General features: G+C 40.9%; 1 protein-coding gene across 1 annotated transcript; it reads left to right on the forward strand.

Annotated features, from left to right (window-relative positions):
- The first annotated feature begins 3,217 nt into the window (after positions 1-3,217).
- On the forward strand, positions 3,218-27,611 carry LOC134290728 (uncharacterized). Its single transcript, XM_062857913.1, has 3 exons — positions 3,218-7,508; positions 27,347-27,496; positions 27,556-27,611. The coding sequence occupies exons 1-3, from the start codon at positions 3,218-3,220 to the stop codon at positions 27,609-27,611; spliced, it is 4,497 nt and encodes a 1,498-aa protein (XP_062713897.1).
- The last annotated feature ends 44,478 nt before the right edge of the window (positions 27,612-72,089 follow it).

The raw sequence follows: 72,089 nt of genomic DNA on the forward strand, positions 1-72,089 counted from the left end.
TTTCATTGGAGCGCGACCGCTACCTCTTACACACAACACGAGCGGCAGAACGAAGATCAATAAACAAAAAAGTGGATCAAATCAACGTCGTCTGATACGATGATATTTGTCTAATTCCAGCTTTTCTCAAGATTTCAGCCAATTTTGATTAAGATTGGCATAATAATAGTTTATTTGTGTGTGATAAATCACGGTGTGTCTGGTATAAGAAATTTATTACAAAAAAATAGGCATCGCTAATTTTTACGTTACGTGAAAGTTGACGCTACTAGCTTTCATTCAAGCCCAACATCGAAATATTCCATCGGGGGAACTTTTCATACAAAAATTGGGTATGTTTGTTAAGTAGAAATAGGGATTAATTTGGAACCGTTCATTTTGTATGGGGAAAAACAGTATTCTGAAAAAGTTGTTCGAGATCCCTCGGTGGATTTTTTTGAGGGACCGTGCAAATGAAAGGTGGAAGTCTCTATTTTTGAATAGCGAAAAATTTGGCGATGCCCAATTTTTTGTTATAAACCTTTCCCATACACACGCCGTGAAATCGATTACGACACATACATTTATCCAAACAGCTCTTTTTATGAGAAAGACAGGAATAACAAAACCGAACCATTTCCCGAAGACGCAATCGTGGTCAAACGTAATCATTCGTCATTTTTGTACCGTACAGTAGTTTGATCGCTTGTGTTGCGAATGTTGGAGACAAAGGCAGCGGAATATCGACAAAAGGGTGTCAAAGACTGTGATCGCTAACAAGACTGATGTCAGTAAAAGATTACCTCAAACATTTTCCCATGGATTTTTTTTTTCGAAATTTTTAGAGAATTTTCAGCGATTCTTTTGGAATTTCTTCCAAAGGTCCTCCAGGAATTCTTTAGAAAATTTCGTCATGGGTTACCGAAGAAATGCCTTTGAATTCCTCCTGCGGATCTTGGAAAAATATTTCCAGGGATTCATTTGGAGATTTTTTCCGGGAATTCTTAGAGATATTCCTCTACTGGTAGGGTACGTGTACCAGTTACCGCACTACGTAATGAAAACTATTTCCGATGAATGTCGTCGATATGTCAAATAATTTATTAGTTTTCATACTTTACAGGAAGAATATAGAAACCGAGCCAAAACTACTTTTAGTATGTATTACGGCGTGTCCCAATGATAGGAACCCTGTACCAGTTATGGACAAATTTTTTAACTTCGGTTCCACTTCGCACTATTTACATGTACTTCTTATGGGATTAGCCATAACTGGTACACTATGGCGAAATAGGGTACAAGGAAGCAGAAATTTTAAGGAAAATGATTTATTTCTATCATAATTTGAGCAATCGTGAAGCTTGAATGAGTGCAATCGTCTATTGCGTACGTGATCTTTTGATTACATTTTTTTTTGTTGATATGCATCGTTAAAGCTTGAAATTCAACTATGGCGAATTTGCGGTACTATAGCCATAACTGGTACACTGAGTCTAATTACAGAAGTATTTAATTAAATAACATGAACCATGTCGAAGTTATTCTTCAAAGGTTACCTGAAGTAATTTCTTAAGAAATGTTTAAAAAATTCACTCAATAGATTTAATTTTACTAAAACTATTTTAGAAATAATCGTTTGAGGGGCTCCTGGACAAGTTCCTGGGGAATACCTGGAGGAACTCCTGAGATTCGCCTCAAAAGTTCAGTCAATTGGACGCAGTGGCTTAATTTCTCCAACATAGAAGTAGGAAAAAAACACTCGTGAGATGGCTTTGGAGGAATTTCTAGTAGAATTTTATGAGAAATTTTTGGAAAAAAAATTGAGGAAAAATCATGGAAAAGTTCCTGCGAAAAACATTGAAGACTTTTCTGAATAAAATCATAAAGAAGTTTTTGAAGAAATCCTTGGAAAAAGACAAAGGTACTAGAAGAACTCTTGAATAAATTAAATAATCAATTTTTGAAGGCTAATTTTGAAAAAAAACCCTGAACCCTTATTCTTAAAAGTATTTCTTGCGCAATGTCTGAATGGTATTTGTCACGAACGTCCCTCGTTTTTGAGCACACCTTCCACTCAACGTTCCAGGACAGATTGACGTTTTGGTTGACTGATCAAACTTGCTGACGTGAGCGAGTGACAAAGGAATGCAGAGACAAAAGGAGAATCGAAAATGTGCTATCTTCGACTACGATGCAAGTGATGATATCCAAAACTGTTTATTTGAAGTGAAATACCTAATGAATTCATTATTTACTATGCTTAATTCTAAATTTGTTATTCTATTTACTTACTAAGGTAAAATTTGATAACCTATGTGCTATACAATGTGAGACTAAATCGAATTGTTTTGCAGTTCTATACACCTAGATCGAATTCAAAATAGCTATACGTATCGAATCAATATCTGGATTCGCAATGATTTGATACGGTAATTTGTAATAGTATTTATACCCAATGTATTTAACTAATTTGCGTGAATTTGATAATCTAGATATTCCATAAAAGCGATTATTCTAAGACACTTTCCGGGTTAGAAACTAGAGAAATTACAAAACGTAAGTTGACTACTGTTTCACTGAATTCAAGAGGTTTAAATTATTGTATATTACAGGAAACTTTAATCGTTGGAATCAATAAACCAGTTTAAAAGTTCGGATCGGCGTATTTCTCGTTGCGCAAGCAACATTTTAAAGTTTCGTTTTTACCCGGACGGAGTGTATTCGAACGATGCTTCGACAGACCAATATTCTGGAAGACAGCATAGAGCAAAGCTGTTTGCTATGTTGCTTACCGGACAACAGTCAAATGGTCAGCTGTGACGAATGTAGTCGCTGGTATCATTTTGCATGCGTAGGCTTGACTGAAGCAATCACGGACCATGATTGGAGCTGCCAGAGGTGCCTTAACGCCAGAACCTCTGCTCCTGTTCCGCCGTCTTCGCAAATACAATGCAATGTTACTACTACCGGACAGTCATCTCCCACACGATCAATCTTGACGTTGCCAACAACCTCTCTACAAAGTACACTGGCGGCCGGATTGGGTGCTCCTCTTTCGCTAGTATCGAGTGGACCGAGCGCACAAGGCACCGTTCACAACAATCCCTTTCCCGCAGTGCAAGCAAACGCGGTCGATGATGTATCAGTGGCAGTCAATTCCGCTGCTGTAGCCTCAGCAATGAATCCTTCGAGAGGACAATTTTCTACCTTTTCTTCGGTAGCTGGGACTGCGCCGATAATGACAACTGCACCATTGCCGCAATCGTCTAGCGCTAACTTTGCTGCACAGCTGCCGATCGAGCTGCGGCTTCGCTTTTTAGAAGAAGAACAAGCATTAGAAAGAAGACATCTAATACAAAGGTACCAGCTACTGATGGAAGATGCTAGGACCGTCCCACCTCCCGTTGGACCACAGCAAACAAATACAGCTTCCGCATCGTTTATTCAGCAGCCTTCTTTGTCGGTTCGTCAGCCACAAATGCCGACCGTTGGATTCGCTACTTCAACTATTTCAAACCCACCATACCATTCAACGCCGGTGCACAGTGTGCATGAAACCAACAGGCATATGCGTACCAACTTACCGTTTCAACAGTTACCCGTATATCAACCTAGCATGGATCCACTATCAGCCATAGGACTGAGGAACGAGTTTGCAGTGCTGAACAGAAGTCACATAGCCGCCCGCCAAGCTGTGCCGAAGGACCTACCAGAGTTCAACGGCGACCCGGAACAATGGCCGTTGTTTAGTGCTACCTTTGACAGCACGACTCGTATCTGCGGGTTTACTCCTGAGGAGAACATGATACGCTTACAAAAATGCCTCAAAGGTAAGGCACTAGAAGCTGTAAGGTGTCAACTTCTACATCCGGGGAATCTTGAAAATGTCCTGGCAACGCTAAAAATGCTGTATGGCCGGCCAGAAATCATTGTACACGCACTGATCCAAAAGATTCAGTCTTTGCCGGCACCAAAATCTGATCGACTCAACACCCTCATTGACTTTTCAATTGCTGTGAGAAACATGGTAGCCACAGTGCAGAATTTCGGGTTAGAAGAGCACCTTTGCAACATTTCGTTGCTACAGAGTCTTGTGGACCGACTACCACCTATGATCCGGCTTAATTGGGCAACTCATCGCCAGGGTTTGCATCGAGTTACTCTTACTCAATTCAGTGATTGGTTATACAACCTTGCCGAAGCAGCCAGTTCGGTGACGATTCCTCCGGTTCTTAACTGGCCTGATAAACAGCGCAACGTACGCAAGGACGACGGTTTCTTGAATGCCCATGCTGAAACTTCTGCGAAGCCATGCGAGGATACAGCTTCTACGACATGGCGAAGATGCTTAGTGTGCCAAGGAGAATGTGAAACAGTAGATGAATGCCAGAAGTTCTTGCAACTAGACCATGCATCTCGTTGGAATGCTCTACGTGAGATCAAACTTTGTCGGTGCTGCCTTGGAAAGCATTTCGGACCCTGTAAGTCTACAAAGGTTTGTGGAAAAAATGGTTGTTCGTTTAGGCACCACCAGTTGCTGCATAATACTGCCAAGGACAAACGTGTTGAAGTCGCACAGGACCAAAACGCCGAAAACAACTCGGCCGTCCGAGGTTCAACCGAACATGCGTGTAACACTCACAGAGGAAACCACAAGTCGGTATATTTCCAATACATTCCAGTCGTCCTCCATAATCAAGGAAAGAAAATTAGCACATACGCATTCCTAGATTGTGGATCATCATTGACATTGATCGAAGATGGTCTTGCTTCCGAATTGCACCTAAAAGGAGAGAAATATCCATTGTGCCTGCGTTGGACTGCCGATACGTGCCGGTATGAGGACTCAGCGACGATTGTCACATTGGATATTTCCGGATCACGCGAAACAACTGTTAAGCATCGACTCGATGAAGTGTATACTGTCAAGGACCTGAAACTGCCGGTACAATCGCTATCGTTTGAAGAGTTGTCCGCCAAGTATGCGTATCTTCAAGGATTACCCGTTGATTCTTACGCGAATGTACAGCCACGCATTCTAATTGGCATGAACAATGTCCGCCTTGTACATCCCCTGGCAGGCCGTGAAGGTAAAAAACATGAGCCTGTAGCAGCAAGGACCAGATTAGGGTGGATGATCTTTGGAACATGGCCCGTACAAAATGCCTTAGCAACTGCAGCCTTCCCACACAGCTTCCACGTCTGTCACCACTCGGCCTCCAGCGATATAGAACTCAATTCAGTAGTTAAGGACTACTTTGCCTTAGACAACATGGGGATTGTGAGGCCGCAAAAGGCGATGTTGTCGACAGAAGATGAGAGGGCGTTTAAATTGATGCAGACGTCCACAAAACTTGATGCCGGTAGATACCACACATCATTACTGTGGAAATACGACGACATTCGGCTTCCAAACAACAAGTCGATGGCGTTAAGACGTCACAACTGCCTGATGAAGCGATTGCAACGTGAACCACTGCTGGCTGCAGCGATTAAATCAAAGATGGACGACTATTTGCAAAAGGGCTATATTCGTGAACTTTCGACCGAAGAAATTCAGGAACCCAGGAATAGAGTTTGGTATTTGCCGATATTTCCTGTATTTAACCCGAATAAGCCGAATAAGGTCCGAATAGTTTGGGATGCGGCAGCAACTGTAGGCGATATCTCACTCAATTCCGTCCTTCTAAAAGGTCCAGATCTTCTGAACGATTTACCTTCGGTGCTGTATCGATTTCGGGAAAGGCCAGTCGCTGTCTCTGGTGACATCGCTGAAATGTTTCTTCGCATAAAAATGAACGAGTCAGATCAACACTGCCAACGCATTTTTTGGTGTCACGACGACGGAACTACTGCCGAATACGCGGTTACGGTGATGACCTTTGGCGCCAAGTGTTCGCCAAGTTGCGCCCAGTATGTTATCAACCAAAATGCAAGCAGATTCGAATCGCAGTTTCCGGAAGCCGTAGAAGTTATTCAAAAGGGCCACTACGTGGACGATATGTTGGCAAGTGTCGACAGCGAAGAAGAAGCCATCAAGCTGGCAAAAGATGTCCGTTTCATACATGAGCAAGGCGGCTTCACTATGCGAAACTGGATATCAAATTCTTCAGCCGTCGTCCAAGAACTTGGTGAAACAGGATCAGCTGAGAAAAGCTTAGGCGCTGACAAAGACGTGGTTCTAGAAAAAGTTCTGGGTATATGGTGGGATACTAGGACAGACACGTTCCGCTTCAAACTTTGCATTGAACGACACCAGGAATTACTTTCTGGCGAAAAACATCCCACAAAAAGAGACATTCTACGTGTCATGATGTCGGTCTACGATCCTCTCGGATTATTGTCGCACTACATGGTATATTTGAAGCTGCTGTTCCAGGAGATTTGGAGGGAAGGAACACAATGGGATGAACTAGTTGGGGAAAACCAACTGCAAAAGTGGAAGTACTGGTTGCGACTGCTGTCTGACGCCGAATCTGCGCGCATTCCGCGTTGCTATGATTTGTCGCCTTCGTTGGGAGCTGATAGAATGGTAGAGCTGCATACCTTTGTAGATGCCAGCGAACTTGGTTATGCGGCAGTTTGTTACTTCCGGTTCGTTGAAGGAGATCGAATATCCTGTTCCTTAGTGGCTTCGAAAGCTAAAGTGGCGCCTCTAAAATTCGTGTCAATTCCCCGCCTAGAACTCCAAGCGGCTGTTCTGGGGACTCGGTTAGCTAAATGTATTGAGCAAGGACACTCGATTCATATCGCACGACGCTTTTTTTGGACGGACGCCCGTGATGTGATTTTCTGGCTTAGATCAGACCACCGGAAGTATTCCCAGTTCGTCGCCTTTCGTGTCGGGGAAATATTGGAAACCTCCGATATCACAGAATGGAATTGGATTCAAGGAAAGGACAATGTTGCTGATGAAGGCACGAAGTGGGATGGACTACCGAGTTTCGATGCCGAATGTAGGTGGTTTTCTGGACCGCCTTTCTTGACAAAGCCAATGGACGAATGGCAAGCATCCCCATTAAATGGAAGTACCATGGAAGAGCTTCGTCCGAGGGTATTGCATCACAGCGTCGAAGTAGCAGACAAGATCTTAGATCCTGAAAACTACTCAAGTTGGATCCGTTTACTGCGACACACTGCGTGGGTGCTTCGATTCCCTGCCAACATTGTACGGAAAATGAAAGGTGGACAACTTCTTCGAGGGCCGTTGACTAGCGAGGAAATGATGACGGCAGAATGTCTTTTGCACAGAAGAGCTCAAGTGGATGGTTACATACACGAAATGGAAACGTTGATCGGTAAGAAGATCCTGAAGAAGACCAGCCCACTGTACAAAACCAATCCCTACATTGATGACCATGGTGTGATGCGAATACGGAGTCGCATCGATGTTTGCGACTTTGCCGACAAGGACACGCAATTTCCAATCGTCTTACCGCGAGGCCACCCTCTTACTAGGTTGGTACTGCAACACGTGCACGAGAAATTCCACCACACCGGCAATGAAACCTTTGTGAACGAGTCTCGACGTAAGTATTATATCCCAAGAGTGCGTTCAGAATGCGAGAAAGTTCGCCGGTTATGCCAGCACTGTAAAATTCGTCTAGCGAATCCCGACCCTCCCATGATGGCGAATCTACCAAAAGAACGACTGGCAGCATATATCCGTCCATTCTCTTATGTAGGTGTTGATTATTTCGGTCCACACCATGTTATTGTTGGTAGACGTCCTGAGAAACGGTGGGGGGTATTGATAACTTGCTTGACAACACGGGCAATACACATTGAGGTGGCGCACTCCCTGTCTACGACTTCGTGCATCATGGCTCTCCAGAACTGCTTTGCCAGAAGAGGGACTCCACTTCAGATAGTTAGTGATCGTGGAACTAACCTAGTAGGAGCATCAAAAGAACTCAAAGAGGCGCTCAGGAATCTCGATAGTAATAAAATAGTAACAGAGTTCACCACGGCATCAACTACATGGAACTTCAATCCACCCTCTTCTCCACATATGGGAGGGGCGTGGGAGAGGTTGATACAAACTGTAAAGCGCATCTTAACTCAAGTTAAGCCGTCAACACGTTTGCCCACCGATGAATGCCTGAGAAACTATTTCATTGAGGTAGAGAACGTTGTCAACAGCAGACCGTTAACACACGTTCCGTTAGATGATGAATCATCCCCGGCGCTAACTCCAAACCACTTTCTAGTGGGTTCTTCAAATGGTTTGAAACCTTTAGTTCCATTCGACGATAGTGGTATATCTTTGTGCCAATCGTGGAAGACGTCTCAAATTCTGGCGAACTACTTTTGGAAACGCTGGGTTGTAGAATATATGCCAACCATAACGCGCAGATCCAAATGGTTTTACCCTGTGAAACCAATAGCAATTGGTGATATAGTTATCATAGTTGACCCCAGCTTCCCCAGGAATTGTTGGCCCAAAGGAAGGGTCATTGCTGTCAAACAATCCAAAGATGGTCAAGTGAGATCGGCAACGGTGCAGACCACATCGGGGATATACGACAAACCAGCCGTGAAGCTAGCAGTATTGGACATCGGGACAAATGGGAGTAAGCCGGACCAGCGTCCAGTTACTGGGAGGGAGTGTCACGAACGTCCCTCGTTTTTGAGCACACCTTCCACTCAACGTTCCAGGACAGATTGACGTTTTGGTTGACTGATCAAACTTGCTGACGTGAGCGAGTGACAAAGGAATGCAGAGACAAAAGGAGAATCGAAAATGTGCTATCTTCGACTACGATGCAAGTGATGATATCCAAAACTGTTTATTTGAAGTGAAATACCTAATGAATTCATTATTTACTATGCTTAATTCTAAATTTGTTATTCTATTTACTTACTAAGGTAAAATTTGATAACCTATGTGCTATACAATGTGAGACTAAATCGAATTGTTTTGCAGTTCTATACACCTAGATCGAATTCAAAATAGCTATACGTATCGAATCAATATCTGGATTCGCAATGATTTGATACGGTAATTTGTAATAGTATTTATACCCAATGTATTTAACTAATTTGCGTGAATTTGATAATCTAGATATTCCATAAAAGCGATTATTCTAAGACACTTTCCGGGTTAGAAACTAGAGAAATTACAAAACGTAAGTTGACTACTGTTTCACTGAATTCAAGAGGTTTAAATTATTGTATATTACAGGAAACTTTAATCGTTGGAATCAATAAACCAGTTTAAAAGTTCGGATCGGCGTATTTCTCGTTGCGCAAGCAACAGTATTAGTTCATAAAATTCCCCGATTCCTGAAGAAACACATGAAAGAATTCTTGGAAGAATTCCTGAAAAGAATCCTAACAGAGCTTGAACAAAAATTTCTGTTCTTAAATGAGTTTAAGAATATAATTTCCTAAGAAGAAATGTGTAACGTTGTGAATTTCTATCTAGAGGAATCCTTAATACATTTCCTGGTAAACGTTTTCAAGGATTCTCTTTAAAATGTCATGCATAATTCTTATGAGGAGAGTTTTTATCGAAACCTCTGTTCCATGTACGTTTATACCTTTCACACAAAATAGATAAAAAAAATACTTTAACAATTTATTCTGAATTGACGTTTTTAACCCTAAAAGGGATACCTGGGGTCCATTGGACCCCAGGCGCCTTTCAGAGCTCGTCTTTGATGGAACACACTCAGCGAGGTGACGAAACTGAGGCCATGAAGGTATCCCTTTTAGGGTTAATTACTAAAAATAGAACTTCACTAAAAATTAATAAAAATATATTGGTCACGCCGATCACGCCGCCGCCGCCGCCGCCGAATAGGGCGTACGGCGTGGCGCCGGCGTAGCCGCCGCCGCTGCATCAAATTGCTATGAACGCCGCCGCCGGTGAAAACTGCTTCGGCGCACACGTCTAGTTCCGGCCTTATAAGATTTATGTAAAATTTGACAAAAAAGTGCAAGCTAGTGAAATTTCTCATAATATAACCCATTTAAATTTCAACCGTGTTACAGAGCGCGAGGGCTTAACCAGTTGCATCAAAATTGTGCGTAGTAATTTCAACCAAAAAAGGGGATTGATGCTATAAAATTTAAATTTTCCCATCCTACTGTATAATTACGTCTCAGGAATCTAAAATGGTGTGATTTGACAAGATCGCTTTAATTTTTATTAAGATTTTGTTTTTTTACGCATATTTATCGCTTGCATTGATTTTGTTCACCTTCGTAATTTCAGCGATGCATCCAATCCTGATTCTACAACACTGCTGGTAATCTTAGGTGTGGTCAGAGACTATTTTCTTGCTGCCCGTTTATCTGGTTATCCAACATTTTTGATGATTTGATGTTTCATGTGCATGGGTTTGTATGGCACTTTTTTAACTGGCCACTTCCGGCGGGACACCTGGAACCGGTTCCGAAACACAACCGGTTCAGATATGTTATTTGTGGATTGATTGGTAATTATCGGTGACAAATATCGGAAACAGCTTGTTAAGCGTAACGCGTTTCGACCTACTATTCTTCGGTCATCGTCAGACGCATTCAGTTGGATTCACCTCTTCAACTTCGTCAGTTTATTATACATAAGCGGTTCAGATATGGTCTGAAACTATTTTCTTGCTTACCGTTCATCTGGTTATCGATCAAGCAGCTATTTGGTGCGTCACGTGCATAGGTTTGGTTCAGTTTTTTAATTGGTCACTTCCGACGGGATACCTGGAACCGGTTTCGGAACACAACCGGTTCAAATACGGTATGAAACTATTTTCCTGCTAACCATTCATCTGGTTATAGAAAAAGCCGCTCTTTGATGTGTCGCATGCATGGGTTTGGTTCACTGTTTTAATTGGCCACTTCCGGCGGGACACCTGGAACCGGTTTCGGAACACAACCGGTTTAGATACAGTATGAAACTATTTTCCTGCTTACCATTCATCTGGTTATCGTAAAAGCAGCTCTTTGATGCGTCGCATGCATGGGTTTGATTCAATTTTTTTATTGGCCACATCCGGCAGGACACCCGGAACCGTTTCCGGAACACTACCGGTTAAAATATGGTCTGAAACTACTTTCCTGCTCATCATTCAACTGGTTATCGAAAAAGCCGCTCTTTGATGTGTCACATGGATGGGTTTGGTTCACTGTTTTAATTGGCCACTTCCGGCGGGACACCTGGAACCGGTTTCGGAACACAACCGGTTCAGATACAGTATGAAACTATTTTCCTGCTTACCGTTCATCTGGTTATCGAAAAAGCAGCTCTTTGATGCGTCGCATGCATGGGTTTGGTTCAATTTTTTTATTGGCCACTTCCGGCAGGACACCCGGAACCGGTTCCGGAACACTACCGGTTCAAATATGATCTTAAACTACTTTCCTGCTCACCATTCAACTGGTTATCGAAAAATCCGCTCTTTGATGTGTCGCATGCATGGGTTATGTTCATTTTTACATTTGGCCACTTCCGGCAGGACACCCGGAACCGGTTCCGGAACACTACCAGTTCAGATATAGTCTGAAATTATTTTACTACTTCCCGTTCATCAGATAATCGAAAATGCCGTGGTTTGATGGGTCGCATGTGTGGGTTTGTTGTGTTTTCATATCTGGCCTCTTCCTGGGGTACCGATCCGGAACACCTAAATGGCCATAACTCTGGAACGGCTGGACCGATCCGAACCATTTTCAATAGGAAACAATGGGACCAAATTCCGCTTCGAATGAACCGTCGGTCGTTGAAATCGGTTGATGTTTACTATCTAAAAATGAGGTGACCTTTTTTGTACACATACACACACACATACATACACGCACACACACACACACATACATACACACAGACATCATCTCAACTCGTCGAGCTGAGTCGATTGGTATATAACACTTGACCCCTCCGGGGGCTCTATCAAATTTTCGTTTTTGGAGTGATCATATAGCCTTTCGGTACACCTTGGTATACGAGAAAGGCAAAAAAGGAAATAATGTCTTCTGTAATGCCGTTGCGCAACAATTGATTTAATTAACAACCTTCACTTTAACCCTTTATGTCAACCGAAAAAGGATGACAAAATTTATCTTAAAAGAAACATTACACTCTTTCACGAAAACTTCCACCTCACTGCTGACTGCCCGCAATTTTCCAGATAAGACAACCGGATTCATCCACATCGCTTGGCTTCGTCGGTCAAAATCCTTCTGATCCCCTGCCAGGGACCGGGCGATGACGCTCCATTTAGCAAAATCACTGCTCCAAAGTGTCCTTTTATTTTCTACAACTTTTTCTCAACGGCACACGATAACCTTCGTCCGAGCGCTGAAACTTTCCATCACACGTCAGAAGATACCGTCCGTCATCCCCTCGGCCAACGTTCACGTTCAGCGTAGATGTTGCCAAGTAAGTGCGAAACAAAAAAAACTTCGCCCCAAAAATGTAACCGCTTTGCATCATTTCACTTGAATCCTACCATTACCAAGGCGAAAACACCGACCGAACTTGCTCCGATAAAGGAGTGAGAAAATGATGAAAATTCCTACATGAACCCACTTCAATCATGGTCGATCTTATCTCTACTCATGAAGAGAATCAGCAAGGATATCGGCAGAAGAAAAGGGCTGCGTGGCAGCAGCAGCAGCAGCGGTGGTAAATGAATATTCAAATATTTAAATTAAATTTACTTTGCTTATGCTCTGCGTACCTACTCTCTCGGTACTGAAACACTGCTGCTGCTGCTGGATTTGGTGCTAGTCCAAAAAATGTAGGAGTGAAGTGTTGACTGAAATCGACTCCTCGTGACCGGGTAGCCGGGAATCCCTAACGGTTGACGGTGATGATGACGACAACGACGACGACGACGATGATGTTGCAAACTCTGCCAGAGTAGATTAGTAAACTACTTTTGCATAATTGTTAATTTACTTTTCGATATGCTCGTATGTCGCCCATTCGGGAAGCACATGACCGTGGGAACCAGTGTGTGCTGGCTGGCCTTGTGAGCTGAGTTTATTGGGGGAAATGCAGTAACAGGCAGGATGATAGTGGGTTGCACTGGGCCGTCGCATCTGGGACAAATTTTGACACTCGAGTTCATAGATTTAGCGATCCAACCATCATGGCTTAGCTATGACGTCAACGAAATTTAAATTTATAGTTCCCATTCAAATGTGCAGTGTTACATAGCACGTATCGGTTGAATGTTAGTGTTTGACATATTTATATATAAGTAACTTTGGCTAAAACCAACCCACTATTTTCACCTTGTATTTAAACAAGTTTAATTGGTAATTTTCTGAAGATACTTGCCATAAAAGTTAGGGAAAAGCATTTGGTGGCTCACATATTCGGAGCAGACCCTTCGCAGAGTGCGGAGCTGGAGACACACAGCCATGGACCGAGTAGAGTGGAGACGACTCCTACGTACAGCAGAGGACCGGTCTGACCGTTAAGGTAAGGTAAGTAAGTTAGAGCCACAACCATGTCTGCGGACCGGACACTCATGCATCCTGAGAACCCCTGGTGGTAAATAGGGCCATCGTAAAAGATCTCCTTCCTGGGCGGCTGCTTGACCTAATACCAGGTCAGATTCCTATCGACTTTCTTGATTTCTTTAAGGCTTCCTCTTTCCTGAGTCCCTGGGTCTTTCTATGCTGTAATGTCCTGCTGGTTTCTAATCGCGCTTGCTGGCAGACTTCGCCCTTGGTGTATGGTCGACCTAAGTTTGCAAGTCTTGAGTGCTTGAGTTTCACGCTATTCCCGTCGGTCCGCATTCTTAGCTGATTTAACCGTTGAAAACCGTTTTTAAAATATAACTCCGTACTGGAAGATACATTTCAAAGTACGCTTTACCGCTCGCAGTAACAAGTTTGCCGTTTTTCGTAAGGATTGAACGAAATAGTAATAATTAATTGCTATCAACTCGAACACAAGCCATTGTGATTTCGGTTTTTACTATGAATACGGAATGCAAGAAATGCGCCACAGACATCGATGTAGTGACCGGTATTTACACCATTTGTGAAGGGAGATGTGCTAGAAGGTTTCACGCTTCATGTGTTGGTGTTAGTGCGGTTGACCTGTGTGCGCTGTCTCAAAACATGATTTGGATTTGTGACGAATGCATGGATGAGTTTTGCAAAGCCCGTGATGCTACTCCAAATCCGCCTCAAGTCCAATCAACGCCATCAATTGCAGTCGAGCTGGAAATGTTGAAAACCGCCGTGACGAAAATTAACGACGCGATTGCCAGAATCAGCGACATCATTGGTACATTGGCTCCTATGCAACAACATTCTACTCCAGTTTCTACTATTGACACTCTTCACACGGATAATCCGCCTGTATCTTCTACGCCAAAATCGTCAAACAATACAAACGTTCAAACGTGCAATCAAAGCTGCGACGAATCATTTTCGCTTGTATTGTCGAACATTGATAGAAACGTAACTGAAAATGATATCGTTCGTTTGGTGTCTAATAGTCTGAGTGCTCCTGGACCCGAGTGCATTGATGTTACAAAGCTTGTACCGACATGGAAACGATGTGAAAAATTAGATTATTTTAAAGTTGTTTTGAATATACGATGGAAACAGATAGCATTGAATAAGACGATTTGGCCGACTAATATGAAAATTCGCGAATTTGTTAATAGATTCAATGATACCTGGAAACCGATTAACGCAGAATTCTACTAATATTTGAACTTAAAGTAATGTATGATTAATGTAATTATTTGTTTTTTTTTTCTTGTATATGATTCGTGCTTTGTTATGCTATGATAAATTGTATTTATGTGTCTAGTAGTTGATTATGTATGTACTTGTTATTTACCTGGAATTGATTCGTTGTATGATGATTGTAATGTTGTAAATTAGCTTAAGTAATTCAATAAGACCAAAATGGTCCGTTGGAGTATCAATAATAAACAATAAACAACAATAAACAATTTACGTTCTCAAATTTCTATTCACATCGGTTTCTGATGGAATCGTCCATGGAGCTCAGTATTCGAGATCCAGTTATGAGGCTACCAGGTATGAATTATAAACCGCAGATATCGGTTGATGAAAACCTGTAGCTTCTGTGTGGTCTCTGCTGAAACGCACCACGTTCATCTGGCGTACAACAGTACAGATTTTACCTTGGAATTGTAAATTTAAGGTTGAGTGCGTTGACATTCGCATAACAATCCCATGTGAAAAGAAAACCCAGCAAAGACAGGACAATTATAAATGTTATAATTATAAAGTTGCAACATTTGAGCAAATAGTATGGTGTCAGCTCTGAGTATTTCTGCTGATATGCGATCGACCCCGGAAGCTTTGTTGGACTTCATGCTTCGGGTGGCTACTTCAATATCCTGCAATGATGGTTCCCCAGAGTTGACGCGGGTGATGGGCCGTATCCTAAAAGGTTCATGCATGGTCAGACGCCGAAACAAGAAGAAGTTGTTCGAAGCGCTCAAACCATCGTTTTACCTGGTCAGTTGCGTTGATGAGTCACTGTTCAGTAACGTCTTTCACTGGTATCCTCGGGCTCATTCTTGTTCCACTCTGACGTCATGAACAAACGTTACGTATGCGGACGTCGCTGGTTGTGTTTAGTTAGCTTTCTCCGTTGCCAGCCAGGGAATCTACCTGCGCTCGCTTCTACCGTCTGCAGCAGCATTTGACTCCTTTTCTCTGAGCTAAATACCGTTGACGGAACTCGTACTTGGCCGCTCTGGTTCTGGTCCGCTGGGCTGCAAAACGGTGAATCGATTAGGAATGCGTCCAACATAGCGTTGGTCCTCACAAGTTCCTACATCATGCTTCCGCGGGTCAAGCGATGACAAAGACCGCCAACCATAGCGTTGTGTGCTTAGCTGGTAGTGCAGCCTGAACACTGTTGTCCTTCAGCTAGATTGAGGAGGTGTGGCTCACTGTTGTGGCATGCAGAGACTGAGTATTAAATGCTGTTCCACCGGAAGCTGTATCTAAAGCTATGTTCACTTAGAATCCGGAATCATGTTACATTTTCTAGTGGCGCTCTCAATGAACATAATCATCATTCTTTTGCAGCACTCTGATCATACACTAATCCTCTTTAAATGGTGAAAATTTCATCGATTTTCTTGCAACGAGTGAAAAGTTATTTCAGATTGAAGACAAGAGGAGGACAAAAATCTTGCAAAAACACGTTGAAAATTTAGCGTGGTCAGGTACGACAGTCGCGAAAAATGTTAATATCGTCAAAACCATTATGTGTTGTGTGCACAGATGTTGTTAACCATGGCATAAGGAAGTGTCCTCGGAAGAAAAAAGCTTGGGTTCATTGATAAATCTGCTTTGAATTTGAAGATTTGGCAAGAAGTTCGACCTCTGGGCATGTTTTTTTCGCAACAAGATGATGAGATTTCAATTCATACAAGGATGACAGCCTCAAGAATCGCGTGCTGCTTTTTAAAAACGCACACAAGGGATATGTAGAGGTTTCACCTATTTTGATGAGCTGCCATGACAGTCGGAGACGTTCAGCGGTATCGTCACAGAAGGGTAGTGTTTATCAACGAAAAAAACACTCAAATTTCACGTTTTCTCAATTCACTGAATTGTCCCTCATTTCGCAATAAAAAAAAAGTTCGGCAATTTTTCTTCGGAATCCTAGTCGGACTGGTCAAGGCACTCAGGACACTGCATAGATGACCTGATTGTTGAACAAACGTGCGGAAGGGGTTGTTGCTAAAATTTACCATCGTTGTGCAGATATTTAGAGAGGTCAACACTGAAAAAGTGAGAAAATGTGTGAAAAATAAAAATAAATAATTTCAATGATATTTTTCCATGGAAGTACATTAAATAACCTTTGTTTTGAGGGCTTCACCTTTTATGTTTGTTATTCCATCCCTAAGATATACGTGATTTTGTCATTCCGGATTCTAAATAAACATAGCTTTAAGGTGACAGCCCCACTGCAATGGATAGAAGACCTTAGGCCAACAACCTACTGTTCTCGAAGCCCAAAATCTGTTAAAAAACGAAAATGAAAAATTGATTCCAATAAGTAACGTTCGCTCGTCATGAATCTCTGAACAAGTACCACCGATCGATAGAACCGAAAATACCGCCGAGCAACATTTAACAGATCACAACCACGATCTTTTTGCCAGTCTAGGGATAGTAGTATTCATCTAACTACTATTACCTAGCCGTTCAACTCGAGAACGCATGGCAAGAAGATCGTCGTTGTGATTGTGTTGCTCAACAATGGCCCTCTGTTAATTTCAATTTCTGTTCAATTTCTCTTATCGCTCGCTTGCGTATCTATCCATCGTATTCTTTCATTACTTTCCTTACTCCCTCTTACTTTGAGTAGTATTCATATCACCGAAAAAAGCCAATTAAAGTTAATTATGATAAAGTCATGCGGTGATTAAACCTAGTAAATAGATTCAACATTAGGTTGGTGATTTCACCACTATGTGGCCCTGTCAAGTAAAATTTGAAATTTATCTTGCTCGCTATCCAGAGCAAATAGAAGAGGGTCGTCTTCGACAAAGTTCTTCAGGAAGTCAAGAACAATCTGGTGATTCAAAAATTAGTTGATGATTTCGCCGCTAGGTGGCTCTAGTTGTCAAGTAAAATTTTAAACTTTTTAGATCGCCAGCCAGATCAGATAGAAAAGTGTCGTCTTCGGCAAAGTTCTTCAGGAAGTCAAGAGCTATCTAATGAATTAACATTTAGTTTGTGATTTCGCCGCTAGCTAGCGCTTGTTGTCAAGTTAAGTTCCAAACTTCTCTATCTCGGGATCCAGAGCAGATAGAAAAGTGTAGTCTTCGGCATAGTTCTTCAGAAAGTCAGAATCTATCTGGTGATTTAACATTTAATTGGTTGTTCCGCCGCTAGGTTGCGCTAGTTGTCAAGTAAAGTTTCAAACTTCTCCAGCTCGCGATACAGAGCAGATGGAAAAGTGTCGTCTTCAACAATAAGTTGCATGAAGGGCTTGCATTTTTAAGAAAAATTAAATCTTTTTTCGTTTTGTTTCGTTCTTCGCTCAAGTGCGCGAAGCAACGAAGCACAGACAAACAGACGTAATGTCGCCACGTCGATGGTTTGGTCAAAGTCGCATTTATCTATTGTAAGTACAATTTATTCGACGCTCACTCTTCACTTGATTATAGTAATGGCAAGAGAAGTGCCACACAAATATTCCTATTATAATGATTTATAATAATAAGGAACACAATAATTGTAAAAATAACGTTTGATGAATCGCGTTGGTCACAAATTCATGTAGACCGGTGTAAATTCCAATGTGCAAAAATCAATCTGAATCGATTGGAGACGAGCCAACGTTCCACCAAACGTTATCACCATGCTTTGATCGCGTAGCGTTATGGAAGAGACTGTTTTGGATAAACACATAATCCAGCGCGGAACAAACCGCGCGTAGTAAACGATTAGTCCAGAGCACATATTTATAAACAAATCATTTGCTTTCCACTTCCCTGATGCTACTACGGTTATGCTTGGCAATGGAACTCTAGCACAAGATCAATGTCAATGTCAATTATTGAGCGTATGATATGCAGATCGCATACATTCAGAATATTATAGGGAATGAATGATCAAGTTATATTGAATGAAAACGTTTTCATATTCAGGATCAATCATGATCTTTACTACGCGTTTTCATATTCAGGTTCATTCATGTTCTATATGATGCAAGAATTGTAGATGTGTGGTAGTACAAAAATTAGATCGATCATGTAGGCATCTCCGGTAATACGCATGCGTGAGATGAATTATGCGATCGGATTAGATATTGCGCACTCAGATAAAGACTTGCCACTTATACATAAGCATTATGATTAAGCAACATTGTGAAACCCTTTTAAACCAGACTAGCACCGCTAGGATTACAATTTTATGCAACTATCCATGCTCACCACCTAGAGTTAATCCAGGAAAACTCTAATCTATTGCAGAGGCTTAATTGCTGAAAAGATTCTCAACTCGGCTAAATTAATTGTAAGCAAGATTTGCTTGGAAGGTTTATAGCAAGATTATATGTATGCAAGTTAGAATCTCGATCCATCATGGCTAATTAATGATGTGAAAAGGATGAGCCTACTTTCTGGACGGCACATATACAAATGGAATAGTTTTCCACAGGATCAGGAAAAAACATGTTAAAAAGAGGGTGCGAAAATGTCTGGAGAGGTCTGGACGAGGGTATATAAGGGGACCCCGTTTCATGAATAAAGCATTCGCGGTAGATTCTAGTACGAGTCAAGTCAGACTCTTTGTTTTGAAATATTCGAAACCACCTAATTCTCTTCGGGTAACCAGTCCCTTTTGGAGGAGAATTTTGTTTTAGAACTAGAAGAGAAGTTCAACCTTAATCCTCTTCGGGTAACCCAGTGGTGCTCAAGCTGGAGGATATCGCGGGCCAAATTTTCAATTCGGGATCGACCTGTGGGCCGCATAAATCATCGATGCACAAAAACAACAAAAAGAACAATTCTAAAGCATATTTTTTGCCTTTCTCGTACACTAAGTGTACTGGAAAGGCTATATGTTCACTCCAAAAATGACTTTTTGATAGAAGGCCCGGAGGGTCAAATCACATATACCAATCGACTCAGCTCGACGAATTGAGGTGATGTCTGTGTGTGTATGTGTGTGTGTATGTGTGTGCGTGTGTGTGTGTGTCTGTATGTGTGTGTACAAAAAAACTCACATCACTTTTTGGCAGTAAACCTCATCCGATTTCAATGACCGACGGTTCATTCGACGCGGAATCTGGTCCCATTGTTTCCTATTGAAAATGGTTCGGATCGGTTCGGCCGTTCCGGAAATATGGCCATTTAGGTGTCCCGGAACGGTACCCCAGAAAGGGACCAGGTATGAAAATGCATCAAACCTATGCATGCGACACATCAAACCACGGCATTTTCGATAACCTGATGAGCGGTAAGCAGAAAAATAGTCTAAGACCATATCTGAACCGGTAGTGTTCCGGAACCGGTTCCGGGTGTCCCGCCGGAAGTGGCAAATATCAAAGTGAACCAAACCCATGCATGAGACACATCAAACCACGGCATTTTCGATAACCTGATGAGCGGTAAGCAGGAAAATCATCTCAGACCATATCTGAATCGGTAGTGTTCCGGAACCGGTTCTAGGCGTCCCGCTGGAAGTGGCCAAATATACAATTGAACCAAACCCATGCATGCGGCACATCAAACCACGGCATTTTCGATGACCTGATGGATAATCAGCAGGAAAATCGTCTCAGACCATATCTGAACCGGTAGTGTTCCGGAACCGGTTCTAGTCGTCCCGCTGGAAGTGGCCAAATATACAAGTGAACCAAACCCATACATGCGACACTTCAAACCACGGCATTTTCGATAACCTGATGAGCGGTAAGTAGAAAAATAGTCTCAGATCATATCTGAACCGCTAGTGTTCCGAAACCGGTTCTAGGCGTCCCGCTGGAAGTGGCCAAATAAACTTAAACCTTGATGTACGTCCACTATTGGCTTAGCGAAAAAAAATCTACCGACAAAATAATGATCAAAATACACATTTTTATATTTTTGTACACTTCTCCTAATCACGAAGATGTTTTAAAAAATATAAAACTGTTGAGTTTGCTCATTGTCTTAGCGGTAGAATTTTTTGTCGCTCAGCCAAGCATGGACGTAAAAAAAGGACAAGGTGTATACAATTGAACCAAACCCATGCATGCGACACATCAAACCACGGCATTTTCGATGACCTGATGGATAATGAGCAGGGAAATCATCTCAGACCATATCTGAAGCGGTAGTGTTCCGGAACCGGTTCTAGGTGTCCCGCTGGAAGTGGCCAAATATACAATTGAACCAAACCCATACAGGCGACACATCAAACCACGGCATTTTCGATTTTCTGATGGACAATGAGCAGGGAAACCATTGCAGACCATATCTGAACCAGTAGTGTTCCGGAACCCGTTTCGGAGTTCCCGCCGAAGTGGTTAAATCTGAAAGAGAAACAAACCCGTACATGCGTCACATCAAATAGCGGCTTTTTAGATTACCTAATGAACAGCCAGCAAGTGTTTCGGAATCGGTTTTGAGTGGCCGGAAGAGGCCAAATGTAAAAGTAAACCAAATCCAGGCATGTGACACATCAAATCGTGGCTTTTGCGATAACCTGATGAACAGTTAGCTAGAAAATAGCCTTACGTCACACTAAAGACAACTGGTTGTGTTCCGGAATTGGTTCCGAGAGTCCCGTCGAAATTGTCAAACCCTGCATGTGACACCTTCAATTTGCAGCGTTTTTGGTTAACCGATGAGCAGTCAACAAGACAATAATATTAGACCATATTTGGTTCAGCCGGTAGTTTCCCGGAATTAGATCCGGGTAGTAAAATGTAAAATTTAACCAAACCCATGGATGCGGTACATCAAATCACGACCAATCTTGTAAACATTCGACACTTTTTACTACCTTCATTTCGTTGCCGCAGTCGGGTGTCAGTCGGCTTTGTTACATTCGTGCGCTATCGTTACCTCTTACCTACACACAACACGAGCAGTAGAACGAAGATCAATAAACATAAGAAAGGGTCAAATCAATGTCATCTGACACGATGACATGTGTCTAATTCTAGCTTTACGCATAGATTTTCAGCCAATTCCGACTATGAATGTTAATATTAGTTTATTATTGCATGTTGCATTGAATACGACCCACAGATGGGCAACATAGCTCTTATTATGGAAGAAGACAGGAATAACAAAAGCCGAACCGTCTCCCGAAGCCGCTATCGTGGTGAAGTGCATTCGTTTGACATTTTTGTTTCGAACAGTAGTTTGATTGCTTGTGTTGCGAATGTCGGAGACAAAGGAGGCCGAATATCGACGAAAAGGTTCAAATGACTGTGATCTCTAACAAAACTGATCACGACTTATCGACAACCTGATGGAAAAATAGGGTCAGACCACATTAGATTCCCGGTAGTGTTGCGGGTTCAGCTGTGGCTTCGAAATTAGTTAGAAGTAAAAGTGAAGCAAACCCATTCATGCGATATTTCAAATCGCGGAGATTAGGTAAAGATGAATAAATAGCAATAAAATATTCTTAGACCATTATTGGGACAACCATGGTCCATGACTCATGGAATCAGATCCGGCTATCCCACCGGAAATTACCAAATATAAAAATGAACCAAATCCATAACCATCAGATCGCAGATTTTTTGATAATCTAATGAACGGTTAGCAAGAAAATAGCCTTAGATCACATTAGAAACTAGCTGTTGTGTAGCAGAACCAACGTTCATGTAAAAAAATTAATCGTGGCTTTGTTTAATGGCCTGATAATCATTAGGTATGAACAACAGTGACGAATAGGTCTAAGTTCTCATATATGAGAACAAAATATAGACAAAACTAAAGCGATCTCATCAAATCGTACCATTTCAGATTCCTAAGGTGTAAATTTATAGCAGGATGGGTCAACGTTGAATGGAAAAATAAGAATTTGATCACGTCAACAAAAGATGGTGGCTGTTTTAAGGAATTTTGAGATCTAAAACTATGTAAAATAAGTGTATTTGGTATGGGAAATATGTTCGGAGTCCACCAGAGTATAAAAGATAGCGGTCCAAAGTCCAAGATAATGGCCCAGTATTCAAGTTAGTGCCTATTTTATAGGATTTTTAATTCTTGCGTTATGGGCATATTTTGTATGAAAATATGTCCAGAATTCAAAATTTGTAATCAGAAAACCCAAGCTGTGCGCTGTTTCACAAGGTCTGCAATATGACTATAGTTTAAATGGGGAAGAATGCCGGTCTTCATCCAAAACTGGTAACCAGAAAATCATAAACGACATGCCAAAATTCAATACGGCGACTATTTTATGTAATTTTAGGTGCAGAGTCCAAAAATGAATACCAGAACATCCAAGATGGTGTCTCAATGTTCAAGATGGCGGTTAGTTTAGTAAGGGTAGATATCCGGAGTCATAAAATGATGACCGGAAAATCTAAAATGACGTTTCAAAATTTCGCGGCTTCATGACACTTATTTGGTTTGAGTTTTGGATCGTTGTTTTATATTTTCTGAATATTGGATGTTATGCTAATATAAAATGTATCCATATTGAGTAGATTTTGCAAGCATTTTTCATTTTGTATTTATGTCAATGTCATCAACATGTCGCTCGAGTTTTGTTGAAAGGATATTTTAAAGCACGAGAAAGGCACCATCACCGCTAGGTGGATTAATTAGGGTTTTTAAAATCTGAACAGGTCAATTTAGATTCATAAGTTTGGTTGAGAAAAACGTTTGTGCTTCAAATTGAAATTCAAACTATCAATTTAGAAGTTGCCCTAGAATTGAGATGAAGCCACTTCAAGAACTTGTCAAGCAGTTTTACAAGAATTTCTTTTGAATCGCTCCAAAAAGGTCTGCTGGATTTTCGCCTGATATTTCTTGTGGTGTTGCTCCAGAAGGTTTTCGAGAAATTTCTTGAAGTTTCTTCTAGTTTTTCTAAAATTCTCTTGGAACACCTCCACCTGAAGTTACTTCAGGAATTCCTCATTGATAGTTTCCAAGAATTTCTCCTAGAATAGCTTCCGGACTTTTCCAAAAATTTTCCAGGAATTTCTTAAAGATTTTAGTAAATTCTTTCCATAAGTCTCTTCTAAAGCTGATGAAATACTTCATGATTAAATTTCTTCAAAAATTAGATTTTTAACAATTGTTTCCGGAAGTTTCTTCAACATTATCTTCTAAAGTTGCTGCATAAGTTGCTTCAATTTTATTGTTCAAATTTTCCTCAGGCGTTCATGATTCAAGATTACATTTTTAACAAACTTTCATTTGATTCGTACCACTTATAAATAACTATAAAGTGGCTTGGTGACTTAGCTGAAATGCCGAAATAATTCAGAGTTACGATTTCGAATCTTACCATAACGGATTGTTCTTTTTGTTTATTTACCATTTAATTTGTGTTCAACACTGTAAAAATTGATCAACATTTTTTTTCTGTTTGATTTCTTAATAAATTTAACGAGTTATTTCAAATAAACGTTTAAAAATTTCGATTCGTCTTAAAGTACTCGGCGGGCCGCATTTTAAGTCTGCGGCCCGCGGGCCGCAGGATGAGCACCACTGGGGTAACCAGTCCCTTTTGGAGGAGGATTTACCCATCAGGTAACAATCAGTGAAGCTCTTCGGGTAGCCAGTCCCTTTTGGAGGAGGCCACTGACCTTGATGGTTATTGTCGTGAGAGTTTTTGAGGTACGGAAATTCTGTATCTGCTCGACGGCAATAAAGAGGAAATCCTTCGCTTCCTCTAGGTTGAACACTCCCTCACACGTAACTTTAAGAGGCAATTCATCAAAAGCTTTTGCTCGGTATCTTTTTCATGAGCACACAGCCACCTGTTCGAAGAATCGCTCAAGACACTGTCGTTTGCATCATTTAGCAACGTATACACTGGCAAACGTCAAAGAGATCGGACACTAGCGCCTCTTGTGGAAGGATCGTGGAAACTAAATAAAATTTGAATTGATCTTTAAATGCATGTACCAAGCCATGTTTAACCCTAAAAGGGATACCTTCATGGCCTCAGTTTCGTCACCTCGCTGAGTGTGTTCCATCAAAGACGAGCTCTGAAAGGCGCCTGGGGTCCAAATGGACCCCAGGTATCCCTTTTAGGGTTAAGAGTGTTACGTCTGTTTGTCTGTGGACGGAGCCTATGTTGTCGCACAGTAACACACAAATATGAATTTCAATATACAAAACAGTTTGCATCTGGGATCAAACATCGAACCTCTTAATTGTTAATCCTTCTCAAGTAACACACTTGTCACATAAAAGTTACAGCATCGCAGGTTTTTGTTGCGCTGAAGTCACTGTGGCTTGATTCTAACAACTTCTGACTTCTGTTTAACCAAAACCTGTTCAACAGAACTATTGCGGTGCAACATTATCATACGCGCTGAAACACTAATAAATGCTACTTCCTGGTGGCGCTTCCGTGGCCGGTCACCGCTCGTTTACAAGGAACAAAAAGAATGACAAAAGCGTTGGTGGTCGACTATTTATCATTGAGGTTCAACCTCGGGTTCATTGTGGAACCCTTTGCCGGAGATTTAAACGCTAATCGTCAATGTTGTTCTGTCGAGAGAATATGATTTATTCATTTTTTCTTTGCGCGGCGATGAAAAGAACGACGATTGTCAACCCTGGTCGATATCCCTTTCGAGACGGACCATAAAAGACATATTATCTCAATTTTTCTCTTATAAACTAAACATCTTCTGGAATAAAACTTTCTTTACTTCGGCTACTTTATCCACCTATGCACTTTTTGGGGTAAAATTTGGACCAGCACAATTGTGCTGGTCCGTCCTCAAGGCTGCCGGTGTTCTACAAGAAATTGCTGAAAATTGCCTACTTTTAGGCGTTTTATTATATAGAAGATTGATTTTAATTATTAAATCACTACAATGTGATAATTTGTAGAAATTTAGACGAGCAATTTTAACTAAGGAACACGAGGTCATCTTGACAAGATATTCAATTCATAGAAGTTAATAAGAACGGCAGATCCCCGTTCCAATCCTATTCATGATTTCGATAATATGGAGTAATATTAATCACCCAAGTATTCAAAGTTCTTTGAAATACTCGTGCAAACTGATTTCGTGTTCCTTAAGTTAAAATTATACGTCTAAATGTTTACAAACAAACACTTTGTAGTGATTTAATAATTAAAATCTATCTTCTATACCATAGAGCGCCTAACAATAAGCAATTTGCGATGAAACTTCGACCGCCTTGGGGACGAACCAGTACAATTGTGCTGGTCCCACTTTGACCACCCAGAATTCTTGTGCTTTTCAACAAAGAACCAATTTTTCTTCGCTGTTTTGCAGAACTACTCTTCTTCTATCGATTTTTATTTGTGCATACATGGTTTAAACAAATATTTGTAAAAATATGACAGATAAAACTTTTTCAACTTCTAGGGTGATTGTTTACTTTTTGTTTAACTTATTGTGGCGTTTTTATAAATGATTCCAATCAAAGCTGAGGGTCAGAAATACAAGTATAAGTAATTACTCGATCATAAAAAATAATTACATAACATAGAGGAAAAAACAGTTGGAAAAATTTTGTAAAACTAATGCAGAAAAACAGCACGATTGCGCTGGTTCGAAAGGGATATAATTCGTACATGGTAGCCACACAATTGGATCTCCAACGTGGAGCTCCATCGTCGATGTCATCCAAAGCCGAAAGCGACAGAAATTTGGCAACGACAGTGGAGGTGGGTCGGCCACACTCTACGCTGGGGAGGAAACGAAACCTTCAAGCAAGCGTTGGATTGGAACCCAGCAGGACATCGCAGCAGAGGCAGAACCAGAGGCTCATGGCGGCGCAGTCTCAACAAGGATATAAAGGGAGTCGACAGAAATTTGACCTGACCACAGATCAAGGCGATGGATGGGAATCGCCCAGAATGGAGATCTTTCAATTCAGCCCTCTGCACTACTATGAGTGCTCAGGACTGAAAGTAATAAGGGGCTGTCCATAAACCACGTGGTCATTTTTTTTGGGACTTCTGAACCCCACCCCCCCCCCCCCGCGTGGTCATTAGTCCATACAAAAATTTTTACGTTCATACAAAATGGTCACTGGCCGAACCCCCCCCCCCTCATGATCACGTGGTTTATGGGCAGCCCCTAAGTATAGTTAGAAAGTAGTGTTAAAAAATATTGAAGAAAATGTAAAGTAAAAACTTTAAATATGTTATTATCCCATTTAAATGGATTACTTTCGTGATTCAGCAATGATTCCTTTCTCTTAATAAATTCAGCCAAATTTAGATGTGACAGCACAAAAATTGGCTTCAAGAAAATTCCGTAAACGAGAACAAAAAAAACCCAATGTGGCCCGCAAGCATCCCAGCCGTTTATGGACAAAAACGTCATTCCTGCGTTTGCGAGTTAATTTATCGCCTCAATACACCTGAAAGGCATTAAGTCGTGCAAAAATGCCCATCATGATTGTAAAATACCTTGTGCAAGAATGTTGCAAACAAGGGTCCAAATGAGTGTAGCCGTCCTGTTGTTGCTTCTGCTGCTGAAATTGTCATGTCCGCAGCCATCCAAAAGGGTCAGAGAACATTCATTGGCAGCCTTCGATAATCCCGCCGCCGATGGTGGTGGTGCTGGTCTGCCCGAACAAACGAACGAACGCGCCATATAATGACCGCATACTGGAAGCACACAACAGCACCTCTCGCTCAGAACCACGCAGGCAGAAGAGGAAGATTACTCGCGCATCTGACGATAAAATTACACCTAATTTAAACGTATAAAATTTTAAAGGCCCTCTACCAGTTGTCAGAATGGATGCCCCCCGAAGAAAAAGGCTGGAGCTGGACATGGCGAAAAAGGCATCACGAGATTCCGCAATGCTATGGGCCCAACAGAAAGGGGAGATTCGAAAGAAAGACAATAAAGCGGAGAAAAATCGCGGTAATAAAACAGAATAACGTAGGTAATATGATTAAGATGTTTGGTATCACCTTCGCCAGGTCGTTTCAGCTTACATGGCCGCAAAGCGCTCAGCTGTATGGGGAAAGCGGAGTGAGTCGCGTCAACCGAGAGGGTTCATTCGAATGGGGTTACCACAAGTGTTTCAGATATATTTTCCTTAACTAACTACTTCTCCAAACAGTGAAACATGTAAAGCATAAGCTTAAAAATAAACAAATTCTAAGGGATAACCACGAAGAAAGTTTGCAAGAGTTTCCCGATGGGATTAGCAACGGAACGGCGTATGAAATATCATTTCAACTCTAAGTGGTAATTTGGAATAAATGCTCGGAGATACTTCTTTACAAGTTACTTGACTTAAAGATAGCTCAAACCAAAAAAAAACAGAAACTCATCTGAGAAAAGATTTAGTTTTATGTTAAGCCTGGGTGTGTTAGTGGAATACCTGAAAGTAGGAGAAAATTACTGTTCCAAGTAATTCCAACTATATGTGCTTCGACCTCAAATGTAAAAACGTCTTCAGTAATCGAGTCAAGTACGATACACTGAAGACGACCCTATAGTTGAGGTCGATAAACGTATCTGTCATAGGATGTATACGTATGCATTGGAACTAAACGGAACAACATTCAACTTAATTTTCTATTAGATTTAGTTTGTTCTTCGTCTAAAAAAGTCCTTTTTCGATTTTTTTTATTCAAGGTGCATTCGATTCCGATTCCTCCAACTCCGGTAAGTGCTGCGGATAAAAGAAGCATACTCTTTTACTTACACGTCGCAGTAATCGTCCAAAGTCATGTTCCTACTTGACTTGCATTTCTCGATGGCGACTCCGACAACGTGGACGACGCTTTCTGCGCGAGCACATTTAAGTATATGGAATTTTAATTTGCTTTGCTTATTTATTTATATTATAATAAAAATGCATTTCTTCGGTGCACTCGGATGCGATGCGGTCTCTACAACCATCAACGTGTAGATACCGACCTTCCTACTACATATAATGGATTGATGGTTTGTGCTGCCTGCGAGGTGTTCTCCTTCTTTCGTGCTCTGTTTGTATAGCTTTACTACAGCTCTCCCATCAGGTGCTTAGTTTTGCCGGAGCCCACAAGCAGCGTTTACGAGCTCGCAGCAGTGGTCAGTAATTGCATCCTCAGACGCTAATTACATGCGGCGTTTAATGTACCGTAGCGATGAAAGCATTACACCGATGGGCTACCAATCTAACAAGGCACTCTGACTGCACGAAGATTTATCTATCTGGCGACATTTCCTAGATATGGTGGTGCAAATCCATTAGTCAGAATCAATGCAAACTGAATTTGATTCATATATGCATTTACTCCACATCCCAATCATGATAACACGAAGTCAACAATATATTACGCCACAATACTTTCTTCTTGTAACAACCAGATTTGTGGCGAATGTCAGGGAAATTTCTATCACGAAAAATTCCTGGACCGACCAGGAATCGAACCCGTCATCCTCACCCACACCTTTACAGCTACGGCTATGAGGGCCCTTTGATTTTGTTGATGACTGTTTTGACGGTACACCAGCAATTCTCTAGGGGACACATCGAGCCCATCCTGTTCCGTCAAGGCTGTCTCGCGATTCTGAGCTTGAGCAAAGGCGTTATACAGTTGCTTTAGAATAACTGGTCTAGGTAAAAACGGTTAACTCGTGGGTATTAAGCAATTCAATGCTAAGGACAGAGCCCTACATTTTGTATGTAATGTTTTTGTTGGGAACCATAGTAGTTTTTTAGTTTGGACAACCCGGCGGCAACATAATCTTTCAAATTCTCCGATATCTCACCTCTCTAATGTGAGAGAAAATAGGAATGGGTAGCATTATTTGTATCGCGTCTCACGGCATAAATATCACAAGGCAGACTAGTAACATCTATTTTGGATGTAAACATGTGACGTCGTTCATATCGTTTTTCACGTTGACCAAATTGGTGTGGAGTACCTACTAGATCACATACGAACAATTTGAATTACGTCATCAAAAAGCTGTCAGATTTCGGGAATATTTCACCTTCTGTACACCGTGCAAAGAAACCACTGAATCGGTCGGTCACTGCTGCACTATACGCCTTAAAATAAAGTGTCCAGTTTTTACGTATCAAATAAATAGGAATTTTGTTGATGTGAACAAAATTTTGTCGTCAAAAGTGATTCCAGTTAAAGGGTCCGAACAGTTTTCAATCGTCAATGTAAACACGATGCGATGTCGTTTCGTTTCCCAGTCCGATTTTCAGCGTCATCGATTAAGCGACCGTGCTGCGTCGTCGCAAATACCACGTAGTTTCGAACTCACGCAAGTTCAACATCAAATGAATTTTTCCATTATAACTCGATTAATGAGTGCAACAGCCGACTAATCTATGTAATGTGAATTGGTTTATCTACCTTAAAAACATTCATTGCGTCAAGTCAAGCGGCAAGTAGGACGGATGAAGCGATGTGCTTGGACGTTGTTGTGAGTATTCCCCTCGTCTTCGTCCAAACATTGTTGATGCCTGAGTCGGCGTCATGGACGATGGAGGCCCCTGGCTGAGAGAAACAAATTCTACTCCCGGTCGATACAGGATCTTTTCATAATTTGAATATTCTTGGCAACATTTAAACCGGAAGGATTTTCGGAAGCAACAACAAGATAAATAAAGAAACGGATACAGTCTCCAAAGGAACACTGGTAGGAATACTTGAACGAAAACATAAAGAATCCGATAATTATTCTGAAATGAATTCTGAAAGGGACTCCATTTAGGTCTCATATGGTCGGCGTTAAGTCAGAGTGGACTACGCGATTTTTTGGGTAGGTAAGGATAAGCGAAGCAATTCGATAACTCTGAGCTTTTCGACATTTATTTGATGCAGATGGGTCATTACATAAAAGAACTACAGTTTTTTAGAAAATAATGCGCTCGATTTGATATCCCAAGTGCTTGCTGGACATTTCCTCAAAATCATTGGAAAACAGATGGTCCGGTCTGACTTAAACGCCGACCATATGAACTGTGCAAAATGTCATCGTGATCGGTGAAACTATAATTTAGCACAAGCCTTTCAAAGTATGCATAGAGTTTACTAAAATGTTACGCTAATGCGCTGTCCATAAACTACGTAGACTTTTATTGGGCCATCTCAGACCCCCCTCCCCCTTCGTGGACTGTGGTCTATACAAAATTTTAGAAACTTGTATGGAGCCTACACTTATGGCGGCCACGTAATGCTGGTTTGAGCTATAACATCTTGCAATATAGGTACCGTAATGATATGTAATGCGGGTAACTTTGATAGTGCGACAGGCATGGTATGGTTTATCTCATAACTATGATTCCTACAACCAGTTAAGAAAAAGGCAAACGTATATCAAAACTATACATATGAAAATCCATCTTAAACGTATTTTCATTAAAACCGAGTTTATATTTATCTTTTTGGGCAAAAAATAAAAATTGTTGATATTTTTGTCATTTGAAAACCCTTTCAAACAATCTGCTGTACAACTATGTTTCGACTATTTTTTTCAATATAGTATGCAATATGGGTATCTTTTGAGCGGGCTTGGTGAGTAGAACTCAAAAATAAATATTCGACGCCATTTTTAAAACCAAGATGGCGGACCATACTCCAAGATAGGGTTCGTCCATAAATGACGTAGCTTCTTGGGGGGGAGGGGGGTGTTTGTGATTTTGTGACGAAGTGTGACGATAGGGGGGTAGGGGTTTACAATATGCTACGTAGCTTTCTTCTAGGCCTATTGAAAAAAATATTTCTTAATTAACCCTTCAGCACGCGCGCTGTTGTAAAAAGTACAACACTATCAAAAACCATCGTTCGTTGTATACAGCGAGAGCGCGGTGCAGTTTCGGTTGCTTGATGGCGCGCGTCCTGGAAGGTTAATAAACTTTTTACTTGCATTAAGTATTATTATCCAGGAAATAAAAAAAAATATGACATGCAGCTATCGAACGCAACAACTGTATCTGAGAAAGTGGTTTTGAAATCCTGCGTAAAGAATAATATATTGTGTTTGCAGTCAAAAATCAATTTCGCTCAAATGCTTCTCAAGACCAATAGTTTGCTGCTTACAATAGAGGGCACTGCTCGCCGCTAAGGTTACAAAGGAAATTTTTTCTAAGCTTTTGAAATTACGGCAAAACTCCAGGAGTTCCTTATATAGTTTCTACAGGACTTCCTCGAAGAATTCATCCAACAATTTCTTAAGGAACTCATTTAGCCATGCCCGTGCACAAGGGGGGGGGGGGTGTTTGATGGTTAAACCCTCCCCATTACCGATGCTTCATACACTAGGCGCCCCTTCGCCTTTTGCCGAAATTATGAAAAACCCCTTCCTTGGCGCCACTTCTGTGCACGGGCCTGCCTCTAGCTACTTTGTAAGGAATTTCTCATTGTGTTCTTTATAGGTTTCCCGAACAGGAGAATTCCACAGGAATTCCCACTGAGAATACCAGAAAAAATACTTCTGAAAACATTTCAAAAGGATCTGGAGGAATCTCAGAAGAATTCCTTGAAAGAACTTCCAGAAGAATTTCAGAAGGAACTCCTATTACAATCATGAAAGGAAATAGAGAAATTTCAAAAGATATTCCGTGAGCAATATAGATGAAGCTTTCGGAAAAACCTTGAATAAACTTCTGGAAGAATCATAGATGGAGACATTTGTAGATTTTCAGAAGGAACTCCTGGTTTATTTTCTGAAAAAAGCACGGAAGAAAAAATTGAATGAATCCCGTAAGGAATTTCTGAAGCAATCCCGAAAATAACTTTTGGGGAATCAAAAGATTATCTGGATATAACTCCTGATAAAATCTAAGAAACAAATCTTGGAGGAATTCCAGAAGCAACTATGGAAGGAATCCGTAAAGGGATTCCTCGCAGAACTCTAAGATATCCTGGAGGAATCCAGGATGGAGTGAAGGAGGGATGCCGGAAAAAAGTAACTGAAGGAGTCCCGGGAAAAAAATCCTGGATAAATCCTAGATGGAAGTCCTCGAGGAATCCCAGAAGAATCCAGGAAGGAATTCCTGAATCCAAAAAGGAACATCTGGATGAATCCCAGAGCAGCTCCTGAGAGGGTTTTGAAAGAAGAAATTCCGATTAAAATCCCTGTAGAGATGTCCAAAGAAACTGCTGGTAGAAGAGAGGAGAAAATACCTTGAAAGAACTCCTGAAGGAAACCATGGATAAAATTTTAGAAAAACCTTAGAAAAAAAAACTCCTGGAGAAATTTCAAAAGGAGCTTTTGGAGGAATTTAAGAAGGAACTCCGGAATGAACTATTGAAGGGTTCTTTGAAGGAACCCCAGAAAGAATACAATAAGGAGGAATTCTCTAATGGAATCCCAAAAAGAAATCCATGGAGAAATCCCAGAAGAAAGTGCTGGAGGAACTAAAAAGAGAGACATTCTCAAAAATAAACTTCTCTAGGAATTCCAAAATGAACTGCTGTAAAAATTTTAGAAGAAACTCCTGCAGAGTATTTCGAATGTCGTGATGATTTTTTTTTTTCAAATGAAATCAATTTGATATTTTTAATAGATTTATTAGTGAATAAACTAATATCTTCGGAAGAGCTTCTAGGCTAATAGGTATGGTATGGGGAGCATGAATTTCCAGTTCTTCGACATCCAGCAGAATGATGGGTGGTTTATTGAGTCATTAGCTCCACTGGTTGCACCAATGATCTTGATGTCGGCGATCTGAGCCTGGCAGTCGGCAATGTTTTCTTGCTTTTGTGGTTTTTTCATAATATTTTATTTAATCAGAGCTAAGTTCGAGTTTTTTACATGAAAATTTTGTTAAGGGGGGAGGGGTTGTTTAACAAGCTACGTCATTTATAGAGGGGGTGTCTGAATTTGTGACGAAATGCTACGAGGGGGGAGGGGGTATTTAAAATCGCTCAAAAAAAGCTACGTCATTTATGGACGCCCCCATAGTGGCCACGGATGACAATTTGAGTAGAAGCCAAAAAGCGATATTTGACGCTATGGGTATCTATCGATCGGGCTTGATCAGTAATAGGGTGAAGGCTGGGTTGATGGTAGGGTAGTGGGTTAGGGTAGATGTTAGGATCGGAGATAGTGTAGAGCGTATGGTGAAGGATTAGGGTAGAGGGTACGGCAGAAGGTAGAGTGGAGGATAGGATAGCGGTTATGGTAGAGGATAGGACAGAAGGTAGGGCAGAAGGTAGGGCAGAAGATAGGGTTGAGGTTTAGGATAGAGCGTAGGATAGAGGTTTGGAATAGAGGGCAGAGAAGACGGTTAGGTGATTGAAAAAACGGTAATGATTAGATAATATGAGATTTTCATGGAATACATTCACGAATTCTTTCCGAAACTTCTTCAGACATACACACTCAGATTGAATTTCGCTGTTCGGTAATTATTTTACAGGAACAATTCGGTAAAGTTAAAAAAAAAACACCGAACTCCGGTAATTATTGTTCGTTTTACAAGTGTTCGGTATTTTTTTACCGATCGATTTGTGATTTAGTCACCATCTGTAAAAAATATCACAGTACACACTGTAAAATGAAGAGATTGCCGTATTTTGTAAAAAAAAATACCGAAAAAGTTTGTACCACGGTTGCAAAAATTCCGAAGCTCCCAACGAACGTGAGTTTTTGTTTTTGTCTTTTCACCACACCGCTTCTGACGTTGAAGCCCCTGTCCTTCACGGAGGCAATTGAAAAGAGAATAAAAATTCTCTCGTCGCTCACACTGGGGAGACAGCGAGGTTCAAAAGCAGCATTTTTCCTGTGACCGGCACTCAAACGACAAAAATTCACCACGCTTGCTTATAGGCGAGTCGCATTCATGCGGCCGGTGTTGACATGAAGCATCCATCAGCGCTGTTGATGATCGTGCAGTCATTACTTCCACAAAGTAGTTGAATTTTTCTGCGTTCACTTTCAAGTATCTCACAGCGGAGCTGAAAATGAATGTCATAAGCATTCAGTTCAGCAGAAATTCATTCAATTGAATGAGATTTTTACAACCCTGGTCTGTACTCCTCACGCTTCATTACCGAATCTCTGTAAACTGTTTGCTTCTGTCAAAGTCGTCACACCGTTGACATACTTTCCACTCTTGTCAACTTGCTTCGTGAATGTTGTATTAATTTCTAATAGAAAGTGAAGTTATCGAAAGAAAAGTGAAGCGATTGGATCTTACAGGCCCTATCATCATCGCCACAGCAGTTGCGTAAGTATTCATACATTCACAGTCAATCCTGTTCAGTACTTTTTTTTTGACGAAAATAGAACAGCAGAACTGTTTCGGTAGCTTCGGTAATCGATTTTACTGAGGCTCAGTACACCAACTGTCAAAACCGGGTGCACAAGGTAAACAATGCAGTATAGCTGTATTCAGCTGTTCCATTTTCGTCAAAAATTTACCGAACACGGTATTCCAAATTAAGTGTGTTAATTGTGATAACTGCGCATTAATAACAACATGTTGTTCCAGGTCCTCCTGCGTGCCATTTACATGAAAACTGTCTTGCTAGATGAACCCTCGTCCTCGCCTATTTAAGCAGATATGCATTTGAATGTGATAATGTTACCACCTACTTTACTATTGTGCCACATTTTGCCTAATAAATGAATAACATCTAAATTATGTCTGTTTTCTAATTTAACAATATACCGAAGTACGGTAAATCTCCCAAAAAACAAAGAATTACCAAAAACCTACGGTGGTCCACGACACAACATTACCGAACACTCCGGTAATTTTTGACAGCTCGCCGAAAATCTAAATTACCTTACGTTCAGTACTTTTTTCGATTACCGAACGTTCAGCTGTTGAGAATTCGGTAAAAAATTACCGTATACTGTAAAATAATCTAAGTGTGTACTTCTTGAGAATCTTCCCAGGATTCCTCCCGGGATTCCTTTAGAAGATCCTTCCGGAATTGCTTCAATCTCTTCAGGGATTTTTGCTGGGATTTTTATTCTTTTGTTTATTCTATCCGGCATTTCTGCAAGAATTGAACACCTTTATAGATTTTTTCCGGAGTTACTGCTGTTATTCCATTTGGATTTCCTCCCGAAAAGAAATATAAAGAACATAAATTCCTGCCGAGATTTGTTCAGGCAGCAAGGCAATTTTTCCGAAATTTCTACACAACCACCCCCCCCCCCCCTTGTAAGATTTTTTGTGTGAAACTCCAAATTTTTTTGTATGCCACGTAAGATTTTCCAAACCCCCTCTCCCCCAAAAACCCTTACGTAATTGATGGACAGCCCCTATTCATGCCGAAATTTCCTTTAATGAGATTCCTTCAAAAATACTTCCCAAGCTTTTTCAGGGATTTCTTTAAGAATTTCTTCCGGGATTTCTTCTATGGTTCATCAAGTATTCTCTACGGGATTCCTTCAGCAATGAAATAATCTCTGATTTAGAAAATCTTGAAAGGATTCATTCAGTAATTCTTGCCGGCATTTCTTCAGGGATTCCTATTGGAATTACTTCACAGATTTCTCCTGGTGTTTTTTCAAAGAGTTATATTAAGATTAACTTAGGCGTTAAAGGGTTAAATAAAGTCTTCTCCTTTGTGATACGTTGTTATTATTACGTGGCTTATCCCATGTAGCATAGCATGAACTTGGTAGATTGGGCTGATATTGAGAACTGTTTCTTTTGAATGGATAGCGTTTGAAAATTTTTCGAATGATTATTTCAGCCTTTTGTAAATTCAGCCTTATGTATTTCAACTTTTTTTACGTAATTTTAAATTGCAATTAGTTAATAGAAAAAAATATAGTTTTTGGGTGGTTCACCACTTTTCATGTAGCCGAAAGCAACATTTTCTTTTTGATGTAACTTTTATAGTGCTAAAAAAATATGATAAAACCAAATAAGAAATCATCGAGTAGTACAAACATAAGTAGAGAAGTCGTGTAGGCAATTTTATTCTTAATCACTTAACCTAATTTACAGCTCTATTGTCCACTGGGGCACTACGTGAGCAATTTCAATTGACAGCTGCACTTACATTTTGTGCAGCGCCTAGATCAATGATTCCCAAACTTTTAGGAGGTATCGCCCCCTTAGAGCTTCAAAAAAATATTTTCGCCCCCCTAGGTGAGATTTTATTTTTCAATAGTAGAAGACTGAAACTGTGCTTAGCTAAAGCTTTTAAAATCAATACTGTGGTAAAGCTAGTAGTGCTATTTAGTGTACCTAAATCTGTTTCACTCTCATTTTCCTTAAATTGTTTTGAAAATTCGTTTATTCTCCGCATTCGAAAAAAAATATACTGAATTTTAATCGTGTTCACATAAATATGGAAATCGTGTTTGTGCCTACTTCTCAAACCGTTGTTGATTGAGCATTGATTAATCGAAGTAGAACGGACTGTGAACACCTACGAACACTCGATATTCCCAAACAGATGTTTAGTCATTATTCGTAAAGGGAATTTTTCATCAACCGAGAGTGAATGTTTTGTCATAAGTAGTCAAATAAGACTAATGGAGAATTTGAAAACAATTACAAAAATATGTTATGTAAAAGAAGTGAAACTCAGAAAAATATCGGTGTATTTTCAAATGTATGTAGGAGAAATTACCTATTCTCGGCCGTTTTATTCTCTTCGTCTTTGGGGGTTTTTTGAAACCTATTGAACTCAGAGTTGGTCCCAAATCCTTCTCCACTAAGCTGAATTATATGACAAAGTTACAGGCAATTTGGCTGACAAAAACCTCCCATGACGAAGAGAACAAACCTGCCGATAATACCCATTGTCACCCTAGTTACTTTTCTCCATATCCATATCCATATCCAAATCAACGAGCTTCGTATAAATTTGAATGCTTCCTGTGTTTTAAATAAAATATCAAATAAGTAAAAATGCAGCATTCATTACTAGATTTGAACTGAATTTTTGATGCTAGTCCGAGTCATCCTTCATCGAAATACACCGAGAGATCGATGAAGAGAAATCGCTCATTGTAGATACGCCTTTATGATACTAAACGCGAAATATTTTCAAATTTACTTCCAGTAAAGTTTGGAATTTCTCCAAGAAATTGCTTGTAAAGTGTTATGAAATTCGTCTAAACGCCATGTTTTTGCTTGAAAATTCCATGAAGAAACCCGCCTACGAGTTGAAACGCAATTTTGCTCATCAATTCATGAAAAAAAAACTCTGTTCTTTTCATAATTTTGACAAAAACTAATTACGATTCGCGAATGTTCTTTATAAGAGTTTCCATATATATTGTTTTAGAAGATTTTCAGAATCACATAAATCCTTCAGAAATACGTGTAGCAGTCTTTTTCTCTAGAAATTTTGACATACAGTGCATATAAATACCAATAGTTCTGTAAAATTAAGTCGATGTTTAAGTTTAATAGTAACAGCATTTTTTAATAATCCTAGACAACTGTAAGCTTGAATGTCAGGGAGTTTTAATGATTCAGTTGGCAGTTGGCATTCTCGACTTGTAATTCAATACTATTGATGTTTTCTAATCATTGAAAAAATCGCCCCCTTTTTTAGTATTTTCGCCCCCCAATTTTGATTTCTCAAATTTTCGCCCCCCTGGGCCTTATTTTCGCCCCCAGGGGGGCGATTTCGCCCACTTTGGGAATCACTGGCCTAGATTATATTCTACTTCATCGAACAGGTTGCCTTTCTGCTACTTTCACTTTTTCTACTTTATACGTAGTAGAATGATGAGCTTATGCTCACTCAAGGATGATGATGGATAGCCGTTGTTCCTTTCCAGTCCGATTGGGGGTCCATTATGAGTAGCAGTTCGCCGATGTCGAGGTATCCGGGTCCGTTTGAGCCATGGGGCTCAGAAGAGGGTCAGTGTCAGTTGCTCTCGGGGGAAACGCAACTGACGAAAAATTGCAAGTGCCGGGGCTGGGAATCAAACCCATGACCATCCGCATATGAAGCGAACGTGTGACCAACTACGCCACGGGCCCCAGCCGTGTAGGCAATATCTGGTTGAAATATTATATCAGAACATGATTTTTTTTTAAACTTTATGTATGATGAGTACGTAAAGAGAGCATGTAGAATACTGAGAGAAAAAATCAGTTGATTTATCAGAAATAATTACTTATACTTGATACTCGATGGGCTACAACTTGTAGCGATGAGTCTACGCCAAATGAAGCATTCGCCTCCACTGGTCTCGGTCTTGGGCCAATCGCTTCCAGTCACCCTGAACGTTTAGAGCCCTTAGGTTCTCCTCAACTGCAAAAAGCCACCGTGTGCGCGGCCTACCACGAAGCCGACGGCCCCTTCCTGGTTCTCTGCTAAATATGGTTTTAGCTTGTCGATCCTCCGGCATACGAGCTACGTGCCTAGCCCACCGCAGCCTGCTGTGTTTTATTTGTTTCACTATTCATCTCTTTATATACTTGGAACAATGCGACAATGCCAGCTGCCGTCCTTCAGTATATCAGTATATCAGTATATCAGTATATCAGTATAAAGCGACCGGAAGTATCAAAGTTTTGTCTTCGTTTTCAGCCTACGGTTTCGCATACCGAAAAAGGCCCGATGAAGCTCTTCACCACCTAGGACCACTTCGTCATCACTACCATGGCCGGACCGACGTTGACCACCAGCAATCATGTACTTGATCTTTGTGGCGTTATCGTTAGTCCAATCCTCGTAGTCTCCTTTAAACGCCTATTCCACGGCCCGATGGTCGATCCCGATGATGTCGATATCATCCGCGAAGCCCAGGAGCATATGCATAACTCGTTGAAATCAATAAAGAGATGATGGGTCTGCATTCTGCAAGTTGTACTCCTAAAATTTATCGAGAATCTGCCGCAGGGTGAACAACACAAATTCCTACCTCATGCTTCCACGGGTCAATAGATGACAAAGCCCACCAGTTAAGAGTTGTGTGCTTAGCTGGTAGTGCAGCCTGGGCACTGTTGTCCTTCTGACTTCAGCTAGATTGAGGAGGTACGTCCCGAGCATCTGTTCACCAAGGAGGTGCGGCTCAAGCAGCGTCTGTTCTGGCATTTAGTGGCTGAATATGAAACGTTGTATCACGTCAGCTATACCTAAGGTGGCAGCCCCATCAACGCGATGTAGACAGCGCGACCCCCCGGTAAGGTAGCCTGTCAAAGCCATGCACCACCACGAAAAATGAAGATAATAGAAGAATCAGAAATCATTCTCTGTGTTAAAGTTCAACTTCTACATTATTTCAACGTTAGGTTATGCTGCGCATATTGAGCACGCGTTCTATTTTGTTTTTGAAATTTAAATTTGAGAAATGTTGAACACTGCAGTTGAAACTACATGAAATTGCTCGGATCTTGCATACATTTAGGCGTTCATCAGGTTAGATTTCTGCCCCAATTTACAAGTCCTTTCTTTATTCTTTTTGAGTGGTTATCATCTCTCTCACTTGTTTAGAGCTGTAATGTATGTATACAGATAAAAAAATAACGATAGCGTAGATGTTGTGCTGAAATAGAACTTAAGAAAATTATCAGGTCATTGAAGATTTTTTTTGAACTACACCATAGACTTCCATTTTTTTTTCAAATCTTGCTTATTTTATTGGAACTTGACGTAGGAGAAAAAAAAATATTTAAAGAATTAAATTGTGAGACTCCTTGGACGTTAACAGGCTAATATTGGAATCATAATTCGCTGGCCTCGCCTAAACATTTGTACCACCTTGCGTGTCAGATCTGAAGTAAATTGACCACTATGTACTAAGTAGGAACCTGATAAATAACTTCTGCAAAGCCCGAGTGTTTACCTCACAAATACAGTAAGTAAATATAACACAAGACGGATATGGGTTAAGCTGAATATTTTAATTTAAGGATAAATTAGGTGGGAAATCCCAACACATATTTTCATTCATCGGAAGATCCATAAGGCGCCATAGATTTCCGCCTTTCTAACACTTTTCAAACCAATTCAAGAATTCTGTTATTTGTTTAACGTTGAAAAAAAAAAAGATGAACGAACCGATTCGTGAATAATATTATCCCTATTGGCCTATACGAAGCAATGATACCGCATACAAATTGATACTAACCGCTACCAGACAAAGTTTAGCACCAATAATTACCATCCGTGTTCTAAGCATATCAGGAAACAAACACTCCAGAAGCGTTTAGGTATCGATTGCCAGTAGCTCCTCCAGCCCAGCCATAGAGCTGTGGTTTATCTGTTGGAAAACGGAAATAAGTCTCCGGGCGAGTCTGAGCTTGTTAACTAAATTTCCTGCTTTAGACAAACACACAGTAACGTTTGAGTACAGGGGGAAAAAACTGAGCGATTCAGCAGTCAAGCCTCTAACAAGAACACTCATCATATTCAAGTTCTGAGATAATCAGAAATAATCACCTTCATCATCGCCCCACAGCTTGTTGTGTGCGTGTGTGTATCTGTTCTAGTGGGCATCGCGTAGCCAAGTGGAGAGCCCTCAAGCGATTTGCAGCCAGTTCAAGTGTCCATACACGCTGCTCGTTGACTGTTGCGTAGCGTATCCCCTTTGCTGCCTACTTCTAATGGCTAGACGCGGGCGCTAGCATACTGACCGGCAGAACTTTTTTTCGGGCTGAGAACGGTGCTGAGCATGAGCTGCTGGTTCGGTTTAGTTTACCCACTGACTGATGGTTGCCTTCCAATCAAATATGTGTGAGAGATTTATAGAAAATTACATGAAAGCCGAAGAAAGAAACAACAATAATGATAGGTAATAGACCGAATCTCAATTGGAAATTAAATTGGTAATTTCGATTATTATGTTTTGTTTTCTAGCCTTGGATGGGGCGCGCCTGGCTGGGATAGCAGTGATTCTCCTGCAACTATATAGTAGAACCCATCAGCACACAGCTCAAAAGCTTTTATAATAACGTTTTGGTGCCAGCTATGGTCGGAAAGGCGCTGCCAAGCGAAGGAGGTGACTCCCCAAGTCAGTGGAGAAAGAGAGGATAATCGCTCAAACCATGACTTGTCGAATGAGGTTCAAGATTGGTATGCATGCTGCCGGCTGCTACCGGACAATCGGGAAGCTGCGTCCAGTCCAGTCGTAGAGTTATTCCTTTCTAAAACAGTCCTAAAGTGATGGAGCCCTCATATGAAATGCAAGACGAACAACAATAATTCTATAATGGTTGTTTTTGTCTTAATTGGAAAATATGTGATGTTGAAAGTATTTAATTATTACTGGATAACAGGTGGTTTCTAGGAATGTCTGGACTTTAATGCTGGAATGTTAAGATTGAGGAAAGGATGATTATTTAAATTGAAGGCCTTCGAGAGTACCGTTGAGTCTGGAGTGTTCAGTCCAATTCACGGTATCCTAGAAATTTATGTATTCAAAAGTGCGAAGTTCTTTCCTCAGTCACTTGATGAGAAGATTGAAAAGTCTGATCCTCGTTATATTCAGTTCATAATAAATCAATTTTATTTGATTAAGTGACTGTTCTGTTTATGTATTGTTTTTTACCGATTACCGATGTTCAGGATCTACTCTGAAGATATTTTTCCAAAGACTTCAAATTTTCACTAGGGTAAATGTACCAATAGTGGTGCTATTAGAAGCTCCTTGTAGTAAAATATTTAAATAAAATTGATAAAACCACAAAATAAAAAGTCTAAAAACGTTAATCGGTAGTTTTTCACTCAAATATGCTGAAAAAATGTGAAAACCATTGTTTATTTCAGTTTTTGTTAATAAATCACTTGCACCAACTATATGTACACGGTTCCTATTATGGAGGTAAAATTTAACATTGGTTCCTATAGTGGCGCATCCCATTGAATTCTTATGGGACCCACCACTATAGGAACACTACCACCACTATAGGTGCAAAGGAGCAACAAAATTAAGGAAAATAATTGTTTAAAACAGTTTTTTCGGCACTTCCTGAACACAAAACTTAATTAATGTTTTTAACCCTCTAATACCCAAATTTTTGATTTTGATCTAAATATCATTTTTCGTCATCTAAAATCGATTTAAACATGTTTTGGAAGATGATTCTTTTTAATTCTTGAATTCGTGAATTTTATTTTCGATTTTTCTAATTTTTATTTTTGAACATTCCTACAGTTTTATATTTTTCCTGGAAGCCTTTTTGGGGTTCGAATTTTTTGAGATGAAAACATTTTGTGATTTTATGATTATTGTTAAAATATTTTCATTTTTATTTTTTTTTTTCATAGAAAATTTTATTTTTCGTGTAATTTTAAGGAAAATAATTTTAGAGTGTATTCGATTCCCTTAAACTATAAAACTAAGATAGAATGATTTGGGAAAAATTTAAAATATGTTATTTGTGGCGATTCAATACAAAATAAACAATGACTTCTAGAAAGTGACTAAAACATCAATTTTTCAATGATTTTTAAAAAATGTAAATACGCTTTAAAATACACCAAAAACTATTTTGAGATATACAAAACAGTCCTAAATATCAGCCAAAAATATAAAAATTTTGGTTTTCCACGAAGCAAAAATTACAAAAATGCTCAAACTATACCCCGTCTAAAGGCGGGGTTGGGTATTAGAGGGTTAATTAGGTATGATGCATCTATTAAAAATGTCATTTGCATGCTTTTTGGTCGAAATAGTGCTAAATTGCCACAACCACCACTATTGGTACTACCTTCACTAAGGGAGCTTTTAACCTATTGATAACAAATTTGGCAAGTTGTGAAAAAAAAATCTCCGATTACTATTTTTCCATTAAAACAAGAAGCGGACACAGACTAGCCCCCGTCAAAGCGAGAGCTTTCAACCCTCATCCCACTTTTAGCACTTTATCAACATCAGCGCCCAAGCGCAAAGTTGATTGACTTTTGCGCTAAATCTAAACCTGTCAAGTGCGTTAATTAAATTTGATTCGCCGAAGCTCGATTCTCGAGTGATGTTTGACTGTAGAAAATTTGCCCTTTCGCTACACGAGATGAGCTAATCTGCCATCAGCGTTTTGGGTGCTGAAAATGATGAAACCATACCATCTTCTTGATTACTTGGGTTTAGGTACCTACCTACCCGCCAAGAAATTCTGCTGCCGGGATGCTGTTTGCGTCGTTGTTTGTTCGAAAACATCATTAAAAGTAACTTCCTGCGCGCCAGCGATGATCTTGATTAAGTCGTTTATGGAGCTGTCTATCGTTGATATCTGGTGAGTCTTTTTCCTGTTCTGGAGCTGGGGCTCAATCCGCACAGCACCGCCATCCGGTTGATGACGGCGTGGTGAAGATTTGGCGAGTTGGTGGCTCGTGTTGATTGGCAATTTTATTGTTCGCAAGCCCACACTTGCCACACTTTCAAGAGAACGAAGGAAACGGCCCAGGGCGGTATGATCGGTGATCTGAACGGGAAAAATAAAATTGAAAGCTTAATTTCGCGTGCCTGTCAATTTTCTCTTAGTACAGATGGCAGAAGCCACTCGATGAGCGTTTTTACTTGGTAAAGTACGTATAGAGACTCCTGCCTCAATGTTTCATGTCGTTACCGCCGCAAGGGCTAGGAGCAATCTGGCATTTAAACTGATTACACTAGTATACAGCATTTTTAAACTCTGTAAACTGATGATCATTTTTAATGTAGAATCATGCCCTGAGTTCGAAAACGCGAAGGAAAAAAAATACAGTAGAGCGGATTTTTTTTTTTGATTTTCCATACAAGGCTGACGATTTGAAATCGATTTTTGTTCTATTTTTAAGCAAAGTTGCTCTCTTCATACACCTAATTCTCCGTAACCACCGATGGAGTTGTTTTTTTTTCTGTACTCGTTCGATTCCAACCCCGGTACATACTTGCAATTTTTCGTCAGTTGCTCTTCCGCCTGAGAGCGGCTGGCACCTCACCCTCTTCAGAGCATATGGTCCAACAGACCCGGAAACCTGGATATCGGCTAACGGCAACTCAAAATGGACCCCAACCGTCTGGAAAAGGAACAGAGCCACACATCAACATCCTCGTCCTCATCATTCTACCATGGACAATGTAGAAAAGTGACAGTAGCACCAGTTCGATATAGTAGAATTAGACTAGAATACATTTAGGCGCTGTACAAAGTGTAAGTGCCAATTGGAATCGCTCACGCAGTGCCCTAGTGGACAAAAGAGCTGTAAATTAGGGTAAGTGATTGCAGAATAAAAAACTATTTTGACGCGAGAAGTTTTTTCACTTCCGTTATTTTTTTGGGCACAGATCCGGTTTCAAAATCTGCACTTAAGTATGCATCAAAAATGTTGGTCGTTGATATAAGTTCAAGACTCTTGTTTGATTTCGTAAACTAATGTTATTCAACCCTCCTTGTGCATTAGGGCCATTTTTTGATCCTACACAGTGAAAAATTCTGAAAATTAATTACACCTGACATGAACGAATTTGCCACATACATTTCTATTCCATTTCACTGAATTTTATATTAAACAATTTCTTTCATGGAATGTTGAACGCACGCTTTATACTGAGAGCTAGTTGTAAATTTGAAAACTGATGGAAAAAATGTGATATGACGGGGTCCTTTTGTTACGGGTAATTTAATGTAACATTTTTTAACTGTGCAACCGAACACTACGTCAGCGAACTGCTTACAACGCGATGCATTAGGAAGGCTAAGAATGTTCATTAAATGGAAAATTATATCTCAAGAAACAATTTTTGAGTTTAATCATACGGCCGTATCTGCCATAAACTTCTCTTCGTCGACTGTCTTTTGGGACAATCCATATTCCAAAGATCTCTTGGTGTACTTCGGTGAAGGACGACTAGGACTAGCATCTAGGACAACAAAAGTAACCAAAAAATATTAGTCGGCCAAGTTGTCACCCAAAGAAAAAATCGATAAAGATAAATCGATCAGTACAGTTGCGCTCTTGATTTTTATTTATGATTCGTCTGGATTGAATTGTTCAAACACACACCGATATGATTCCTTCTGATCTATTTATTGCACAAGCGGTATCAAATAGCTCCTCTCTTTTGTCTTTGATCTTTTAGCCACTTACTTCCGAAATGCTTGCTCAGTACAGTTTTGATATACTTCAACATTTTCATCAGAATCTATCAGAATTTCCTTAAGAAATACCTCTAGAGGAGCCTCCAGAAATGCTCGAAAAATTCCTCCACGGATTATTTCTAAAATTTCACCGAGATTTCTTTCAGGAAAGGAAACCATCCAAGGATTCTAGGTTATCCTACAGGAATTTTTTTTTTCTGAAAATTATTTAAGAAGAATTAATTAAGAAATTTCTGCATGTACAGTCAGGTTTTTTTACGCAGGGGATACGTACCGCGTAAAAAAACTCAGTTCAAAATTCAAAAAACCGCGTAAAAAAAGCCTCGCCATTTCTCGACGAATCATGCAAAAATAAGACGATGATTTTTTTTTTTGTATGGAGTTTTCATTTACGCGGCCGCGTAAATGAAAACCACGTAAAAAAGACCTGACTGTATTTCTTTAAGAAATCTTTTAAACATTGCATCAGAAATATTTTTTAAATTTTTTTTTTAGTTTTTATTAATTTGTATTTTAGCTAGAGATTAGTCCCAAATCTTTGTGCTTTGGTTCGGACGGGAAGGAGGCAACCCTCATAACAGCGGTCTAGGACTGTACCACCTACGAATTTGTGCGACTCGCTTAATGCTAATGCTAATGCTAATGCTAATGCTTTATTAATTTGTATTTTAGCTTAAATGCTAATTCTACACTCAGAATATTTTTTTGAGGTTTCTCAAGTTGCTCCATAAATGTCTGTATTTTGTAGAGAAACTTCTATGGATTCCTTCCTAAATGGTTTCATTGAATCATTAGAAAGTCCATCAATTAAGTCACGCAAAAATTGTGCATTTTCAACCGCACTCTCTCAATGGCATTTTTTTTTGTACAGAACTGCTAAAATTTGTCATGGGATTGTCACACTTTGTTGATCCCACCTCCCTTCTTATAGCGTCAGATAATTTATGGACGTTCCCCCTTTCAGAAATTACTCCCGGAATTCCTCTGTAAAGTAATCCAAGGATTCTTTTAAGAATTCCTTCTTCATAAGTTCTGTCAGCGATTCTTTAATAAATTTCTTAAAGGCTTCCTTCGAACCTACCTCCAACAATTTCTTCAATAATTTCTCCTCCTACGAAATTCATCAAAAACTCGGTCAGAGATTACTTATAGGGATTTTTAGCGTATTTAGAATATCTTTTGGGATTTATTCTGAAAAGCTCCCTAAGGGTCCCATAAAAAATGTCTTCGGGGTTGTCTTCAGATATGGGGGTTCCTCCTGTATTTCTTTCTTTAATTCCTCCAACGGTTTCTTCAAAAAAAATTGCAGTAATGCGTTGATTTTTTTTTTGCACGAACTGCTTCAGAGATTTCTTTAGGAATTTCTCCAAGGATTCAATTGAAAATTCATGCAGGAATGCCTCCAGCCAGAGATGCCGTTTTTCAGGCTATAGCAGACACCGACAGTCCTTGATTTCAAAAGAAACTAACAAAAATGTATTACTTTTTGACGGTTTAAAATTTTTACTGGTTTTTATTTTTCTGTGTAAAAATGTACAAATTTTCATTTTTTTTAAAGTTAAAGCAGAAATTTATAAAGTTTCCAGAGCGATTCCAAGCAACAGCATCAAAATTAATGAAATTTTTTAATTCATGATTTTCTATTGAACTGAAACTTTGCACAGTTTTTCAGTTCCATCTAAATCGCCATTTTCCGATATCAAATTTTTATTTTGAATCACGACTAACTTTTCAAAAGGGTGTATGTGAAAATGGTTCAAAAATATTCAAAAATCTGCACAGCCGAAATGGTTCGTTCGATTGCTATGAATTTTTCAGCAAAGTTAGATAACTAAATGGTGATTCCTAAGAAAATATACACTGTGAAAAAAAATCTTTTTTGACATTAAAAAATATCATTTTTGTCACAAAAACTCAAATATCTCAGAACCCTATCTTTTTACCAACGTATTTTTTTTAGAAAAGACGGTCCATTGTATTAGCAATCTACCATAAAAATTTGGTGATGGTAAACTAATAAACAAAAAAGTTATAACATTTCAAACATTTCACAATTTTCACATTTGGTAAATATTTTTTTCTGTCTATATTATTTCGGCCGGAAATCGCAGTTTGATGCTAATTTTATTGTTCAGCAAAGTTAGATAACTAAATGGTGATTCCTAAGAAAATATACACTGTGAAAAAAAATCTTTTTTTAACATAAAAAAATATAATTTTTGTCACAAAAACTTAAATATCTCAAAACCCTATTTTTTACCAACGTATTTTTTTCAGGGAAGACGGTCCATTGTATTAGCAATCTACCATAAAAATTTGGTGATGATAAACTAATAAACAAAAAAGTTATGACAATTCAAACATTTCACAATTTTCACATTTAGTAATAATTTTTTTAGTGTAAATTATTTCGGCCGGAAATCGCAGTTTGATGCTGATTTTATTGTTAATGGCCTTACGTGAGTAAACCAAGCTGTTTTTATTATGTATTATGTATATTATATGTACAGTAATGTTCCGATTTTATCACGCCCTCCGCGCATTAGTCGTTTATTTATTAGTTTGCTGTTACATTTGAGGACAAGTGTTTTCCCTCTCCTTCAACATGAATGTTGAAAGCGTGTTTTGCAACGTTAAACATATTGAAATGGGTATAGATGTTGAAGTATATTTCAAAGCATTTTTGAAAAGGGGCGTGATTAAATTGTTTAAACAGATGTCGCTGATGGTACGGTAGCATGACTCTCTGCACTTAGCACTTCTGGCAATTTCTCAGTTGTTGTCGTTTTCGAACTTTCTGCGCCCTGCTTTACCGATGATATACAGATGGCTCATTTGTCGAAGTCTAGACGGCAGGACGTGCAAATGCGTAAATTTGTATTCAATTTGGGCTTAACCAGTCTCATTCAGTTTATCTATGGTGCTTTCGGTGAGATTTCGTAACTCTTTTGGACAATTTTTTTTCATCAAACGGTCTACAAGAGAGCGTTGAGTTAAAGACCTTTGAGAAAGCGACTGTTCATGTTGTTCGTTAGATTATAATAAACAAAATCACTTATTACTTTTAAGGCCGCACGGGACGACGTGTTATTTTTCCTATCTTCCTTCTCTTTCTAACAATTTGCCTCACGATTTTGAAGATGCAAATATCAATTTCCACTACACTGGCGTAACTGAAACTTTAGTCGATTGTGCACCGCAAGTGCGCAAATGAACGATCAAATTTTTAGCCAATAATATGAAGTAGAAGTTGAGATTTGCATCTTACTAACAACAGAGAAATGGCGGACGATTCAACCACCGTCCCGTCCGGCCTTAACTGACTAGTTTGGTGTTGTTTGCTTGGCTGAAGAAAAAAATTACTATAATTTTTTTAATATCCATAGCGGTAGCATTTTTTTGCTTTTTCGTGAGCATTGTCATGGTATGTATACAGACAAACAAACGTAACACTGACGAAATTTTCATTGACCACGCCTTTAACGATCATTTTGAATCTTGGTTGTGGCTTTCATAACCAGAAGAGCGCCCATCGTTTTTCTTTGCGTTTGACGTTTCACACTAGCGCTTTCTGATGACGATATTGCATAACGCAGTGTTTCGTGAAACATTTCCACCAGGTGGTGGTAGTGTGAACTGGGCGATGGATTATCACGAAAATTGTTCTAGGCGTTTCGTCTGTTTGTTTGTGGTATGTACCTCTCATGCATTTGTTGTTGTTGAAGTTACTCGCATTCTTCCGATCATAAAGTCTGTTCTCTAAGAGATATTTTTTTTTTTTTTTGCAGATCAACTAGACGTATACGCGTATATATAAAACTTTTAATATGCAGCTTACGTCCTAAAAATAAGTTTTATTCCATTTTTCTTATGATCAACAGCTTTTCAACACTATCAAGGGATTTTTTCACCAGTCAGGTACAATAAAAAGTATGACACTCTCAATATTTTTGATCACAACACTGGATCGCGTCTTAGTTTCAAATAGATACTATAGTAATTATGAAATATCAAACAAAAATATCATGAAAACAACTTGTTTAATTCAGGCGATAGCCTTTACAATAAAATCAGCATCAAAATATAATTCTCGAAATAATTTACACAGAAAAAAAATTTTTTTTTGTTACTAAATGTAAAAATTGTGAAATGTTTGAAATGTCATAACTTTTTTGTTTATCAGTTTACCATCACCAAAATTTTATGGTAGATAGCTGATATAATGGGCCATTTTCCCTAAAAAATTGACGTTGGTAAAAAGATAGGGTTTTGAGATATTTGAGTTTTTGTGACAAAGATCATATTTTTTTAAAGTAAAAAAAGAAATTTTTTACAGTGTATATTTTCTAAGGAATCATCATTTAGTTATCTAACTTTGCTGAAAAATTCATAACAATCGAACAATGCGTTTTTGCTGTACAGCTTTTTGAATATTTTTGAACTATTTTCGCATACACCCTTTTGAAAAGTTAGTCGTGAGTGAATATGAGGGTTTGATATCGAAAAATGGCGATTTAGATGAAATTGAAAAACTGTGCAAAGTTTCAGATATTTTTGAAATGGTCGCTCAGGATCGACTGACATGACTCCGTGGAATTCCTCTCCATTGAATTTATTGAAAATAATTTCAACTTTTATGCATTCTGGAGAAATCTGTATCAAACTTCAAAAATCTGTATTTTTCTGCACTCTGTATCTTGTCTGTATAGAAGGTGAAAAATCTGTATAATACAGAAAATCTGTATACCTGGCATCTCTGCCTCCAGTAGGGTGGCCCACACTTATATGAAAAACAAAAATTTCGAGAAATGCCAAGTCTTACCTGCTAAATCAGTTGTTTAGGACTCCTGAAAGCAACGTTCAAAATTTGAGCAAAATCGGTTGAGCCTAAAGGGGCGCTCAAAACGATTGAAGTTTGTATGAGAAAACTTGGCCAAATGTATGCAGAAATTTTAAGTTTTCGAATTTTGCCGCTAGGTGGCGCTGTAAGCGTTCAATAAATAAACCCTTTGATATTATTGTAGGTGACTATATGCCAAACAACTTTGTCGAAGACCGCGAAGTGATCCGACGGCTGTGAAAAAGTTATACCCTAGGCAAAGTGAGGCAAAGTATTGAGATTTCATTATCGATATTATTCCTTTACATGTATTGGAAAATCAACAATAAAGTTTATCCTCACTTTACCTAGGGTATAACTTTTTTCACAGAAGTTGGATCATTTTGCGGTCTTCGACAAAGTTGTTTGGCATATAGTCACCTACACACCAAAAAAATCTGAAATTTACACGAGACGGAATCATTAAGAAACATTAACATTTTCAAGACTGAATCACGAATTGGACACAATTTTACGCGCATCATGTAAGTAGGTTAGACGTCAACAAATCCATTTCACCAGAAACGTAGAATCAGTATGATTTTCATCAGCTACCTTCTAGCTCGGTGAAATAGCCGTAAGGTAAGTGGCGTGCTTCACAATCAGCGGATCTGAGTTCGAATCCATGCGTGCCAAAATTTTGCTTTTGAATGTTTTTTCTGTTGAATCGATTCTAGCGATTATTAAAGGCTAAGAATAAATAAGTTTTATTTTGTAGTGTCCACGAAGATGTAAATGAACATGTTTTGACCTTTAAATTTGTGTCTTTAAACATGCTCGTATATGTCAGGTTCAGGACACCTAAAATTACATGATTTTTTCTAGGTGTGTACAATAATACCAAAGGGTTTTATTCACTAGTTTACAAAATAAAACGAAAGTCGTGAACTTCTGTCAACGATCAAAATTTTTGAAGCACAATTTAGTACTGATTTCGAAACCGTGCTTCAAAAATTTTTAAGTAGAGCACTTTTTGAGTTTTAGCTTAATATCGAGTTTTACAACTTTTAAAAATATGGAATTTACTAAAAATCAAATATCTTTCGTTTTGTTCAACCAATTTCAAATCATTTTCCATAAATTAAAAGCTGAATACAATACCATTCGATCATCTGAATGCAGGTTTTGCGTCAGATTGATGAAATTCAAGATATTGGGAGGTTTTAGGGACGATCTCCTTAAATTTTAGCCAAATTTCCAAAAATATATGAAGAAATGTATTTTTTCAATAAGAAAAAAAAACAATCTAAAAATTCTTTCTCAACGTTTATTTGACATATCATATGTAGGCGAAATACAGTAAAAAATTCAGCGCAATCAGAGCATTGATTACGGAGAATGAGATGTGTGAAGTGAGCGACTTTGCTTAAAAATAGAACAAAAATCGATTTCAAATCATCAACCTTGTATGGAAAGTCGAAAAAAAATCCGCTCTGGGTTCATTCAAATATTACGTAACGCTAAGGGGGGAGGGAGGGGGTCTAGCGCTGTGTTACGCTTCATACAACATTTCGAAATCTCTCGTACAAAATTTGTTACGTGGGGGAGGGAGGGGGTCTAAAATTGCCAAATTTTGCGTTACGTAATATTTGAATGAACCCTCTACTGTAATTTTTTTCCTTCGCGTTTTCGAACTCAAGGCATGATTCTACACCAAAAACAATCATCAGCTTACCGAGTTCAAAAATGCTGTAAACTAGTGTAATTTCTTCAGCAACCCTTTGTAGAATTACTTCGGGAATTTTCCTGGAATTCTTCAAGATATTCCTCCAGGGGTTTTTAAAGAACATCTCCAGGGATTTCAACAGTAATTACACAGAAGACTTATTTGAAAAAAAAATCCTAAAAGATTCCATCTGAAATTCCTTCACAGCTTCCAACAGGTTCACGAATCTCCTCCGAAATATCTCCTACGACTCTTTCACTATCTTAAGGATTTCTTCATGAATATTAGCAAGGGTTTTTTTTAAAGAAATTTGTCCATGTTTTTTTTTCAGAAATTCATTTAGATTTTTTTTCATATCAGCGTTTCTTTCGTAAATGCCTCCAAGGGTTCCTACAGTAATTCCATTGACATTTCGTCAGGAATAACTAAATGAATATCTAGAAGGTTCCTTTTTGAAATTTCTTTTGCGATTCCTTCAAAAATACCTTGTGAGATTCCTTTAGAGATGCCTCAAGAAGTTCTTTCGGATTTTTTTCAGAAATGTTTTATGAAATTTAATAAAGAATACTGGATAAATTCCGAATTCCCAGAAAAAATTTCTAAAGAATCTTTTGGAGAACATTGAATTCTTGCAAAAAATGCAGTGAAAAGAACCGGAATCTTTGAATAAATCTTCCGAAGTGAACGAGTTCCGAAGGAAACCCTGGGAGAACTCTTGGAAATACTTTTGGAGGCATTCTTGATTTTTTTTTGCAATATGACTGAAAGGTATTAGAGAAGAAATTGATTTCTTTTATGAAATCTCTGAAGGTTTGCCTGGAAGACTGAATAATGTTCTGCAGTAATTAAAGTACTTGCAGTAACTGCCCCCTCTAGAAATCAAGGTGATGGCTGGCAATCGTACAAAATGAAGATCTCTCCGACCCGCCCGCTAAACCAGGGTGCTCAGGACTTAAGGTGGTAGTAGTATTCTCCTGAAGAAAGGTTTCAGTAGATCCCAAGTGATGTTTATAATCTAACCCCAAGAGGAATCGCAATCCCCCTCTTCCAGGCGGTGTTTCTTCTCCTAAAAGAGGCGGTTCTGTCACGTTTGTAACGTTCCACATTCTGCCGGGACCCATGCTGTGGTCCCGTTTTCACTGCGTTCCTTCAAAATATCTCTACATTCATCTTCAATACAATCGTTCGTTCGATTAGTTCGAAAATAAACATTAGAGAGGTCCAAAAGAGTCATCAAGGTGGTCCAAAACAAGCACTGGGTTGGTTCAAAGTGGACATTAGGATCATCGGAAATCGATATTCAGTTAGAGCAACGACGTTGGCCATACATTTACATGGACTGACCAAAAGTGAATGTAACAACGGTACTGTAATCTGGAGGGAAGTTGATCACTTTTGCTCTTTTCTTTCCAATAATATCAGGTAGGTACAACACATATGTTCCAAACAAATATTTTTTAAACATGTACTGAATGGACCTGTACCAAGTTCCTTAAACTAAATTATTTCAAGAAACTGCTACATTTTATAAAAAATGCCCAAATGGCCAAGTTTGAAGCGGTTGCGTTTTTGTAGCGATATTGTATTTGCAATGATTTTTTTTTTCTAAATGTCAAGTCTGTTTCTCTGTGATTCTACTAGGTTTAAGACCTTATATCTGAATCAATGAGTCAATATGAGCCATATGTCTTGAAAAGGTACAAATTATCAATATTCAGGGTAATCTTATTAGGAGAATAGTATGCCAAGTCCTGCAATTTGAAGAAACTTACCAGTAACGAAAAAAAAAGAACATTGTATTCAAAAGAAAGTAACCTATACCATAAGTCTCAATGCAACGGAAGTGACCTTAACGCTCACAATGAGCGTTCACAACAAGTCCCAGCATAGTTGAAGTGAAATGGCAAACTCGCAATAATTGCATTACATTAAAATTCATCACTTGTGCGCCCGATAGGGTTTTATCAAACCGCTTGGTGTTTCTTCCCCCATCGCGTCGTGGGGCTGCAAGGCGATGACGAGGCCACGGCATCAACTAATTAAGTAATTGTTGCCCTCGTCGTGACAGCGCAGTCTTTAGCGTCCGCTTCTGTTTAGCTCGGTATGGTTTTATGACCGATAGCAGCTGCTGTTGACACAGTGCAGTGCAAGCCCGATTGCCTTGTTAAGCCCCTCGTTCTCCGCGACTAACAAGACGAATATTAACTGGCGCGAGAAAACTCTGGTACCTACTATAGGTACCTACTGGTCATGTGAAGGAGTTTTCCGCCAGCTCAGATTCAGTAGCGCGGCGCGGAAACTTTTCAAAACACGTAATAACAATAAACTTCTTAATCGCCTCCGCTCTCTGACGGATAATTAGCCAGGTTCCCTTTGAACGTATTCCTGAGAAATGGATTTACTGCCACATAATCTGTCATTTTACGGGTGGCAAAGTTGTCATTTCCTCCGAGCGGAATGAGCCACGATGCGACAACCGCTTGATTTAGTGTGCTCTGCTCATGTACATCCATCTGAAGACGACGACGACGACGACGTCTCGTTGGTTGGTTGCAGAGTTGCAGACACCACCCGCACTTGACAGAAGAGTTGAGCAGCTGTCGAATTTTCCTCAAACTTTAATTAAATTCGAGTGTTAAATCCGGGCCCCAACGGTTTCCTCCCTGCCGTTTCCTGCTCCATTTGTGACCCAGTCTGTGATGGCAGGTAGAATGTGCTGGTGCTCGTCGTGTCGGTGTCGCTTTCGCTTTCGCTTGAAGAGAGAACTCCCAAATGATGTCGATGACGACGATGAAGGAGACTTGCACGTCGCCGTCGTGTGCGATCTTGGTCTGGTGCAGCCTGTGGGTTAGGTTTGCAAGGTGTTGCATTTATTGATACGATAACAGGTGCATCAAGCTTGGATATTGAGTTAGCTATCGTGCGAAATTGCTACTGGAAGGTTTTGAAGGAGAATACTGGGAGGAGAAACAGATGTGATAAAATTTATTTGGTGCAATACCCGTATTGAAAGTTGAAGAAAGCTTTATTGCCAAGGATATAAGGTGAACAATCCATCAAGAGCGTATCAATATATCGGAAAGTATCGACTGTAATGCCAATTTGATAGACAGTGGCAAACCGACGATAACAACATCATTATAAATGGCACGTTAGTTTGAAAATTGTTAACAGTTCAAAACTCTAGTTTAATGTAACAAAAGTGAATCGGAACATTTTTGACAGAAAACAGACAACAAGTAAGTACTGAAGCAAAACAGTTTGTAAAATAAAAGATATAACAAAGTTCTCCCGTTGCTGAAGGTACCAACTTTGGATACCGTGCTGGCTACAAAATAACTTCATTCCAACGCACAGTAGTACCTACACAGCAAATAATTTTGTAATATCCAGGCGCGAAATTTCTGGCGATGTATCTATTTTTGAACGTATTTTCACTCGTTTATGTCATTTTCCAACAATTATCACACCCATTCCAGCAGATACCCAGAAGCAGTATCATATTTATCATTTACCTTCTAACTCGATGGAATAGCCGAGCGAGAGGCAAGAGATATGCCTCACAATCAACGGATTAGTGTACGATTCCATGCCGATGTTGTTCTGTTCGATCAGGCTAAGGCCGGGTGGCCTCTGCTGTACAGGTACTCTTCGATATAACGTACAAAAAAGTTTTCTCTTTGTACGTTATATCGAAGTGTACGTTATATCGAAGCAGAGAAATTTTTTATATTTTTTATGCTAAAATTGATGTTTTCGACGTGAAATTAATCCCAAATAAGGACTGTTCATTTTATAAAGAGGACAACTTTGCAAGGCTATAAAAAGAAAACGCGTAGTTCAAATTTGAGCAGCCTTGGCTGGTTGTTCAGTACATTATATAAGCAGATAATAACTATAATTAAATTGGGTTAAAATTGTTGGACATCATAGAAATGTGGCAAAGTGTTAGGAGAGGTCAATTTTTCGATCCCCAAAAACTAAAGATAAACACAAAATTACTGTAAAACATCGGTGTATCGTTTTTAATTTCATAAAAGTGTTTGAAATACTGCAGCAGTATGAGTGATACATATGCTGGCAAAATATAGACCTTATCGGAATATTAGTTGTTGAGATATTAAAGTTAGAAGTTGGTCTCGATTTTCAGAACAAAATTTATTTGTTAAACAAAAAATATGAGAATATTAAATTTTGAATGTTTTCAATGGATCTAGCCAAAAGTACTAATAATGCAATTTCAAATGCAGAAAACCGCTTCTTGATAGCATTGTTGGCTTGGTTACTGTGCTTCATGGCAGTTACCGGAGGTAAAACAGCTTCGTTCTTTGAAGGTTCTTCTAATTAACGATGTAGCGCATTACAAATACAACATAACAATGATGTCGAAAATAAAACTTTACATGTAGTTATTTTCAAATAAGGTATATAATCACATAGGATCAAGCCTTGTTGAAAATAAATAATAATAAGCTTCTCTAGAATCGAAAACTTGCATTAATGGGGCAAAAAAATATGAAATTTTTCACTATGGCCATAATCAAGGAATAAATTTATGATGAAGAATGTACTTTAAAGCATATTTTTCTTCGGTATAATTTAGATTGCGATTCTCTTCTATACTGGACAAATTTTGAACTGAATCCGTAGTGTTATTGCATCACTGGACTTAAATAAGTATGTTTTATAAATTTCATTGATAACAAGGCAACTTACTATATCAAGCTGTATAATGCTTGGTGCATTATTATTGACCAACTATTACGTTCTGCCTTTAGTAGAATAGTATTACATCCCAACACATTGAAAAGTTCATAAAAATTTAAAAGTTATGTATGTGGAAAGTTATGTAGAATTTTGAGAAATTGGTTTTTACTGAGTTTTAACGAAAACCGCTCCAGTTCCATCACTAAGGACAATTTTTATGATGTTATATTTTTCCTACACTGTAGAATAGCTATGGAAGTTTATGCAAAAAACTGGTGATGATTTTATTGAAAAATAAAAAAGATATCACACAAATAAGGTGTCCTCTTTATAAAATAAACAGTCCTTAATGATTTCGGTGAAATTCACAAAACCAATAATGAAAAACTTGAGTTTTGACGAAAAAGTCATTTCGTTTTTTGTGCTTCGATATAACGTACATTTTGCTTCGATATAACGTACACTAAATTTTTCTCCAAATTTTGCTAATTCTGGGTAACAAGGCTAATGCTGCAACAAAACATTGATTTGAGTGATGTCGTAGTTTGAGAAGTCCCAAAAAAATGACCACGTGGTTTATGGACAGCCCCTATCCGACATCCTGATGACGTGACCCGCCCACCGTAGCCTCCCGATTTACGCGGTTTGGACGATGGTTAGTTCTCTCAGCAGCTGATGCAGCTCGTGGTTCATTCGCCTTCTTCAAGTCCCGTCTTCCATCTTCACTCCACCGTAGATGGTACGCAACACCTTCCGTTCGAAAACTCCAAGGGCGCGTTGGTCCTCTGCACGTAGGGTCCACGTTTCATTCCAATAGAGGACTACCGGTCTAATCAGCGTTTTGTAGATAGTTAACTTCGTGTTACGGCGAACTTTATTCGATCGTAGAGTTCTGCGGAGTCCAAAGTAAGCACGATTTCCTGCCATAATGCGCCTCTGAGTTTCTCTGCTGGTGTCGTTGTCGGCGATCACCAGTGAGCACAAGTACACGAATACTTCAACCGCCTCGATTTCATCACTGTCGATATAAATGCGGGTTGGCGGGCGCGATGATTCCTCCCTGGAGCCCTTTGCCATCATGTACTTTGTCTTCGACACATTAATGACTAATCCGATTCCCCTGGCTTCACTCTTTAGTCGGATGTACGTTTCCGCCATCGTCTCAAATTTACGAGCAATAATATCAATATCATCAGCGAAACCAAGCAGCTGAACGGACTTCGTGAAAATCGTCCCACTCGTGTTTATCCCCGCTCTTCTTATTACACCCTCCAAAGCAATGTTGAATAGCAAGCACGAAAGACTAGAGTCAGTCTAGTTAGAGTCTGGCGGACTGTCACTTTCGATCGGAGCCAATCGAGCATTACGTCACAGTGTAGCATTTATCGGTGAGGACACTATGACGTCATGCTCGATTGGCTCCGGTAGAAAGTGACAGTCCGCCAGACTCTAATTATAGGGACTCTACGAAAGACCATCACCTTGCCGTAACCCTCTGCGAGATTCGAAGGGACACGAGAGTGTCCCTGATACTCGAACTACGCATATTACTCGATCCATCGTCGCCTTGATCAATCGTATCAGTTTATCCGGAAATCCGTATTCGTGCATAATCTGCCATAGCTGTTTCCGATCGATTTTATCATACGTCGATTTGAAATCGATGAACAAGTGATGTGTGGGCACGTTGTATTCGGGGCATTTCTGCAACACCTGGCGGATGGCGAATATCTGGTCGCGTTCACCCATAATACCAGCCTGATATTGCCCCACGAACTCTCTTGCAATCGGTGATAGACGGCGGCATACAATTTGAGAGAGTATCTTGTAGGCAGCGCTCAGTAGTGTGATCGCGCGGTAGTTCCCGCAATCCAACTTGTCATCCTTTATGTAGATGGGACACACGATACCTTCCATCCATTCCTCCGGTAATACTTCCTCCTCCCAAATCTTGGTAATGACCCAGTGTAGTGCTCTCACCAGTGCTCCTCTACCGTATTTTAGAAGCTCGCTTGGTAGTTGATCTGCTCCAGCGGTTTTGTTGTTTTTCAACCGGCCAACCTCCTCTTCAATCTCTTGGAGGTTAGGGGCAGGAAGTCTTTCATCCTGTGCACATACTCTTAGATCTGTTATATTTGCCATGTCGATATTTTACTTACAGTGTATCAAGCAATTGTCCGTACAGCAATGTTTTGGTTAACATAATTTTTCATTCAAATGTTCATAACTTTTTATACGTCAATCAAAAACGCTGAAATTTTGACCAATCATGAATCATATATTAAAGCTCCATTGGTTAAATTTTGAGCGAAATCGAATAAATTTTCTGAAGGTTATAGCACTTTCAGAAAAACATATAAGATTTTTGAACACATTTTTAAAACATTATATCTCAGTATGTACTCGATGAAACTTTTTAATTTTTTTTTTGTGTTACAGCTAATACTTAAGGCTTTAAATGCATCTACTTTTGAGGTTTTATACTTACTACAAAAAATATGAAAAATGTGCTTATGCAGTGACGTTTTTTTTTTTAATTTACTGTATTTTGCACATATAATCTGTCAAACGTTTCCCACCAATAAAAATGCATTAACTGAACTAAAAATATATAGGACCGACTCTTCATATGTAGTTTAGTAGGTCCTGTATAAAAATATTACATTAAGAGAGTTTCAAAACGTTGAAAACACTTGGCACTTTTATTGATCGAAATATGATAAATTTCCAAATGCCACTCTGAACATATGCAGATTTTTCATATTTTTTGTAGTGAATATAAAACCTCAAACGAAGCTGCATATGGAAGCCTTAGGTGTAAGCTGTATCACAAAAAAAAAAATCAAAAAATTTCATCGAGTACATATTGAGATATAATGTTTCAAAAATGTGTTCAAAAATCTTATAAGTTTTACTAAAAGTTCTATAATTTTCAGAAAACTTATTCAATCTCGCTCAAAATTTTACCAATGTAGCTTTAATATACGGTTCATGATTGTTAAAAATTTCAGCGTTTTTGATTGATGTATAAAAAAGTTATGATCATTTGAATGAAAAATTATTTTGACCAAAAAATTGCTGTGCGGAAAATTGTTTGATACACTGTATATATCATTCATCTATCGTTCCGTGCACAGAAGTGGTGCCAAGGGAGGGGTTTTTCCCAATTTTGGCAAAAGGCGGAGGGGCGCCTAGTGTATGAAGCGTCGGTAATGGGGAGGGTTTAACAACCAACCCCCCCTTGTGCACAGACTTGGTTCCGATTCGAGCGATTGCTAGACCCACTTTCAAGCTGTAGCGGCTAATTTTCCATCACTTTTACGACGCGACTAATGTGCAGCGAAAATGATGTGATAGGGTATTGCGCCACTTGGGCGGTGGCTTCTATATTCGTCTGTTTTCCACTATAACTCAGTCAATTTTGAACCAATTGACTTGAAATGTTGTACACGTGTAGATACTATACCTATCTCACCACATTCCAAAAGTTGTGTCAATTGGTTCAAATTTGACTGGGTAGTAGTGGAAAGCAGACGAATATAGAAGCCACCACCCAAGTGGCGCGATTCCCTATCACTGAAAATGTTTGCTTATTCGATCTTGGCGATATTCCCCCCTCCCAGTTTTTCCGAACGTGTAAGAATCGCAGATCTTCTTCAATCACGCATCACGCACAGCCAGTGTTCGCGGCCATCCACAAAGTCGCTGAACTCTACCTGGTTCCCTGCTGACTATTGTTTTCGCTTTTCCTTCTTCTTGCATTCTCAATTCGTGTCCATCCCATACTGCAGCCTGTCGAATTTTATACGTTTCACAATATGTATTCTCATCTTTGTACACTTGGTACAACCCCTGTGAATCATGTGTCTGCACCACACTTCATTGTATTGTTTTCTACCGAGAATTATCCGCAGCATTTTTTGCTCAAAAACTCCGAAACCTTTTCCGACTACCACCTTCAATCTTTAACACCCGGAGGATCAGCTAAGATGAATCAAAATAGAGCGATTCTCGATTGTGATTGCAATTCACGAAATCTAAACTGGTTACGCAATCAGTAAAAAGGCCCCATTCACTGCTGCAATACACGTTTTTACTTCACGGGAAACGTCATTGTCGCATGCCATAACTTCAAACACATCCCCATCGAACACTAGCTTAGCACTAACTAAAGTTAATCGTCATGCCTTTCCTTGCTGTCTCTCTCTTCGGAGGAGCATAAGCTTCCTCCAGTGCCCGACGATCAATGTCGATAAGATCAATATCGTCCGTAAGGCCGAGAAACATCCGCGAACGCGTGATGATGGTGCCATTCCTTTGCACGCCAGATCTCTTAATAGCTCCTACAGAGTGTTGAATGTTGAACAGCAAAATTGAAAGCGCATCACCCTGCTTCAATCCATCCAAGCTCACAAACGAGGTAGACATTTCATCTGCGATCCAAATACTTGATTTTGATCCATCCAGCGTTGCGTGTATCAGCATAATTAGTTACGCCGGAAAACCATGTTCTGACATTATCTGCCAAAGCTCATTTATTTTCGCTAAATCGCAGCGTACGATTTAAAATCAATGAACAGATGGTGAGTCTGCAAGTTATATTCCCGATTTTTCTGGGATCATTCGCAGGTTAAACATTTGACCCGTCGTTGAACGACCCTCACGAAAACTCGCATGGTATTCGCCGACGAAGGACTCCTAAAGAGGTCTTTTTTTCTTTCTAAACCATAGAGGGAAAAATCTGTTCAACAGACACCCTAACAGGAAGGTTAGGGTAAAGTGGGGTTCAGGCCGTCTTCTACAACACTAGTAAAAACCAGGACTACTCTCTCCTCGACCCACTAAAACACATTCCTATGGTCACCAAACCCTTCATCTCTCCGGAACCACCAAGAAGGTATTGCTTCAGAGTGGGGCTAGTGCACATCGCACCCTCAAGTTTAGCTGTGTAGCCTAGCAGCAACGAACATCGATGACTCGCCCTGGAGAGTCCATCACGGTAACATGCTGGAGCTTAGCCAGTTTCCCGAGTGGTCCTCGCCACTCCCTTTGTCCTCGGAAGGCGGGCAGGGTCAACCCCGCCCGCGCCCAACTGCTTTGCAGACATCAAAAACTGATGTCCACGTGCAACCCGATCAGACCTGCTGAAGGCAAGGGTATCACTACCCTCCAGGCCCTATCAGCTGCACCAGAAGGTTGTTGACAGCGGGGTTTCCACCTGCCCCGACCCTTGTCGGGGACCCCTTTCCAACCGCGGGCTCGGTTTCAACCCAGTAGACCGACGCCACGATAGCACCGCTACCGGGATTTCCTCTCCGCGGCCACTTAATCGCTGTAAGGGTCGATCTCGACCGTAGGGCATCGGTATGACCTACGAAGCCGACTTTGATCCCCTTGACCACCTGTTGTACTGCATCTGGACTAGCCATTCTCCGAGTCCACGCGCCACCTCCTCTGAAGCTCCCAGACGATATGGGTGATAGCCGTTGAAACGGCGTTCCAGCTAACCTCATCCCTACACATCCTCAGGACCAAATTGTCCGGAGTTGTGTCCTCCCCGCATGTGGCAAGCATGCGGTCACGCATTGTGCGAAAACGCGGGCACACGAACAAAACGTGTTCCGCCGTTTCCTCTAAACCATTGCACACTGGGCATTCGGGAGAATCCGCATGCCCGAAACGGTGTAGATACTGTCGGAAGCAATCATGGCCTGTAAGGACCTGTGTCAGGTGGAATGTTACTTCCCCATGGCGCCTATTAATCCAACTATCTATCCTCGGTATCAACCTATGGGTCCACCTTCCTTTGGTGGAACTGTCCCACGCGCACTGCCATTTGACCATAGAGGCCATCCTGACAGTCCTGCGTATGCCTCTTGTGCCGCGCATTTCGAAGCACTCCATGTCCTCACTGATAAGAATGCTGATAGGCACCATACCAGTAATGACGCAGAGAGCGTCGTGTGACACGGTACGGTACGCGCTCGCAACCCTCAGGCACATAAGCCTGTAAGTACTTTCCAGCTTCCGTAGGTAGCATTCAGTACTTAGCGCGGTGTCCCACGCCGGGCCGCCATACCTATGTATGGACGTAGCAACACTAGAAGCTTGCGCTTACTGGCGTACACCGCAGAGCTATTGGACATCATCTGGGACAGTGCCGCAATAGCTGTGGAGGCTCTTTTACATGCATAATCGACGTGGCTACCGAAGCTAAGCTTATCGTCGATCATCACGCCCAAGTGTTTGACAGGGCGCTTTGACAGGATAGTGCACTCTCCTACACTGATCTCCGTCTGCTGCTCCGACTTCAGGTTGTTAACAACCGTCACCTCTGTCTTGTGGTGAGCCAGCTCCAGTTTCCTGGACTGCATCCACGCCTCCACAACCTTGATCGAGTGGTTGGTAGTCAACTTCACCTCCTCGATCGTTTCACCGTAGACTTCGAGCGTAATGTCGTCGGCAAATCCGACAATCTCCACTCCCACTGGGTGCTCTAACCTCAACACCTCGTCGTACATGACATTCCATAACACCGGACCCAGGATGGAACCTTGCGGGACTCCTGAGGTTATGTGAAAGCACTTCCGACCCACCTTTGTGTCGTAAACTAGTACGCGATTCTGAAAGTAGCTTTCGAGAATCTTGTACAAGTACTCCGGTATCCCCAGACGCAAGAGCGCATCGGCAATAGCAGACCAGCTGGCGCTATTAATCGCATTCCTTACATCCAGAGTCACTACCGCGCAGGAGCGAATTCCCCTCCTCTTAGGCTCGAGTGCTTTCTCGGCGGTTTTTGTAACCGACAAGATAGCGTTTACGGGGGACCTCCCAAGCCGTACTGGTTGCTCGAAAGACCATTTTCGCCCTCGGCGAACCTCAACATTCTATTGAGGATGATCTTTTCGAGCACCTTCCCCGCCGTGTCAATCAAGCATATTAGTCTATATGCCGACGGGTCTCCGGGTAGTTTCCCCGCCTTTGGCAGTAGTACAAGGCTCTGCCTCTTCCAAGCTTCTGGGAAAACTCCCTCGTCCAGGCATTTCTGTATAGCAGACCTGATCATCTCGGGAGCCTCTGCAATAGCTACTTTTAAGGCCAGGTTCGGAACTGCGTCCGGACCTGGGGCCTTACCCACGCTAAGGGACTTAGCTATCCCCGCAAGTTCCACATCGGTGACCCTCTCCTCATCACCAGCTCCAGTCACCGGCTGTCCTACGAAAGGAGGCCAAGGACTAGGATCATAACGCGGAAAAAGTCCTCCAATGATCCTCAAGAGGTCTCAGTCTGTTGAACAGGACACGCGACATTATGTTCTGGGTAATCCAGCTGTAATTGGGACAATCTAGTCTATGCCTTTTCTTGTACAAAGGGCATTTGAGGTCATCCAACCAGCTAGTAGTCAATTCTTTATCCTCCTAAATCTTGTGTTGTTTCTTGAATTTGTGACGATGGATAATCTCGCCCGGTTAATGATCCGAGTCAATGTTAAGGTCTCTGTAGGAGTGGTGTGCTATATATACCAGATAACATCGGAATTGTGAAGGATCATTCTAAATCTCAGTGAGTATCTCATGTAAAATCTAAGTTTCATTTTAGAAAAATAACTTAATGCGCGTAATCCACTTGCCATGAATTTCAACGAACTTGAATACTTTCATATTCATTATCATTCCTTAGACTCTTCTATTTTATATTCTAAATCGACGATGCTTTGGATTGTGCAATAAAAAATTCATCCCACACAATTGACGCATGCTGGAATGCACCCCAGCCAAGAACGACGTTGAGTATGCCAATCACTGAAAGCTTTTAAATTGATTCTTTCCCACCATCTCACGAAATGATGCTTGTCCCAAAACTGCATGCTGTGTAATGCAGTCATGGCTCGTCGGGGCGTGCGGGTGCAAATCCCATCGAGATGCACATAGCGCAGCAGCCAGTCGTCAGCCAAACATCACACTGACTGCTTCTCTCGACTTCGGCTCCAAAGCGGAAAGGCGGCTGACAGGGGTGAACTGTTTTATATGCAAATATCAAATCATGTTATCGTTTCAGCTCAACCAAGTAAATCTGAAATTTCGATTTCGCCGGTTGCTTACTTACAGATATGTCTTGGAAGTTTGCAGCGCAGTCAGTCAGTGCCGTGCAGTAGTGTGGCGCGTTGATGATTTCCGCCCGCCCACCGAACCACACACATTCCGCGCGCGCGCGAAGTCTTTACATGCGTTGTTGTGTGTCACTGATGTCCGCCGGTCGGTCGGTCGGTCGGGGTTCTGCTAGGGTCTTAACCGTGTTCAACAGCTAAATATGATAATAACCTTTTTTGATGAATGAGAAATCGCGAACACAGAGGAACCAGAAATAAATAACTTTGCATAAAGAGTCGTTGAAAGAGAGGAACGAATCTCCGGTGGGCAAGAGGGCTTTTGATAAAATATGCAATTACAGATGAAATAAACGTTCTGTCCTAAACTCCTTACTGACTGGTTGGATGCACGCTTTGCGGGAAGTGCTTCTGACTGAGTTTAACGGCAACCGTTGAGCGTGGTGAATTGACACCTAGGGCTTTAGCTTGTCATCGTTATTGTAGAAAGTATTGATATAGATTCTATGTTGAGCTTTCCACTTTTCCCGTTGGGAATATGGGATTTATAAGGTAAAAGAGCTATTAAAAGAAATAGTTTATATTTTACACTAGAACCTCTTTTTATGCACATGGCTGGGACTGCATAAATTAAAAATGTGCATAAATTAAAAAAGGCATAAAAAGAAGGAAATTAATGCATAAATTAAGGATAAACTTCAGAGGATACATATATGGCTGCCACAATGGCCGACTTGAACCCCTACTCACAACTTTCAGAGCATCAATTTTAAAAATTAGTAAACAAATTTGCTCGATTTGGAAAAGCTGCCTCTTTTTACAAGTGAGCAAAGCCAGGGTAAACAAGTGCGGCTTGGTTCGATGCTTCGTTCGTCAGATTTGTGCCTCTAAAGTTTGTATGCAAAATTGCAATGGGATTTGTTGATGTTTCACCTTAAGTTTGGGCTTTAACTAGGGCTTTAATCAGAGAATCTAGTTCGCGGGAACAGGTCTTGCTCCTGGGCAGTTAAGATGGGGCTAAGGGGGTTTCCAGAAAGTTCCCAGAGAGCCCAAAAAGGGGGTTCAAGAGGCTTCAGGGGCGTTTAAAGGGGTTGTTTCGGGGGATTTGAGGAGCCTTCTGAGGGTGTTCTGTCAAGATTTTTTGGTGTTTTCATGGGATTACGGGGAATTCTGGGGTATTTCAATAGTATTAAGTGGGTTTCAGGGGCATTCCAAGGGGCTTTAGGGGAAATTCAAGGGATCTCAGGAGCTTTTAAAGGGCGTTGCAAGAGGTTTGAGGCAAGGTAATTTTAATGGAAGGTACTGGCATATAAGCAGTCAGTGGGCATGGGGAGAGGTTTATGGCGGGGGTGGTGGAGTTGATTGCTGGCGAGTTTCTGTACGCTGTACACTATCAGTTTCTGTGTGGTTGCTAGGGTTGCTAGGGGTTGTTGTTTACCTCCACTCAAGTGAAAAAAAAATCCGCATTGGCAGAGCAGCTGCTTGTTCTGCTAATTTAAAGCTAATTATTGTGAGAAAAAAAAACAACTTTTTTGGATGTTTTGAGCACCACAACATTAGTCATACGCATATTGAATCCTTACTGTCGACATTTCGAAGAAAAACTGAATGAAGCGATCATAATCTTGTGAAATGGCGTGATGTGGCAGCTTCGGCAGCTTTGAAATGGGAATTTTACCCGGAGGTCTCATGTATGTGTTCCAAACTATTGACTAGATTACTCCACAGGATTTCAGAGAAATTTTTCAGGGGACGGGATGTATTGCTCTAATATAGGGCATGTCGATCGAGCTGTTGCAACATTTGGATTCCAAAAAAATAGGACTCAAGCTCTTTGATTGATATTATTACCATATTAGCTCGCAAGCACATGTAACCAGAAAAGACATCTTTTGGATCATGGCTTGCTACTATTTATAAACTGCCAAATCAAAACAAACTTGCCAGCTGTCATTTCAAATTCCAATATGGCGGATTGTATGATTTATCATATTGGATTACCTTCCTTTTACTTACCTTGGTTTGAGGGGTGTTTTAAGGTATTTCAGAGTCTGCTCTGAAACTTCTTAAAATGCCTCAAAAATCCCCCTTAAACTCCTCGGGGATCCCATGTAACGCACCTGAGAGGCTTCGAAACCCCTGAGAACTTCTCCGTAACGCTTTCGTAACGCCCTTGAATCCCCCGAAAATGATCTGAAATGTATTGAAATGCCTCCAAAATCCCCCTTAAACCCCCTCGGATCCCATGTAACGCACCTGAGAGGCTCCAAACCCCCGAAAACTCATCCGTAACGCTTTCGTAACGCCTCTTAATCCCGCAGAAAATGCTCTTAAACATCCTGAAATGTCTTAAAAATCCCCCTTAAACCCCCTCGGACCCCATGAAACGTACCTGGGAGGCCCCAAAGCCCTCGAAACTCCTCCGAAACGCTTTCGTAACGCCTCTTAATCACGCCGAAAATGGTCTGAAACATCCTGAAATGCCTCAAAAAATCCTCCTAAACCAAAACCCCTAAAACGCCTCCGTAACGCCTCTGAAACCAGCCTAAAATGCTCTGAGACTTCCTGAAATGACTCCGAAACCCCCTTAAGACCCACCCCATGTAACGCACATGAGACCTTCGGAAACACTTAAAAACGAACCTGTAACTTTCCTTTGCTCTCCTCTACAAACACCCCTTTACCGCCATTGCAATAGTTCCCGTCATTATGAAATATTCTTATGCACAATATCTGGAGCAACATTTGAAAAGGGCATACAAGCATTGGTAAACAATGACTTCACACGTCGCTCCTGAGCCCCCATCAGCTTATTCACACAAACTAAGATCGTTATCAGATAGAGCAAACATCGATCTTTCGGATAACGGTGTTAATTTGCGTGGGCGGGCTGCTGTTAAGCCCTGCGGAGCGTTTTCGAAAAAAGACACAAGACCTCTTGAGCCCTTTCAAATGTTGCTCCAGATATTGGCTCTGAGTAGCTTTCCCTCTTTTTGTGCAGGGCATAAAAAAGGTGCATAAATTAGAAGTGCATAAAAATAACATGCATTAAAAGAGGTTTTAGTGTATTATGAATTTAGTGGACAGAGGAGTTTGTAGGCATTTCAGGGCGTTTCAAGGTACTCCGAGTGCTCAGAAAGGGGGAGGGGGTGTTGTTAGGCTCTTTAATGAGCTTCACTGGGGTATCAGAGGCGTGATTCATGAGGTTTCAGGAGCAGTTTGGGGGGGGGGGTGTCCCGAAATCTCAGATGAGCTTCACGCAGGTTTCAGAGGCATTCCAAGGCATTCCAATACTTTTGAACCCACGATTTGGTTCACGATCAATCGTACCTATTAGAATATCGTCGATTACGATGATGAGCAATAGCGATGATAGCATACATCCTTGCCTCAAATCAGCGACGACCCAGATGGGATCGTGACGTATAATGAATTGAAACCGGCATTCTCGGCTGAATAACTGTGTGATTATTGGCTGAGTCTCATATAACTATACTGTGCCACATTAGCGCAGAATAATGAAGTAAAAGTACAGTAGTAGTGGTAGTGGCGACGCTTACCCCTTCACAAGAAGTGGGTTAGCTAGGGCTCCGTTAAGGAGAAGTGAGGAGCCATTAGCAGTGTGGGTAGATATTCGACGGAGCGTGGTTGATGAGGGCCATCCATCAACCAAAAAAATGATGGTTGATCTGCAATAGAGGTTCCTGAGCAGCAGCTTGGCAAGACCATCAACTTTGCGTCCACGAAGTCCAACATAAACAAGGTCACGAAGTCTCCCCCAGACGGAGGCCTTCGCTCCCGTGGGAAGTCCAGAAGGTGTGGCGGATGCCACTGCTCGTGATAAGCGCTCGCAGAAGCGGGTAAAGCAGCCGTCAGGTGAGGAGCAATCTGGCGGTGCCTGCAAGGCTAGGTAGATATTAACCCCGAAGGTTGGCAATAATACCGGTGAGTATGACCCCAGGAGAGGATCACGGACGCCAAACCAAGAAGACGGAAAAGTGTAGGTGACAAGCCCGAGATAGGCCACGCGTTCGTCATCGAAACCGAACAACTTATGTAATCGGACGTCTTGAAGGCGATGCGAAGCGACGCCAAGCTCGTGGATCTGGGAGCCGACGTGCGCAGTATCAGACGTACTTGTACGATAAAGAACGCAAGGGCGTCACCTACAAAAGTTTGGCAAACAGGTCCTTGGCGAATGGGTAGAGGTGAGGGCTCTTGAGGCTTCTCTGAAGATGAAAAACTTAGACTAGGTTACCGAAGAGGAAGAGCTCATCACGGCAATGCGGTAACAGTTCAACGTGCAGGTGGTCACTGCAGTCGTTCGGCTACGGAAGGAGCCGGCTGGGACACAGGTACCTTGGTTCAGCTACCTGTGGTGGACGTAAAATAGTCCGTAACATAAGGAGAATCAAGGTAGGCTGGTGCGTATGTCATCTGAAATTCCACGAGTCACCGGAGTTTTGTTTCAGGTGTATGGAACCAGGACACAAGTGATAAGGCTGTAAAGGCCCTGACAAGAGCAAACTGTGTAACAGATACGGCGCCGATGGCCACAAGGCTGCACGAGTCCACCCATTTGTCCACCGGGAAATCTGTGAACCAAACGGGTGGTCCAGGGTGCCCGGCCTTCAAGAAAGCCGCAGTGAACAAATCACAGTGCAGGTAACGCAGCTGAACCTGAACCACTATGACGTGGCTCAGCAACTGCTTTGTCAGGCGGTTTCTGAGTGGGAAACGGATATCGCCATCATAGGGGACCCATACCGAGTACCCGCCGGCAACGGCAACTGGGACGCGGATGGGCCCAGAAAAATGGCGGCGATATGGACGACGGGTAAATTCCCCGTCCAGGAATTGGTGTCTACTACCTATGAGGGCTTCGTGGTCGCCAAAGTAAACGGGGTCTTCATCTGTGGCTGTTGTGCACCTCCACGGTGTGGCCGATCGAACAGGTCACACAGATGCTGAACTGTATGACGACCATGCTTACAGGGCGAAGGACGGTGGTAATAGCGGGTGACTGTAACGCCTGGGCCGTGGAATGGGAATGCCGTTTTACGATCCAGCGGGGTCAGATCCTGCTAGAGACACTGGAACATACTAAATGTCGACCTGGCTAATGTCGGTACTAAAAGTACCTTTGTTCGGAACGGTGCGGAGTCGATTATTGACGTTACTAATTGTAGTGCTGGCCTAACAAGTAGTTCGAACTGGAGAGTAGACAATAGCTACACTCTCAGCGATCACCTGGCGGCTCGCTACAGTATCAACTACCATAACAGCAGACAGCGGGTAGAGAACGAGGCGGCTATGTCAATGCCAGGCTCTCGCAGGTGGAAGACATCATACCGTTTAGTGTAGAATTAGCTTAAGTTAAAATACACATAAATGAAAACAAACAAAAAATCATACTTCGACGAAGAGGTATTTGGGGTGGCGGTCCGCCGTGAGCGAAACCTACTTGGTTTAGACGACGACGAGCTGGTAGAGGTGCTGTCGCGTGCGTGCGATGCGACCAGCCCTAGAAATGGGAGGCGTCTGCTATGCAGAAATGCCTGAACTAGGGAGTTTTCTCAGAAGTATGGAAGAGACAGAGCCTGGTACTATTGACAAAGGCGTGAAAACCACCCAGAGACCCGTCGGCATAAAGACTAATATGCTTGATCGACACGGCCTGGAAGGCGCCCGAAAAGATCATTCTCAATTGAATGTTGAGGCACAACGAGGCCCTCGCGAGGGTGTGAATGGTCTCTCGATAGACCATTACGGCTTCCGGATGGGGAGGTTGACCGTAGACGCTACAAAAACCACCGACATAGCACTCCAGCGTAAGAGAAGGGGAATACTATGCGGTAGTGACTCTGGGTGTAAGGAACGCGTTAAATAGCACCAGTTAGCCGGCTATTGCCAATGTTCTCTTGCGTCTAGAATCTGGGTAAGATTCTTGGATATTACTTCCAGATTCTTGGATGTTACTTCCAGTGTCGAGTACTAGTTAACGACACAGAGGTGGGTCGGAAGTGCTTTCACGTAACCTCAGTAGTCCCACTAGGTTTCATCCTGGGTCCGATGTTATGGAATGTCCTGTACGACGAGGTGTTGAGATTAGAGCTCTCGGTGGGGGTGGAGATCGTCAGCTTTACTGACGACATTACGCTGGAGGTCTACGGTTAATAGATCGAAGAAATGGAGCGCTTCGTCAACCACTTGGGTGTGATGATCGACGATAAGCTTACCTTCGGTAGTCACGTTGATTACGCCTGTAAAAGAGCCTGCGCCAGCTATAGTGGCACTGTCCCGGATGATGGATGATGTTCAAGCTGCCCGTGCACAGAAGTGGCGCCAAAGGATGGGGTTTCCTCAATTTCGACAAAAGGCAGAGGGGGCGCCTAGTGTATGAAGCGTCAATAGTTGGGAGGGGAGGTTAACGCACAACCCCCCTCCCCTTACTTGTGCACGGGTTTGTGTCCAAGAGCCCTACGGTGTACGCCAGTAAGCGCTAGCTTCTGGCTAGTGTTACTATGTCCATACCAAGGTTCAGCGGCCCGGCATGGGGCACGGCACTAAGTACCGAGAGCTACCGTGGTAAGCTGGAATTTCAGGCTGATGTGCCTGAGTGTTGCGAACGCGTACCGTATCGTGTCACACGACGCGCTCTGGTATGGTGCCTACCGACATCCTTATTAAGGAGGACAAAGAGTGCTTCGAAATGCGCGGCACAAGAGGCATACGCAGGACTGCCAGGATGACCTCCATGGTTAAATGGCAGCGCGCGTGTGGCAGTTTCACTTAAGGAAGGTGGACCCATTGGTTCATTCCGAGGGAAGATAGTTGGATTAACAGGCGTCTTGGTGCTACAGAGAAGCCTAGTTTAGATGCGGTACGGCGTCGTAGGTTATACCGGTGCGCTGCGGTCGAAATTGACCCTTACAACGATCAAGTGGCCGCGGAGAGAACATCCTGGAGTCCCCGATAATGCTCGGGGTGGGTCTAGACCCTACTGTCAGCAACCTTCTGGTGCTGCTGATAGGCCCTGAAGGATAGTGATGCCCTTGCCTTCATCAGGTCAGATCGGGTTGCACGTAGGCATCAGTCCTTGATGCTTGCAAAACAGTTGGGCGCGTGCGTGGAGTTAACCCGCACCCGCGGACAAAGGCAGTGGTGGGGACCACTCGGGAA

Source organism: Aedes albopictus, chromosome 3, assembly GCF_035046485.1.
Source record: "Aedes albopictus strain Foshan chromosome 3, AalbF5, whole genome shotgun sequence".
Classification (NCBI taxonomy): Eukaryota; Metazoa; Arthropoda; class Insecta; order Diptera; family Culicidae; genus Aedes; species Aedes albopictus.

Coding starts and splice junctions, on each gene's coding strand:
- LOC134290728 (XM_062857913.1), top strand. CDS start 3,218: ATGACAACTGCACCATTGCCGCAATCGTCTAGCGCTAACTTTGCTGCA. Junction 7,509..27,346: donor CTTTGTGAACGAGTCTCGAC/GTAAGTATTATA, acceptor AAAATTTTAAAG/GCCCTCTACCAGTTGTCAGA. Junction 27,497..27,555: donor TAAAGCGGAGAAAAATCGCG/GTAATAAAACAG, acceptor CACCTTCGCCAG/GTCGTTTCAGCTTACATGGC.